The sequence below is a fragment of the Heteronotia binoei genome, chromosome 7, assembly GCF_032191835.1.
Source record: "Heteronotia binoei isolate CCM8104 ecotype False Entrance Well chromosome 7, APGP_CSIRO_Hbin_v1, whole genome shotgun sequence".
NCBI classification, from domain to species: Eukaryota; Metazoa; Chordata; class Lepidosauria; order Squamata; family Gekkonidae; genus Heteronotia; species Heteronotia binoei.
In genome coordinates, this window is record NC_083229.1 from 4,947,187 (window position 1) to 5,018,740 (window position 71,554).

The window sequence follows — 71,554 nt, forward strand, 5'->3', positions numbered from 1 at the left end:
TAAAGGAGTTCTGGCTATCAGATTTATTATTTATTTATTATTTATTCTATAATTTATATCCCGCCCTTCCCACAGAGTGGCTCAGGGCGGCTCACAACAACGGCAAAACAATAAAACAAGGTACAAAGTTAATACATTTAAAAGTCAAAACATTTAAAAAACCTAAAAACATTAAAATCTTAACATTAAAACTATCCAGTATATTTCACTAAAATCTGATAAGCTACATTTATCTAGTCGGCATAAGCTAACCGGAAGAGGGTTGTCTTACAGGCCCTGCGGAACTGAGTAAGATCCCGCAGGGCCCTCACCTCTTCCGGCAGCTGGTTCCACCATGTGGGGGCCATTATAGAAAAGGCCCTGTCTCTGGTTGTCTTGAGACGGACTTCCTTGGGCCCGGGGATGGTGAGAAGGTTTTGAGTCCCAGACCTCAGTACTCTCTGGGGAACGTGTGGGGAGAGACGGTCCTTCAGGTAGGCAGGTCCCAGGCCATTTAAAGAGACCACACACCTTTTAAATGCCTTCCTTCCATTGGAAATAATGACGGATAGGGGCACCTTCTTTGGGAGTTCATAGAATTGGACCCCCTGGTCCAATTCTTTTGAAACTTGGAGGGTACTTTGAGGAGAAGCACCTCAAAAAACAGCCCCTCCAGAGCCCTAGATACCTGCGGATCTATTCTCCATTATTCCCTATGGGAATCAGTTTCCACAGGGAATAATGGAGTGCTCAGCAGACATTTCCCTCCTGCCCCTTTGCTTGAGGAGAGGCACTAGATGCTATGCTGAAAATCTGGTGCCTCTACCTCAAAAAGCAGGGGTCCCCAGAGCCCCAGATACCCGCGGATCAGTTCTCCATTATACCCTATGGGAATCTGTCTTGATAAGAAATAATGGAGTGCCCAGCAGACATTCCCCTTTTCCCTTCCCCTGTTTTCTGATGACCCTGAAGCGGTGTGGAGGGGGAGGGCCTCCAAACCAGGAGATCCCCTGCTCCCACCTGGGGATTGGCTGAGTCTATGAGAAGATTTCCTCCGTGCTCCAGTGCTGTGCGCAAGTGATAGATGATAAGATAGATGATAAGACGCATACAGTGGGATATGCCTCTCTATGATTTCTTGTGTTACGTATCTTTAAGTAAGTGTAATTGAGTTAATAAGTTTTTTGTCTTTAAAATTTTGTAATAAGATTATTAAGTTGTGTACTGGGTTTTTTTCGTTAATTATTTCACAGTTTTTGCTTCGTTTCAGTCTTTCGCTGGGATACCCTAGGCGTTCTGACCCACCTGGGGATTGGCTGAGTCTTTGAGGAGATGCCAGACAATTTCCTTGCTGCTGATAGCAAGCGCTGTGGGTCTCCCAAATCCTGGTCCAGGTGTCTAACCACTGCACCATCCTGTCTTCTCGCATCTGGCAAGGTGGATCTTCTGCCCACTGTAGGATTCCCAAGTCCAATTCCAGAAATATCTGGGGACTTTGGGGCTGGAGCCAGGAGATTTTGAGGGTGGAGCCAGGAGACATTAAGGGTGGAGCCAAGATCAAGGCTGTGACAAGCATAACTAAACTCCAAAGGGAGTTCTGGCCATCACCTTTAAAGGGACGGCACACCTTTTCAATTCCTTCCTTCCATAGGAAATAATGAAGGATAGGGGCACCTTCTTTTGGGGCTTATAGAATTGGACCCCCTGGTCCAATCTTTTTGAAACTTGGGAGGTATTTTGGGGAGAGGCACTAGATGCTATACTGAAAATTTGGTACCTCTACCCCAAAAAACAGCCCCCCCCAGAGCCCCAGGTACCCGCAGATCAATTCTCCATGATTTTCTATGGGAATAAATCTCCATAGGGAATAACAGAGTACCCAACAGACATTTCCCTCCCCTCCCCCCGCTTTCTGACAACCCTGAAGCGGGGGGAGGGCCTCCAAACCAGGGGATCCCCTGCCCCCACCTGGGGATTGGCAACCCTAGCCCACTGCACCCTCCCCTCCTCATTTTGTATGGAGGTTTCTCTGAGCTCTCTGGAAATGGATTCAATTGAGATGAGATTTAACCGTCTTTAATACACTTAATCTGCGATTAAGCGGAGGAAGTGGACTGGGGGTAACCCCAGGAGAATTCAAGGGGGCTTTCCGTCCATCCCTGGATTTCTGCAAGAAAAGCCAGAGCTGTAGTAGCTGCCCAAATTAATACGTTAGAAGGCTCTGGGGCGGGACTCTCTCCAGCCCTTGCGCCTCCTCTCTGGATAAGAAATGCAATCCCCATTGTTGCTGGCGGTTAATAGGATTTCCAGATTTTCGCCCCTTGCTGTTGGCAGGGAATGGAAAGGAAGTGTTGCAGAGTTAATGCAGAGGGGTGAGGAACTGGGGGAGGGGGAGGGAAACTGAGAAAAGATCTCCTCCCCCCACCCCATCCCGCCCTCCCCATGCACGGAATATAAAAAAGGTAAAGGTAGACCCCTGTGCAAGCACCAGTCGTTTCAAACTCTGGGGTGACGTTGCTTTCACAATGTTTTCACGGCAGACTTTTTACAGGGTGGTTTGCCTTTACCTTCCCCAGTCATCTATGCTTTCCCCCCAGCAAGCTGGGGACTCATTTGACCGACCGGGAAGGATGGAAGGCTAAGTCGACCTGGAGCCGGCTACCCGAACCAGCTTCCGCTGGGATCGAACTCAGGTCATGAGCAGAGAGCTTGGATTGCAGGACTGCAGCTTTACCACTCTGCGCCACTCTGCAGGACTGCAGCTTTACCACTCTGCGCCACTCAAAGCAGTCCCCTGTGCAAGCACCAGTCGTTTCCGACTCTGGGGTGACGTTGCTTTCACAACTTGCGGCAAATTTGGTGCCTCTACCTCAAAAAGACAGCCCCCACCCCCAGAGGAAAATGCGGCAATGTGTTGTAGCAAATACAAATGACAATTGCTTATCCCCGTGCAGTTCCAATTTTCCTTTTAAGAAGTCTGGCGTGATGACCACCATCTAGGGTTGCCAAGTCCACGCCCCCCCCCCCAGCCATAGAGTTTTCCTTCCCAAATTGCTAGAGCGTCTGGGAAAACCAGGTGCCATCAGGAGGTTCACCAGTGGGGCCAGAACTCCAGAAGCCCTCCCGCACGATGTTGCTGATGCAATGACTCTATTCAGGATTCCCTAACTCACAATTTCTTATTTCAGGCTGGTCCTAACTGTATCTGAGGAGGTGTGTGGGCCACGAACCCTTATATCCAGATGAACAAAGCAGGAGTCCAGTGGCACCTCAAAGACCAACCAAGTTTTATTCAGAACGTAAACTTTCGTGTGCTAAGAACACACTTCTTCAGACGAGGGGATTGGGTAAAGTAGAACCCATTCTTGGGAACTGAGACAAAGTCAGGAGAAATAAGGAGTAGCTGGAACAATGGGGTTGGGAAGAGAAAGAAGATGGTGCGGTCTCATTTGGAGTACTGTGTACAATTCTGGTCACCGCACCTCAAATAGGATATTATAGCATTGGAAGAAGTGCAGAAAAGGGCAACTAGAATGATTAAAGGTTTGGAACACTTTCCCTATGAAGAAAGGTCAAAACGCTCGGGGCTCTTCAGCTTGGAGAAACGTCGACTGGGGGGTGGGGTGACATGATAGAGGTTTACAAGATTCTGCATGGGGTGGAGAAAGCAGAGAAAGAAGCACTTTTCTCCCTTTCTCACAATACAAGAACTCATGGGTACTCCATGAAATTGCTGAGCAGTCAGGTTAAAACAGAAGTCCTTCTTCACCCAAAGGGTGATTCACACGTGGAATTCACTGCCACAGGAGGTGGTGGCAGCTACAAGCACAGACAGTTTCAAGAGGGGATTGGATAAAAATATGGAGCAGAGGTCCATCAGTGGCTATTAGCCACAGTGTGTGTATGTGTGTGTGTGTGTGTGTGTGTGTATTGGCCACTGTGTGACACAGAGTGTTGGACTGGATGGACCATTGGCCTGATCCAACATGGCTTCTCTTATGTTCTTAAGACAGAGCTGGCTTTTCTGAGACTGTGGGCACATTTGGAATTCTGGCACGGGGAGGCACAACCCCACTATACCTGATCCCCTCGTCTGAAGAAGTGTGTTCTTAGCACACGAAAGCTGACGTTCTGAATAAAACTAAGTTGGTCTTCAAGGTGCAACTGGACTCCTGCTTTGTTCAACTGCTTCAGACCAGCCCGGCTGCCCACTTGGATCCTTATATCCAGAATTAAACTTCGTTGGTCTTAAAGGTGTCACTAGATTCTCGCTGTGTTCTAACCCTTAACGTCCTTTGTGTTTGACCAGGAAGCAGTTAAATTTGCATGTGCTGGTATCTACTTGGCTAGTTGTCTTCCGAAACAGTGGGCATCCCGGCTAGCTTAGCTGTGATGAATGGATTCAGGATGTTCCCCTACTGAGTAATTATGTCCAGTGAAAGCCTGTCAATACAATTTGTTGCCGCCTGTCAGCTTTTATCCACTCCGATGGACTTTGGGTGAGGTCCCCGGAGATGAAGCTGAGCGTCAAAGCAAACGGGGACATGCCATTCTTGGGAAACGGAGACAAAATCAGGAGAAATAAAGAGAGGCCGGAATGAGGGGGCTGGGAAGGGGAAGACGATGGAGTCGGGATCTCCAGCTTTTCTGAGACTGTGGGCACATTTGGAATTCTGGCATGGGGATGGCACAACCACAAAATGGCCGCCGTGGGAGGCGGAGCCAACCCCACAGAGGCACAGAGAAAGCCCAAGTGCAAGACAAGAGGAGTAATATTTTTAAAAATATGCTGGGAATAGGGTTGCCCGGTCCGATATCTGGGGGCTTTGGGGGTGAAGCCAGGAGCAAGGGTGCGACAAGCATGATTTTGGTTTTGGCCATCACATCTAAAGGGACCACACACCTTTTAAATGCCTTCCCTCCCCTGGAAATAATGAAGGATAGGGGCACCTTCTTTTGGGGCTTATAGAATTGGACCAGTCCAATCGTTTTGAAATTTGGAGGGTGTTTTGAGGAGAGGCATTGGATGCTATGCTGCAAATTTGGTGCCTCTGCCTCAAAAAACAGCCCGCTCCTAGAGCCCAAGATACCTGTGGATCAATCCTCCATTAAACTCTATGGGGATAGGTTTCAATATGGAATAATGGAATGGCCAGCATTTCCCTCCCCCACCCCTGCTTCCTGGTGTCCTTGAAGCTGGGTACGCATTTGACCAACCTCGGGAGGATGAAAGGCAGAGTCAACCTCGAGCCGGCTACCTGAAAACCCAGCTTCCACCGGGATCGAAATCAGGTCATGAGCAGAGAGCTTGGACTGCAGTACTGCAGCTTTACCATTCTGCGCCACGGGGTTACTTTAAAGAATGATTAAGCCATCCCAAACACTTGGATGAGGCAGGGTGACTTGCACCCGGCTTCCAGTGGAGGGGGGGGGGGAGGTAGAAACAACCAGGCTTTGAAGATAACAGGCAGGAGAGAGAGAGAGAAAGTTTTCCCTGAGGGCAACTAAGCACGAGCATCTAACATGGACTCTCCCAGACGATACAAGCGCTCAGAATGGCCTTTGGGTAATTCATTAAGCTAAAAGGTAAGGCCATTCACAACACCTAGCATTTTGCACTTTTCCATTACTGATAAGGGTCCTCCTCAGCCAAAATCTTCGGAACAGGAGCAAGGGGTTAAAGGCGGGTGACTGGATGCGGAGAGAAATGCCGCATTTCTTTTGCCGTGAGTACAGAAGAGAATTTTGGCTGCGCGATTTATCCTCGCTCTTCAATGTACCCCTGAAAAGTCAGTTTTCTATACAGCTATTCAAGCGACAGAAGATGGATTCTGCGCTGCAGCTGAGCTGCAGAGATATAAAGAGGTTTGGCTTAACACCGGTGAACGGCTTATTCATTTGAAACATTTTTTTTAATAAAAATATTTATAGAAACGTACAGTGTAAGCAGCCCCGTGGCGCAGAGTGGTAAAGCTGCAGTACTGCAATCGGAGCTCTCTGCTCACAACCTGAGCTCGATCCTGGCAGAAGTTGGGTTCAGATAGCCGGCTCGAGGTTGACTCAGCCTTCCCTCCTTCCGAGGTCGGTCAAATGAGTCCCCAGCTTGCTGGGGGGAAAGCGTAGATGACTGGGGAAGGCAATGGCAAACCACCCTGTAAAAAGTCTGCCGTGAAAACGTTGTGAAAGCAACGTCACCCCAGAGTCGGAAACGACTGGTGCTTGCACAGGGGGACTACCTTGACCTTTTTTAGTTATTGTTTCTACTCTTCTGCTATTCCTTTCAAATACACTGTCAAAACTACTTTAAGGTTGGACAGTAATGTCGGTAACCTGTAATTCCCTTTACCAAAACGAGTATTGTGGTTGTGTGCATATCAGATCTTTCCAAACATGTCAGGAGACGTTTGGGCCAAATTACTGCAGAAGACTCTGATCAGAACAGAGAGGTTCTAACTGATGCTGCCGGATCTGGAATTTAGCTTAATCTGTGAAGGCGTTCTCCTACACAAAACAGCTATTCCTTATGTTTCTTAAAGAGCTTCTGTTTTTTATCTCAGTCAACTTTACAGATTTACAGTGTGCTAAAGTGAACATAACCCCAGCGGTAAAGCTGAAGTCAGAGGTATTCCACCAAACTCATATTTTTTATTAGTAGTTTCTGGGAGAAGAAAAGGTGTCAACATTCTCCAAAGGGTAGGAACAGCACCCAAGTTGGGATCTAAGGACCATTGTTAGATCATGGATTAAATTTACATGTGCCACTTTATTTTCTTTGCAGCTCTTCACCTGCTGATAGTTTATAAAAGCATGTGGGAAATGTGTTTGGATTAAGGGAAAAAAATCTGCTGTCTGCCCCTGGCCCAAAAGAAGCCAGGCTATGTGCAACAAGATCTAGGGCCTTCTCGGTGGCAGCACCAGAACTCTGGAACACCCTCCCAGAAGCTATAAGGGCCCTGCGGGATTTGTCGGCGTTCCGCAGGGCCTGTAAGACCGAACTGTTTAGACAGGCTTTTCTGGTTGACTGAAAATGGGCTGCCACCGGACATCCTACAGAAGCTGGTGGTCATAGTCAGAACCGAATACCGCCAGACTGAATTGAGATAGCGTAATAGTTTTAAACTGATAAATGTATTATGGTTTTATATGTTTTATGGAATTGATTGTTTTTATGATACTGTAAGCCGCCCTGAGTCCGCTTGCGGAGAGGGCGGGATATAAATGCAAAGTAATAAATAAATAAATAAAAAATAAATAAGCTAGCATTCATGTCAAAGAAGGAAGATCTGTATGGTGAAGGGGGGGGAATTGTGGAATAAAATTAAACACTTAAGGAGAGCAGGTTGGTGTAGTGGTTAAGAGTGCGGACTCTTATCTGGGAGAACCCGGTTTGATTCCCCACTCCTCCACTTGCACCTGCTAGCATGGCCTTGGGTCAGCCATAGCTCTGGCAGAGGTTGTCCTTGAAAGGGCAGCCGCCGGGAGAGCCCTCTCCAGCCCCACCCACCTCACAGGGTGTCTGTTGTGGGGGAGGAAAGGAAAGGAGATTGTGAGCCGCTCTGAGACTCTTCGGAGTGGAGGGCGGGATATAAATCCACCTCACAGGGTGTCTGTTGGGGGGGGGGGAAGGTAAAGGAGATTGTGAGCCGCTCTGAGTCTCTTCGGAGTGGAGGGCGGAATATAAATCCAATATCTTCATCTACCTCACAGGGTGTCTGTTGTGGGGGGGGGGGAGGAGGTAAAGGAGATTGTGAGCCGCTCTGAGTCTCTTTGGAGTGGAGGGGGGAATATAAATCCAATATCTTCATCTACCTCACAGGGTGTCTGTTGTGGGGGGGGGGGAGGAGGTAAAGGAGATTGTGAGCCGCTCTGAGACTCTTCGGAGTGGAGGGCGGGATATAAATCCAATATCTTCACCTACCTCACAGGGTGTCTGTTGTGGGGGAGGAAGGGAAAGGAGATTGTGAACTGCTCTGAGACTCTCCGGAGTGGAGGGCGGGATATAAATCCAATATCTTCTTCTTAGTCCTATTAGTGTAACTTGGAACTACTGTACCCCTTCTTTCAAGAAGACAATATGCAGGGCTTTTTTTGTATTCGTTTGTGTACTAGGCCACATCCCTGACACTAAGTAGGCTTCCCAACCTCCATGTCCCAGCGGGGGATCCCCTGGTTTTACAGGCTTCCCCCCTCCCCCAGCCAGCTGCCCGGCGGGGGAAGCCCCACCCCCACAGCCATCATGCACCTCCATGAACAATTCCCATAGAGAATGATGGGGAATTTATCTGGGGGGGCTCTGGGGGGGCTATTTTTTGAGGTAGAGGTGCCAAATTTTCAGTATAGCATCTAGTGCCTCTCCCCAAAATACTTCTCAAGTTTCAAAAGGATCGGACCAGGGGGTCCAATTCTATGAGCTTCAAAAGAAGGTGCCCCTATTCTTCATTATTTTCTATGGAAAGAAGGCATTTTAAAAGGTGTGCTGTTTCTTTAAATATGATGGCCAGAACTCCCTTGGAGTTCAATTATGCTTGTCACACCCTCGCTCCTGGCTCCGCCCCATGTCTCCTGGCCCCACCCCCAAAGTCCCCAGATATTTCTTGAATTGGACTTGGCAACCCTAACACCAAGCCAGCCGGAACTGTGTTCCTGCTAAAAAAAAAGCCCTTACAATATGTATATTCTTCTTTATGGTGCAGTCTTTTTGAACATACAGAAGAGTAGCGTACCGTCATGCTCTGGGGTGCCGGCAGGGAACAAGACTCAATCCCGAGTAGGCTATGATCTGAAGAGCAGAGGGAGAGCAAGTCCAAAACGCAGGGTCTCAAGTCAGTCTGAGGTCAGGGCCAATCAGAACAGAAGCCAGGAAAGAACAATGTCCAAAAACGCTAACCGGAAGCTGGGCCCTTCAAGCCAGGAATCCAGAAGCCAAGGATCAGGTTTCAAAGCAAGCCGGGAGGAAGGCAGTCCCAAAGTTAGATGGGTTGCTCTCACAAAGGAATCTACCCAGTGCAGGGAGCTTAATAGCTTGCTGCGGCTGTTTCCAATTAGCAAGTGACCAGGCTCCTGTCAGAACTCAGGACTCAGGGAACGCCTTGCCCTTGCCCTTGCTTCTTGGCGTCTGAGGTAGGCTTGCCAATCCCCAGGTCCCAGTGGGGGTTATTCTGCTTTCCCAGGCTCCTTCCCGCCCCAGTCAGCTGGTCGGTGGGGGGAAGCCCCATCCCCAGAGGACCATGTGCCTTTCCACCTCCGGAGGCTTCAGTCTCCGATTGAAAGGCTTCCTCTTGGGATGAGGTGTCTGTATTATTTGAAAGAAGTTGGCAGCAACTCATGAGTAGAGAGGTCAATCTCTCGCTTCAGAGTCTCCAGAAACGGGGTGGGGGGGGGAGGGAGGGAAATGTCCGCTGAACACTTCATTATATCCTATGTGGAGGTCGATTCTCATAGGGTATAATGGGGAATTGATCTGGAGTTTTCGGGGGCTCTGGGGGAGCTGTTTTTTGAGGTAGAGGCACCAAATTTTCAGTATAGTATCTAGTGCCTCTCTTCAAAGTACCCCCCCAAGTTTCAAAATGATTGGTCCAGGAGGTCCAATTCTATGAGCCCCAAAAGAAGGTGCCGCTATCCTTCATTATTTCCTATGGAAGGAAGACATTTAAAAAGAGGTGCTGTCCCTTTCAATGTGATGGCCAGAACTCCCTTGGAGTTCAGTTATACTCCTCACACCCTTGTTCCTGGCTCCGCCCCCAATGTCTCCTGGCTCCACTCCCAAATTCTCCTGGCTCCACCCCCCAAAGTCCCCAGATATTTCTTGAATTGGACTTGGAAACCCTAGTCTGAGGGCCCAATCCTGGCAAAGTTTCTCTCGCAGCCGAGTCATTCGTGGGGGTGAGTCAAGGGGGGGGGGCTCTGTGCTTGTGGCTGCTCAACTGCAGGGAATGAGGGTGGTCGCGACCAACCGTCAGTTTCTTCCAAGGGACTGGCTACTGTGCTACGGCTGAGCTGCTTGCTCTGCAGCCGGCAGCTCCCCTTCAGCACAGCCCATGACACCTACATTAATTGGTTGGTAGTTATATAACGATTTGGATTTTATGTACGTGTTGGTGCACAGGTTTTTTGGATTACTGCACTAGCAAGCACCCAGGCCTGGCTAAGTACCTTGTGAGAGCGCTAACAGATCTGGCCCCGGGAAGTCCTCCCTCAAGGGCCAAAATAACCCTGGAAGGGATCCTTCCCCGTGCCTTTTGCTGACAGAAACCGAGGACTGAGGACTGGCAATACTGCTGTGGTTGCTTAGCAACAGCCCCTGAAAGACTATTCATTTCTTAAAGCTACAGGCACTGCTTTTATCATTTCAGATTTTAACCCTCTAGTGTGTGTGTGTTTGTGTGTCTTTAAGATTTCAGATTTTTCTGCAAACCTGGGGTTTTACTCAGGTTTGTAGAAAGACCTGTCTAGCCTCCCGATTGAAGAATCTACAGATGGGGCCAGATTGGGAATGAGATATATAGATTTTTTTTTTTAAAAGGTGGTTGTGTTCATGTACAAAACAGACAGTTTTAAATGCACTAGTGGCCATGTGCAAAAGACAAAGGCGGCTCCTTATCGGGTTGCTGAAAAGACTGTGGACAGTGGTTTTCTTTGCAGTGGCCTGTCTTAACTTCCTGTGGGGTGCATGCAATGCAGCTGTGATTTTGGCCTAAAAGGCACATCGAGGGCCGTTTAATTTCGCCTCCTGCCTTAAAAGACAGGATTGTATTTTCTCTCTCCCCCTCTTCGTGGTCCAGCCTACACACAATTGCTTCCCAGCACCAAATATGGTGATGAGTCAGCCTCTGACTCCGCAGGAAATCCAGCTGCTGAGTCTTCCAAAACACAGCTTTGTGCAGTTGTGTGTGTTTGTGTGTGTATGTGTGAGAGAGAGAGGGAGGAGAGGATGCATTCTCCCCCCCCTCCCAACTGCACACGCCCCTCCTGAGCTTCCTCTTAATACAGCTGTGCACAAGTCCTGTAAGACTGATGGAGGAGGAGAGAGAAGGGTATATGAGGAACAAAGCAGTAGACAAGTTCACCTTTAAGACCAACTAAGTTTTATTCAGAATGGAAGCTTTCGTGTGCTCTTAAGCAGACTTCATCTGACAAAATGGGAACGGCAAGCAGCAATCCTTAATATAAGTGGGCCGTGTGGAATCAGGGGAATGTTTTTAGCAGATTAAAAAAAATCACAAATAGGGATCTGTGTTTGTTAGTGTTAGGACAAAGCAGGTTGAAACAACACTGGGGGGTGATAAAAAGCAGACTGCTGTTGTAGGTGCGAGGTGCCACAAATCTAGGTAACGTTCTGGCTTTGTTAGTTTAAATAGAGGGCCTGGTTTCTCAAGAGATTATAACATCCATTATAGTTTGCCATTAGGAAAAAAGGAAGACATTAAAATACAGTGGAGAATGGGTTGATACATGCAATAAGACAAACAGCCAATATCCCCCATTTGAGTATGTCAATACAAAAAACCAAAACCAAAAAAACCCTGTTCTAAAAGAGGCCATCTTGAGTACCATGGGGGTCTGACTGAAGCACCCAAACAGAAAGAGCAAACCCTACACAAATCTCTCTCACTGGCCTGCAGCATTATAACAAAAGTCTTAACAGGTTCTCTGAATTCTCAGCTTTTATTTTTTTAAAAAAGCCTCTAGTGCAGGGATGTCAAACTCATTTATTATGAGGGCCGAATCTGACATACGTAAATGAGACCTTATTGGGCCAGGCCATGTGTGTACATATCTAAGATTAGGTAGCAGAGATATAAAATTTATAAAGGACACAAACACAATTAAATCTTTTTTTTTTTTAAACCCTTAAAACATTAGCACTCATTGGTCTTAAAGGTGCTTTCTTTGTATTTCTCCCATGAGATCCTGGGAACTGGGCAAAGGAAGATCTGGCTCTTTCCTTTCTTCTCCAGGGGAACCAGGAGGTGGAGGAGCCTCAGCCAATAGAAGGAAGAGATGCCTGGCTCAGTAGCTCTACTGTGTGATTGAAAGAGCCTGGCAAAGCAAGCTCTTCGTCCCTAAGAGGAGCCTCAGGCAATGGAGAAAATAGAGGCTTTTCTCTGTAGCTCCTGTGCGACTGAGCAAGCCTGGCAAAGCAAGGTGTGATGCAGAAGGAAGCAAGAGAGAGGAAGAAGGAAGCAGATGACAGCCAGTTGCTCCGGGGCCTTCCCCCATCTCTTATCTGCAGCACAACAATGTGGCACCGTGCTCTGCCGCGACTTCCGGTCTACTCAGAGGAGCGATGCTGTCGTCCTTACCCGCTTCAACACGGCCACCTCAGTACAGTCTTCTCTCTTAAGAGAGTGCAGAGAGCGAAGCCTCATCCTGCGCTTTCTGAAGAGAGAAGGCTGTACTGAGATGGCCGCGTCGAAGCTGGTAACGATGAGGGTGGCTTCACTCCTCTGAACGTATCCTTGGGCTGGAGGGGGCACGGGAGGTGGCCTGCCCACCACCGCCACGAGCCGACGGACAAACAGTGGCAGCAGAGGAGGGAAATTAGGCATTTGTCTTGGTACCGGGAGGGGGAGAGAACCCAATTCGGGGGCCCCCTTCCGGCACTCTAGGCAAATGCCTAATTTGCCTAGTGGGCGGGCCGGCCCTGAAAGCAGTATTTCCTTCAAACCATGCTAGGGTTGCCATGGAGAGGCCCCTCCCCTCCGCAAACTTCACCCTCTCCCAGACCCACCCCCAAAGTCTCCAGGTATTTTCCAAAACTGACCTGGCAACCCTACTCTGCGCTGACTCTATTGCCCACTGTCTTCACTGTACGTTTTCAGGTCCTATTCTTTTGGGAGAAAAAGTTCTCTCTCTTTTCGGTCTACTCTCTTCGTGACAGGTGTCCAGGCCTGGCTTCAGACTGCATCTTCCTCCGGGGACCAAGTGCTAGGGTTGCCACGTCCAATTCAAAAAATATCTGGGGACTTTGGGGGTGGAGCCAGGAGACTTTGAGGGTGGAGCCAGGAGACATGGAGGTGGAGCCAGGAGCAAGGTTTTGACAAGCATGATTGAACTCCAAAGGGCGTTCTGGCCATTACATTGAAAGGGAGCGCATGCCTTTTAAATGCCTCCCCTCCATTTGGGAATAGTGAAGGATAGGGGCACCTGTGCAAGCACCAGGCATTTCCAACTCTGGGGTGACGTTGCTTTCACAACGTTTTCACAGCAGACTTTTTACGGGGTGGTTTGCCCTTGCCTTCCTCAGTCATCTCCGCTTCCCCTCCAGCAAGCTGGGGACTCATTCTACCAACCTCGGAAAGGATGAGTCAACCTCAAGCCGGCGACCTGGATACCCAGCTTCCGCCGGGGATCGAACTCAGGTCATGAGCAGAGCTTAGGACTGCAGCACTGCAGCTTTAGTACTCTACGTCACGGGGCTCTTCCAGTGGCTATTAGCCACAGCCTATCGTGGCGCAGAGTGGTAAAGCTGCAGTACTGCAGTCGGAGCCCTCTGCTCACAACCCGAGTTCGATCCCAGCAGAAGCTGTTTCAGGTAGCCGGCTCCAGGTTGACTCAGCCTTCCATCCTTCCGAGGTCGGTCAAATGAGTCCCCAGCTTGCTGGGGGGAAAGTGGAGATGACTGGGGAAGGCAATGGCAAACCACCCCATAAAAAGTTTGCCATGAAAACGTTGTGAAAGCAACATCACCACAAGTCGGAAACGACTGGTGCTTGCACAGGGGACTACCTTTACCTTTTTTTTTTTACCATTGCCTTCCCCAGTCATCTACACTTTCCCCCCCAGCAAGCTGGGGACTCATTTGACCGGCCTCGAAAGGATGGAAGGCTGAGTCAACCTTGAGCTGGCTAAATTGGACCTCCTGGTCCAATACTTTTGAAACTTGGAGGGTGCTTTGAGGCGAGGCACTGGATGCTGTGCTGGAAATTTTGTGCCTCTCTCTCCAAGAAAAGCCGCCCCCCCCCCCCCCGTAGAGCCCCAGATACCCACAGCTCAATTCTCCGTTATACATGATGGGAATCAGTCTCCCTAGGGAATAATGGAGTGCCCAGCAGACGTTTCCCTCCCCACCCTCCCTTTCTGATGACCCTGAAGCGGGGGGAAGGCCTCCAAACCGGGGGATCCCCTGCCCCCACCTGGGGATTGGCAACCCTACCAAGTGCTGGCGAGAGTCCAGTTGTGGCCGGCACCCTTCTTCCCTTCTCCCGTGGAGCTAATCATGGTGAGAAACACCTGCTTGGGAGAGTGGGGGTGGTGCCCTCTGCTGAAGGGGGTCACAGAGCCCAGCTGGCCCTCTGGGGGTCTCAACCTTTGCCTGGCTGCCAAGAGAAAGGGCGCTTCTTCGCTTCAAGAGGGACATTCTTCCGGCTGGAAATGTCAGGATGTGGGGCAACGCACGGTCCGAGCCAGCTCTCCGGGAAGGCCGATAAGGCGGGAAGCGCATCTTATTAGCTGGGCACAATGGAGCCCAGAAAGCCGCCGTCTGTCCGTCAAAGGAGCCTTTCTTGCCCTCACAAAGGCCTCTGGTGTGCACGAGGGGAGCGAAGAGGCGGCTTAAGAGGCTCGCCCCCTCCTGTTCCAGGGCTGAGGCACATTCCTCAGGGCCTCTGTCACTGAGAGCCATTCAACACGGGACTTGGGCATGAAGGCCGGACTCAGCCTTGCCTTAGAAAGGGGAAAACACAAACAACCTGACAAGACCGGAGTCTGCTGGCACAAAGGGGTGGGGGGTGGGGATGATGGCTAGGCTAAAGTTGCCAAGCGCCTGCTGAGAGTCTTTTGGGCCAGAGGGGAGCGCTCCAAAGGTGGGCTCCATAGAAAGCTCGAATTATTAGGAAGGGAATTGATAACAAATCAGCCAGTATCATAATGCCCCTGTATAAATCGATGGTGCGGTCTCATTTGGAGTACTGTGCACAATTCTGGTCACCGCACCTCAAAAAGGATATTATAGCATTGGAAAAAGTGCAGGAAAGGGCAACTAGAATGATTAAAGGGCTGGAACACTTTCCCTATGAAGAAGTCCTTTTCTCCCTTTCTCACAATACAAGAACTCTGTGGGCATTCAATGAAATTGCTGAGCAGTCAGGTTAAAACGGATAAAAGGAAGTCCTTCTTCACCCAAAGGGTGATTAACATGTGGAATTCACTGCCACAGGAGGTGGTGGCGGCTACAAGCATAGACAGCTTCAAGAGGGGGATTGATAAAAATATGGAGCAGAGATCCATCAGTGGCTATTAGCCACAGTGTGTATATATATGTGTGTGTGTGTGTTTGGAAGATTTCCAGCCGCCCCCAGGAGAATTCCGAGCCCAGCTGAAATTTGAGAAATTTGGTTTGCACTGAAGAGGCTTAGGTGCTCCTATCTTAAATTGTGTTTTCCTCACAATTATTTATATTTCAGCTTATTTATTTATTTATTTATTACTCTCAATTTATAGCTCGCCCTTTCCCAAATGGACTCTGGGCGGGTAACAACAATCAATAATACAAGATTAAAATCAATTTTTTGTTGTTCAGTCGCACAGTCGAGTCCGACTCTTTGCGACCCCCTGGACCAAGTCACGCCAGGCCCTCCTGTCTTCCACCATCATCTGAAGTCTGCTCATATTTGTGTTAGTTACATCAGTAACGCTGTCCAGCCATCTCTTCTTTTGCCGTCCCCTTCTTCTTTTGCCTTCTGTCTTTCTCAGCATCAGGGTCTTCTCCAGGGAGTGCTCCCTTCTCATTGGGTGGCCAAAGTATTTCAGCTTCATCATCTGACCTTCCAGGGATCAGTCCGGGTTGATTTCCCTTAGGACTGACTGATTGGATCTTCTTGCAGCCCAAGGGACGCTCAACATTCTTCTCCAGCACCACATCTCAAAAAAAATCAAATACGTATTATAAAATCAAATACATATTACAAAACAATATACCAACTTAAAGCAATATAACCACCTAAAAACAAACTCCAGTTCCGCTGTTGGTAATATCAGTTGCCTCCACCCCTTCCGTACATCCCCCAGCTAGTTGATAAATGGGTCAGCAGAGCTAGGAGAGCCAGTTTGGTGTAGTGGTTAAGCGTGCGGACTCTTATCTGGGAGAACCGGGTTTGATTCCCCACTCCTCCACTTGCACCTGCTAGCATGGCCTTGGGTCAGCCATAGCTCTGGCAGAGGTTGTCCTTGAAAGGGCAGCTGCTGTGAGAGCCCTCTCAGCCCCACCCACCTCACAGGGTGTCTGTTGTGGGGGAGGAAGGGAAAGGAGATTGTGAGCCGCTCTGAGACTCTTCGGAGTGGAGGGCGGGATATAAATCCAATATCTTCATCTACCTCACAGGGTGTCTGTTGTGGGGGAGGAAGGGAAAGGAGATTGTGAGCCGCTCTGAGACTCTTCGGAGTGGAGGGCGGGATATAAATCCAATGTCTTCTTCTACCTCACAGGGTGTCTGTTGTGGGGGAGGAAGGGAAAGGAGATTGTGAGCTGTTCTGAGACTCTTTGGAGTGGAGGGCGGGATATAAATCCAATATCTTCTTCTTCTATATCATCAGGGTCCCTGCAGCAGGGAGGCCCCAGGATAACAAAATGTCCACTGCCTCAGTTGAAGGCCTGATGGAACAGCTCAGTCTTACAGGCCCTTTGCAACTGCAACAGTCCCTGTAGGGCCCTAATCTCCATTGGGAGCTTGTTCCACCAGGTAGGGGCCAAAATGTGAGGAAATTACCACAGTCCTTCAGCAGCTTCTGGAAAAGGCACGCTCCGAAACCGTCAGAGTTTTTGATGGCTGTAAGGTTGCCAAGTCCCCCGCGTTCTGGAGCGGGGGGACTTTCGCACGTATGACGCGATGACGTCACCCAGAAGTGACATCATCACAGCGGCAACATTGCATGGAGCTTCTCTAGGCGTTTCCGGGAAAACTCTATGGTTTTCCCGGAGGCTCTAGCCCAGGGCTGTCGAACTCATTTGTTATGAGGGCCAGATCTGACATAAATGAGACCTTGTTGGGCTGGGCCAGGTGTGTACCTATTTAAGATTAGGCTAAATCTTCGTTCGCGAAGCCAAGCCGAGAGAGAGCAAAGATATAAACTTTATGAAGGACACAGGCAAATACAATTAAATATATATTTTAAAAAACTTAAAACATGCTTAAAACGTTAGCACTTGTTGGTCGTAAAGGAGCTTTCTTTGTATTTCTCCCATGGGATCCAGGGAACTGGGCAAAGGAAGCTCCGGCTCTTTCCTTCCTTCCCCAGGGGCCTGGGGGGAAGGAGCCTCAGCCAACAGAAGAAAGAGAGGCTTGACTCAGTTGCTCTGCTGTGTGATTGAGAAAGCCTGGCAAAGCAAGCTCTGCCTCCCCCCTTCCTCCCCAAGGGAGGATCCTCAGCCAATGGAGAAAATAGTTGTTTTGCCCTGTAGCTGCTCTGCAACGGAGCAACTGTTATGCAGACGGAAGCAAGAGAGAGGGAGACGGAAGCAGATGACAGCCAGTTGCTCAGGGGCATAATAGGAGCCCTCTGGGGGCCTACTTCGGCCCCCGGACTGCATGTTTGACACCCCCAGCTCTAGCCATTTGGGAGGTAAAAACACTATGGTACCTATCGTAGACTCTATTGTACCACAGAGTTTCCCCTCCCAAATGGCTAGAGCATCCAGGAAAACTGTAGAATTTCCCCGGAAACGCCTAGAGCAGCCGCGCGCAATGTCGCCAGTGCAATGACATCACTTCCGGGTGACGTCATCATGCCAGCGACATAGGGGGAGGTTCCCCCTGCCAGCCCAATGTGGGCCGGTGAGTTGAGAACCTGCCGGGCAGGGGAACCCCCTCCCTGAACTGGGGCTTGCCAGTCCTAGATGGCGGGTTAGCTGATTTTGAGTGGGCTTTAGAAAACTTCAGATACATTGTAATCCTGATTTTCACCGTTCGATTATTGTTCCCTGCGGACTGACGCGTACTTTGGGTGCGTTCACACTACACGGAATAACGCGTTTTACATCCGGAATTTTGCTGTTCTTACGCAGTAAAAACCAGGCTGCGAAACATATTATTTAGTGCAGTGTGAACGCGCCATTTCTTGTTTATGCCATGTGGCATCCGTGTCACATTGACAGTGTACGGAAGGCTCCAGCAGCAGCTTTCTAATCGCACTTCTATTATCATCTCGTTATCGTGGTTTGTAGCTTTATTGGCAATTTGTCTTCTGCAGCCCAGGGCGTTCTTAGTGCCACCTGGAGGCTGGCCAGCAACCCTAGCTGTACCTGTTGAACTAGAGGAGCGACTGTCAGCCTGAACTGGCACTGCCCCCTCCCTGAAGCAGCACCGAGCTGAATCTGCACATTCCTACAACGGTCACGGCCTCCCTCTCTAATTACAGCCACAGGGGCCAGCCGCGTGCCTCTCAGCTATCTCCCACAGCATGCGGTCATGGCCATGCAGCTCGCGAGCTTCGGGGTGTTTCCAGACAGCTGCTTCCCTCCCAGCCAGCGGAGGACTTTCTCCAAGCGGGTGGCAGGGACCGCTGAGTCGGCAGGCCTGCGTGCAGATGGCACCGGTCTCTATGCCACCAAGGACAAGCGTGTGAGCTCAGCTGGGCGGCATCAGCACTGAACCACCCTCCGGAACATCAAACCTTGAGGCTGGCGTGTTTATTTTCACAGCGGTACTTTGTGTCCAATTCCCCGCTGCTGGCATGAGGGTTGAAAGGAGATTCGACAGCTAGCCATGGGAACTAAAGCCAATTGCCACATTCCTAGGAGAGGCAGGCAACATCTGAATCCCAGAGCCAGGAGACAACATCAGGGGAAAGCCTCAGCCTCTATGCCCTGTTGTTGACCCTCCAGTGGAACTAGCTGGTCACTGTGTGAGAGAGGAGGCTGGATTAGATGGAGCTTCACTGGTCTGACCCAGCAGGGCTCTTCTGATGTTCTTATGAAGGTCTTGGGCTCTGTGCTCCGTTGTTGGCCCTCCAGATTAACTGATTGGCTCCAGTGTGAGACAGGAGGCTGGATTAGATGGACCTTCACTGGTCTGATCCAGCAGGGATCTTCCCATGTTCTTCTCAGGGGAAGGCCTTGGCCTCTCTGCCATGTTGTTGACCCTGCAGAGGAACTGGCTGGCCACTGTGTGAGACAGGAGGCTGGATTAGATGGACCTTCACTGGTCTGATCCAGCAGGGCTCTTCTGATGTTCTTCTCAGGGGAAGGCCTCAGCCTCTCTGCCCTGTTGTTGGCTGTCCACAGGAACTGGTTGGCCACTGTGTAACGTACTCGAAGCGGAGACGAGAGTAGGGCAACATTGTTTATTAGGAGCACGTTGCAAGAGTCCTAACACGCGGGCCGGGTCCCACTTATATACAATCCCCGGTACAGCCTACAGGGTTGGTCAGGCCAATCCTGACCCGTTGAACTTCCCGCCACAGCTGTTGATAGGCGGGGAGATTCGCGCCCTGCGCTGGGGCTTCTGGGACGGCCCAGTTGCCCCTGCGCCCGGTCGCATATTATTTACTGATACACTACACACTGGCTGAGACAGGAGGCTGGATTAGATGGACCCTCACTGGTCTGATCCAGCAGGGCTCTTCCCAAGTTCTTCTCAGGGGAAGGCCTCGGCCTCTCTGCCATGTTGTTGACCCTGCAGAGGAACTGACTGGCCACTGTGTGATCTAGCAGGGCTCTTTCTGATGTTCTTATGTCATCGAAGAACCAGAAACAAAGCATATACAGGAAGGGAGCTAAATTGTGTCCCTTTGCCATATTTTACCTCTCTTCTTGTGTTCAAAACATTTTCCTTTCAGCCAGACTTCCACACGCTTGCTGCAAGAAAAACCTGTCAGGTGACAGAGAGAGTAATGAGGTAAAGCAAAGAAAGAGACAGGATTTACCTCCTCTTGACTGCTTTTGTTGAAAAAAAAATGGAACATCTGTGCAAAACCGGCACACTGTTTTTGTCGAGAAACTGCCCATTGGCCCCCGTTTCTGTATAGATAAATGGACCACACAAAAGATCCTCTGTTACATCTAGTTCAGCCCTTCATTTGATAAACCACAACAGGTTTTAGTTATTTTTCGTCGGCCTATTAAGGTTGCCAGGAAAAACATCAGCAACCTCAGATATGCAGATGACACGACTCTTATGGCAGAAAGTGAGGAGGACCTAAAGAACTTCTTGTTGAGGGTGAAAGAGTACAAAAGTAGGCTTGAAACTCAACATTAAAAAAAAACTAAGATCATGGCATCCGGCCCCATCACACCTTGGCAAATAGAAGGGGAAGACATGGAAGTAGGGACAGACTTCACATTTCTGGGATCCAAGATCACTGCAGATGGTGACTGTAGCCATGAAATTAAAAGACGTTTGCTCCTTTGGAGGACATCTATGGCAAACCTAGACAGTATAATAAAAAGTAGAGACATTACCCTGCCAACAGAAGTCCGTATAGTCAAAGCGATGGTATTCCCAGTAGTAATGTATGGCTGTGAGAGCTGGACCATAAGGAAGGCCAAGCGCAGAAGACTAGATGCTTTTGAGTTGTGGTGCTGGAGAAGACTCTTGAAAGTCCCTTGGACTGCAAGAAGATCCAATCAGTCAGTCCTAAGGGAAATCAACCCTGACTGTTCCCTGGAAGGTCAGATGCTGAAGCTGAAGCTCAAATACTTTGGCCACCAAATGAGAACGGAGCACTCGCTGGAAAAGACCCTGATGCTGGGAAAGAGAGAAGGCAAAAGAAGAAGGGGATGGCAAAAGATGAGGTAGCTGGACAGCATTACTGATGTAACTAACACAAATTTGAGCAGACTTCGGAGGATGGTGGAAGACAGGAGGGCCTGGTGTGACTTTGTCCATGGGGTCGCAAAGAGTCGAACTCGACTGCGCGACTGAACAACAACAAATAGTAGCTGGAGAGGACTTGGAACGTATTGTCACAAGAGGATGACACAGCATCCAGTGCCATCCTCTTTGGTGACAAATGCTGTAATTCTGCTGATCGGTAAACATCCCTGCCAGTTACATACTTGCTGAGTCATCTTTTCCCTTCCCTCTGACCTTCTTGAAATCTATGCCAGACAGCCTGGCACCGGAATAATCACTAGATCTAAATATTGCGGAACGTTGCTGTGGGTTAATTGGTTTGGATAACTTGTACTAATTATATAAGCCAGCAGGGCATTTTGGGGTCAGATTAGTTAATAGGGCGGGGTGAAGCATCACTTCTCGCAGTGTGCACTGATAAGCACGCAACAAACATTACTTGCATTGAGATCAATGCTCCCAATCATGGGGGTGGGTTAGCAACGTATATATACTTCCTTATGAGCACAGATGCTGTATTCATGAGCCAGTGGTCATGCGGAGGTGGGGGCAATGCAGAACATTTGTGCCCATTTTCCCTTTGGGCATACTGACTTCCAACATGTGAAAACCAGTCTGGTGTAGCGGTTAAGTGCGTGGATTCTTATCTGGGAGAACCGAGTTTGATTCCCCACTCCTCCACTTGCATCTGCTGGAATGGCCTTGGTTCAGCCATTGCTCTTGCAGGAGTTGTCCTTGAAAGCCTCTCTGAGACTCTTCAGAGTGGAGGGCGGGATATAAATCCTATATCTTCATCTACCTCACAGGGTGTCTGTTGTGGAGGGGGGGAAGGGAAAGGAGATTGTGAGCTGGTCTGAGACTCTTCGGAGTGGAGGGCGGGATATAAATCCAGTATCTTCATCTACCTCACAGGGTGTCTGTTGGGGGGGGGGAGGTAAAGGAGATTGTTAGCCTCTCTGAGACTCTTCGGAGTGGAGGGCGGGATGTAAATCCAATATAGCAGCCACTGCTAAGTCCGCATTTTTCCATCTTAGGTGGGCAAGGCAGCTGGCTCCCTTCCTAGAGCGCGACGATCTAGCAACGGTGATCCATGCAACGGTCACCTCAAGGTTGGACTACTGCAATGCCCTCTACATTGGGCTGCCCCTGTGCCGAACCCGGAAATTGCAGCTAGTGGAGAACGCCGCCGCCCAGTTGTTATTGGGGCTCCCAAGATTGGAGCACATCCAGCTGGGACTCCGGGCTCTGCACTGGCTGCCAATACTCTACCAAGTTCGGTACAAGGTGCTGGTCATTACCTTTAAAGCCCTATATGGCCTAGGACCTGCCTACCTGAGGGACTGTCTCTTCCCACACGTTCCCCAGAGAGTACTGAGATCGGGAACTCAAAACTAGGGATGTGCATTTGGTTCGGCCGAACCGTATATACAGCCGAATCAACACTGATTCGGCTGTATATGGAATCAGCTGTAGCCGATTCCCATTGCCGCCTATTATGCGGCAGCCGAATACGGCTCGCCGTATACTGCCGAATAGCTATTCGGAAGTATACGGCTGTCAATGGAAAAGGCGGGAAAGTAGCTTCTGCAGCCTCAGGGGAGCTGCTTGCCTACTTTCCCGCCTTTAGTAGCCTCTTCCCGCCTCTCCCATAGCCTCCCTGGGATCAGAGAGGGGGGGAGGGGGAAGAGGAGCCCCAGCAGCCAATCCAAAGCATGCATTTGCAAAATGCATTGCAAATGCATGCTTTGCAGGGCTGTTTTGTGTAGCTGATGGCCCAGCCATCAGCTACATTGTTGTTATTTTGATCTTTTGCTTACTTGGGTACCCAAGTAAGCACTGTTGTCTGGCCAATCAGAGAGCAGTGCTATTTTTTTGAAATTGCTCTCTGTAGGGCCAGAGAACCTTTTTAAGGAGTCTTCGTGGCTGGACTCCTCCATTGCTGCTGTGTTGGTGTATGTGGGTTGGTGTGAGAGATTGTGCTGCTGCTGGCTGGCCCTTGGCTTCAGCTGCTGCCTGCTGCTCTCTCACTCAGCCTTACCAGACTTCCCTGGAGTAGAGAAGACAAGGTAAGACAGTTTTGGGGTTCTTGTTTTAGTTTTTGTTGGCAAAAGGACTAGAGTCCCTTTACTTGCCCAGATTTGGGTGGGTGAGTACTGGGTGGGGGTAGCCTATTTGGGGTTGGGGTTAGGTTCTGCTGGAGGTGGGGGCCTGGGGTGGGGGAGGGTTGCTAATTTGCCCATATCTTAATTTAGTGAGAGAACTTTTAAAAGTGCAGTGTCCTTTTACTTCTCCTGATTTGGGTGGCTTGGATTTCTTGGGGTTAGGGTGAAGGGGGTTTTTTTGTGGGGTGGGGGGGGGGGGTGGGCAAAGTTCCTGTATTGTTAAAAGTTGAGTTTTGTACTGTTTTAAAAGTATTCAGTGTTTGATTTGTTGCTGCTGTGTTACTTTTCTCTTCAGGTTATTGAGGGGTGGTGGTGCTGTTTGGCCTAATTTTCATTGTTTAAAAGGCCACTTTTGTCCCCCTTTTCCTGGTTCTGGTTTTAGGGGTGGGGGTGTTGTTGTTGACTGATTTGGCCTAAGTTTTCTTATTGGTGAAAGGCCACTTTTTAAACACTTGAGTTGCTTGGCCTTTTTTCCTGTTGTCACTTTTCCTGGTTTGGGGGTGGGGGACTGTGTGTTCTGTGGCAGGGAAGCTGGCACCTGGGTGAGAGACCCAGAGCCAGCAGGCTTGTTGTGGTTGGCCAGCTCTCCCCGTGTTGTTTGGGGCAGGGCTGGAGAGCTGGCATCTGTAGATTGTGTGTTCTGTGGCAGGGAAGCTGGCACCTGGGTGAGAGACCCAGAACCAGCAGGCTTGTTGTGGTTGGCCAGCTCTCCCCGTGTTGTTTGGGGCAGGGCTGGAGAGCTGGCATCTGGGTTTGCTGAGCAGATTGTGTTTTGTGTGGCAGTGACGTTGGCAGCTGGGTTTACATTGGTTCCAGGCCTGCAGGGTTCATAGAGTAGATAGAGGGATGTGGTGCATTTGGGTCCTATAGAGATTCTCTGGTGTGAAGTTAGGTTTGGCTTTGGGTGCCGCAGGAATTGGACCCCCCGGTCCAATTTTTTTTTGGCCTTGTGGGTTTTGTGTGGGACAGTGCCCTGAAGCTGCACAGCAGTTTGGGGGGCTCTCCTCAAAACCCCCTGCTCCCCAGAGCCACTTTTCCCACGACAATTACAGTGAGGAAGTGGGTCTAATTGGTTTTTTCTCACCATTGGGAGCAGTGTTCCTTTTGGGGTGCCCACAGATGGGTGCCATTTATACCCTGCCCTTCTCTCTGAATCAGAGACTCAGAGTGGCTCACAATCTCCTATATCTTCTCCCCCCACAACAGACACCCTGTGAGGTGGGTGGGGCTGAGAGAGCTCTCCCAGAAGCTGCCCTTTCAAGGACAGAGACTCAGAGCGGCTTACAATCCCCTATATCTTCTCCCCACACAACAGACACCCTGTGAGGTGGGTGGGGCTGAGAGGGCTCTCCCAGAAGCTGCCCTTTCAAGGACCGAGACTCAGAGCAGCCCACAATCTCCTTTATCTTCTCCCCCCACAACAGACACCCTGTGAGGTGGGTGGGGCTGAGAGAGCTCTCCCAGAAGCTTCCCTTTCAAGGACAGAGACTCAGAGCGGCCTACAATCCCCTATATCTTCTCCCCCCCACAACAGACACCCTGTGAGGTGGGTGGGGCTGAGAGAGCTCTCCCAGAAGCTGCCCTTTCAAGGACAGAGACTCAGTGCGGCCTACAATCCCCTACATCTTCTCCCCCCACAACAGACACCCTGTGAGGTAGGTGGGGCTGAGAGAGCTCTCACAGCAGCCGCCCTTTCAAAGACAACCTCTGCGAGAGCTCTGGCTGACCCAAGGCCATTCCAGCAACTGCAAGTGGAGGAGTGGGGAATCAAACCCGGTTCTTCCAGATAAGAGTTCGCACACTTCACCACAACACCAAACTGGCTCCATGGGTATTTGGGGCTCCAGGGGAAGTGTTTTTTTGAGGTAGAGGCACAAAATCTGCAGCATAGCATCCAGTGCCTCTCCTCAAAACACCCTCAAGGACAGCTTTGCGAGAGCTGTGGCTGACCCAAGGCCATTCCAGCAGCTGCAAGTGGAGGAGGGGGGAATCAAACCCGGTTCTCCCAAGTAAGAGTCCGCACTTCACCACTACACCAAACTGGCTTCCAAATATCACCCTGTGAGGTGGGTGGAGTTGAGAGGGCTCTCCCAGCAGCTGCCCTTTCAAGGACAACTCCTACAAGAGCTCTGGCTGACCCAAGGCCATTCCAGCAGCTGCAAGTGGCGGAGGGGGGAATCAAACCCGGTTCTCCCAGATAAGAGAGCTCTGGCTAACCCAAGACCATTCCAGCAGGTGCAAGTGGAGGAGTGGGGAATCAAACCCGGTTCTCCCAGATAAGAGTCCGCACACTTAACCACTACAGCAAACTGGCTCACTACACCAAACGACACCAAACTGACACGAAAGCTTCTATCTGGAATAAAACTTTGTGGGTGTTGAAGGTGCCCCTGGAATTGTTGTAAATATTGTAGAACATTATGAAAGACATCCAGAAAAGGAAGTAGCATTATTCTTTGTGGACGCAGAGAAAGCATTTGACAATTTAAATTGGGATTTTAAGTTTGCAGTAATGGAGAAAATGGAGCTGGGAGAAAGCTTTATAAGAATGATAAAAGCAATATATACTGAACAATGTGCAAGGCTATGTATAAATGCCTTATGGAGATGAGAGAAGACCGTTATGGGATAGTGCCAGTCGAAGTGATAAAAATAACAGCTGAGACGGGTGAAGAAAAGTGGTTGTCATATAATCAACTATTAAAAGGCACAAAGATCAATGTTTACAAAGCGGTTGTGATGACAACCCTCATCTATGGCTCCGAATCGTGGGTTTTATACCGTCATCACCTGCGACTCCTTGAGCGCTTTCATCAGCGCTGCCTTCGCACCATCCTCAACATCCACTGGAGTGACTTTGTGACCAACACTGAAGTCCTCAAGCGGGCAGAGGTTACCAGCATCGAGGCACTGCTGTTGAAGACGCAGCTGCGCTGGGCAGGGCATATTTCTAGGATGGAAAACCACCGCCTTCCCAAGATTGCCCTGTATGGCGAACTCTCCACCGGCCATCGAAATAGAGGGGCACCAAAGAAGAGGTACAAGGACTCCCTGAAGAAATCCCTTAGCACCTGTCACATCAACCATCACCAGTGGTCTGACCTAGCCTCAGATCGCAAAGCATGGAGGCACACCATCCACCAGGCTGTCTCTTCCTTTGAGAACACACGCATAGCTGGTCTTGAAGACAAAAGGAGATTGAGGAAGAATCGCACTGCTACAGGACCAACGCTAAATCAGACTTTTCCCTGCAGCCGCTGTGGCCGGACCTGCCTGTCCCACATTGGTCTTGTCAGCCACCAGCGAGCCTGCAGCAAACGTGGACTATTGCACCCTTCTTAAATCTTCGTTCGCGAAGCCAAGCCGAGAGAGAGAGAGAGAGAACTATTAAAAATACAAAGTGGCAAAATAGAATTGAAAACTGCTGAAGAGCTGAATAATAAATATGATTGGTTTCAAATGCAACAAATAAAGAGCTTGGTAGAGAATGACATTAAAACTGAAGGAATAAGAAAAGAGCAAACAGAAATGGAAAAAGTTCTGCTTGGAGACAACGAAAAATTAATTTCAAAATTATATAAATTACTTTTAAAATGGTCTACGGAAGATGAAGTAGTGAAATCTCAAATGATTAAGTGGGCAATTAATATAAATAAAGAAATACAGATGGAAACGTGGGAATATTTGTGGAAGAACTCTACGAAGCTTTCAATGTGTCATAGTATTAAAGAGAACTGTTTTAAAATGATGTATAGATGGTATATGACTCCTAAGAAATTGGCAAAGATGAATAATAAGATGGCAGACAGATGTTGGAAATGTGAAAAACATGAAGGTTCTTTCTACCATATGTGGAGGACTTGTGAAAGAGCAAAAAAGTATTGGCAGATGATTCAACAAGAAATTTCTAGGATCTTGGGATATGAATTTAAGAAAGTTGCAGAGACTTTTCTGTTGGGATTAGAAATGGAAAAATTTCCAAAAGAAGATAGAACAATAATTTGATATTTGCCTTCAGCTGCTAGGACATTATATGCGTAGTTGTGGACGCAAGAAAAAATACCAGAGAAATGGGATTGGATTGTAAAAGTTATGACATGAAGTGAAATGGACAAATTAACAAGAATTTTAAGAGACTATGATTTAGAAGTTTTTAAGATGGAGTGGAAAAAGTTCAGAAGATATGTAGAAAAAGAGTGGAAAATAAAAGGACAGTTTTTGATAATGATTAAGTCTTAGAAAAAAGAAGAATATTAATTTTTGTTTTTATTAGTTAAGGGTACCTTTAAACATCAGTACTCTAAGTAAATAACACCGACGTGGGTCAACGGGGGGAGGGGTGGGTAGAAAGTGTAATATATGGGATAGATAATAGAAGTTATTAATGATGCAAGAAATGTAATTTGTTACCATATGTTACCAAATACAATTGTTTTAACTTGAAGGCGCCCCTGGATTCAAACATTTGTTCTGTTGCTTCAGACCAACAGTCACCCTCCTGAATCTGTCTGTCTCCAATATGGAGGCATTTTGCCCTTGCGATACCGAACAGTTCCTGCTTCTGTTTCATGCTAAAACGTCTTCAGATCCCTCCACCTTTCTCAGAGAATCGTCTCCAAAACTGGATGTCGAGGGCCAAACAGCTGCTTGCCATTAAGTGAAAAGGCCTCTCCTCGCTTCTGCACGATATAAATCAGCCGCCAACACCTCTTTCATTCCCCCCCACCACCTCCTCCTAGGCCTTTCTTTTATAAGTCCTTCTGCCAGAGGAGCCGTCTGGCTAGCAGGTGGGTGAAACAGAAGCCTTTCACCTCCCATGTTTTCAGCCATGTTGAAGTATTTATTAAAAGCGGGTGGGGGTGGGGGTGGGGGGGGAGAGAGATAGCAGAACACTTTGCTGAGCTGCTGGAGTCCAGATTTCCAAAGAGGTTTTTGGCAGAAGTGGAACGCTGGGCTTCCCTGAGCATCTCCTGCTGCCAGCCGACATGGGAGCCTCTCCAATTGTTACTACCTTCAAAAGAGGGTTAGAGCTCCATCACTGGAATCCTTCCGTGGTAGAGCCTGATAGATAAACTCATTTGTTATGAGGGCTGGATCGGACGTAAATGAGACTGTGTCTCCCTTTCTCACAATACAAGAACTCGTGGGCATTCAATGAAATTGCTGAGCAGTCAGGTTAGAATGGATAAAAGGAAGTACTTCTTCACCCAAAGGGTGATTAACATGTGGAATTCACTGCCACAGGAGGTAGTGGCGGCTGCAGGCATAGACAGCTTCAAGAGGGGATTAGATAAAAATATGGAGCACAGGTCCATCAGTGGCTATTAGCCACAGTGTGTGTGTGTATATATATATATAAATTTTTGGCCACTGTGTGACACAGAGTGTTGGACTGGAGGGGCCATTGGCCTGATCCAACATGGCTTCTCTTATGTTCTTACTATATAACAGGGGTGGCCAACGGTAGCTCTCCAGATGTTTTTTGCCTGCAACTTCCATCAGCCCCAGCCATTGGCCATGCTGGCTGGGGCTGATGGGAGTTGTAGGCAAAAAAACATCTGGAGAGCTACCCTTGGCCACCCCTGCTATATAAGATTAGGTAGCAGAGATAGAAACTTTTAAAAGGAGACAGACAAACATGACTAAAGGTTTTTTTCTTTTAAAGAAAACCTTAAAACCTACTTAAAACATTAGATTTGTTGGTCTTCAAGGTGCTTTCTTTGTATCTCTCCTGTGCAATCCAGGGAACTGGGCAAAGGAAACTCTGGCTGCTTCCTTCCCCAGCGGACCAGGAGGGGGAGGAGCCTCATCCAGTAGAAGGAAGAGAGGCTTGACTCAGTAGCTCTGCTGTGCGATTGAGAGAGCCTGGCAAAGCAAGCTCTTCCTTCCTGCCTTCCTCCACAAGGGAGGAGTCTCAGCCAATGCTTAAAACATTAGCACTCATTGGTCTTCAAGGTGCTTTCTTTATATCTCTCCCATGAGATCCAAGGAACTGGGCAAAGGGAACTCTGGCTCTTTTGCTTCTTAGGGCTGCCAAACCCTCAGTTTGGGTGGGGTTTCTCCTGCCCTCAAGGTTCCCATTGGGCCGGCGGGGGGAACCTCCCCTGACAGCACTGGCGCGATGACATCACTTCCGGGTGACATCATCGCACCTGCAACGTCATGCATGGCCACTCTAGGCATTTCCGGGGAAACTCTATGATTATCCCAGACGCTCTAGCAATTTGGGAGGGCAAAATGCCTAGAGTGGCTGCGTGCAACGTCGCTGGCATGATGACATCACTTCCAGGTGACATCATTGCATTGCACGTGTGATGCAGGGGTCTTGACAACCCTATCCCTTCCTCCCCAGGGGACCATTGAGGTTTGCTCTGTAGCTCCTGTGCGATTGAGCAAGACTTGCAAAGCAAGCTGAGATGTAGAAGGAGGCAGACAAGAGCCAGTTGCCCAGGAGCCTGATCGGAGCCTTCTGGGGGCCTGATTCAGCCTCCGGGCTGCATGTTTAACATCCTTGTGTTAGAAGAACAAACAATGTCTCCTGCTCAGTCCTCCAAGACTACAAACACTACAGAGCAAGCTAGATAGATAGATTCATATCAATCTCCTTACTGTCTACTATCACTTCCTCTCTCTTAATTGAGAGAATGTAACTCAGGGAACTTCCTTCCTCTTTGTTCTCCTTCCCTCCCTTCATTTTTCTTCCCTGCATGCGTCAGGAGGAACAGCATGGTGTCTCTCCTCCTGAACTGATCTAAGCAGATGGCCTACTACAATCCAAAGCCATCCAGTTAGATAGAACGCTTGAGTCACCCTTCTCTCCACTACACTATTAATATGTTATGTTTCTTTTAAATAAATCCATTTAAGTTAAATAAACTAACTTAAAGGAAGGCTCGCTATGCAATTTGTGAGGTAGTGTGGACTACCAGGGGTGTCAAACTCGTTTGTTACGAGGGCTGAATCTGGCATAAATGAGACCTTGTCGGGCTGGGCCATGTGTACCTATTTAAGATTATGTAGCAGAGATAAACTTTACAAAGGACATAGAAAAACACAATTAAAGATTTTCTTTTTTAAAAAACTTAGAACATTGGCTGTTGTTGGACTTAAAGGTGTTTTCTTCGTATCTGTCCCGTGCAAGATAAACGAGGAAGATAAAGGAGATTGTAAACCGCTCTGAGACTCTGACTCAAAGAGAAGGGTGGAGTATAAATCTGAGGTCTTCTTCAATCCAGGGAACTGGGCAAAGGAAGCTCTGGCTCTTTCCTTCCTTCCACAAGGGAACAGGAGGGGGAGGAGGCTCAGCCAACAGAAAGAATAGAGGCTTGGCTCAGTAGCTCTGCTGTGCAATTGAGAAAGCCTGGCAAAGCGAGCTATTGCTCCTCCCTCTCTTCCCAAGGGAGGAGCCTCAGCCAATGGAGAAAACAGAGGTTTTGTTCTGTAGCTCTTGCGCGATTGAGCAACCCTGGCAAAGCAAGCAGTGATGCAGAAGGAAGCAAAAGAGAGGGAGAAGGAAGCAGACGACAGCCAGTTGCTCGGGGGCCTGATAGGAGCCCTCCGGGGGCCTGATTTGGCCTCCGGACCACATGTTTGACACCCCTGGATTAGGCCACGTTGCTGCACTGAAAATCATAAGGAGCACTCTGCTAAATGAAGGCAAGGACGGCTATTGACCCAGCCAGCCATCCTAAGCCAGACCCAACAGAAGAAGAAGAATTGTAGATTTATACCCCACCCTTCTCTCTGAATCAGAGACTCAGAGTGGCTTACAATCTCCCATAACTTCTCCCCCCACAACAGACACCCTGTGAGGTGGGTGGGGCTGAGAGAACTCTCACAGCAGCTGCCCTTTCAAGGACAACCTCTGCCAGAGCTATGGCTGACCCAAGGCCATTCCAGCAGGTGCAAGTGGAGGAGTGGGGAATCAAACCCGGTTCTCCCAGATAAGAGAGCTCTGGCTGACCCAAGGCCATTCCAACAGCTGCAAGTGGGGGAGTGGGGAATCAAACCTGGTTCTCCCAGATAAAAGTCCGCACACTTAACCACTACACCAAACTGGCTCTCTTCTGCAGGGGCTTTTAATTCCTCCCCCCCTTTTTATGTATTAATCACCCATCTCAAGACTTCTGTCCTTCTTTGTATTAAGAAGATGCTGCTTATAGACTAACCACCCCAATCCCTCCCCACCCCCCAAACATGAAAGAGGGGAGAGAGAGGAAAATGCTTTCCCTCACAGCGTTCTCACAGCTTTTGCCTTGAGTGGATTTTAATAGCTTGTCAGACGCACCCACTGCACTGAGTCTGCCCTATAGAACACAAAGCATTACTTTATCCTGAATTATTTCCAGCTATCCCATCCCAAGGGCTGGAGGCAGACACAGAGACTTAAATGAACCGCCTGATAAAAGCCAATCAGATAAAAATGCACATTAAAACAAATTGATTAAGCGCCAAGTTTATGAGAGCCAAATGCCGGCTGGCTTCCGTGCTTCAGCTCGGCCGTGGGCATGGGAAGGGGCAGGATCCCTCTGAGCATGCACAAAGTGCCTTTCTTTTGCCAGATTTTAAATTGCTCCCTGCCCCATCCTGCTAGTTGGAGCCTGGTGTGCAGGGTTTTACACAGACATGTTCAGGAGAAGGGGCCAGGGCTCAGGAGTAGAGCCTCTGCTTGGTATGGAGGAGAGGAGAGGAGAGGAAAGGAAAAGGAGGGGAAGAGGAGGGGAGGGGAGGAGAAGAGAGGAGGAGAGAGGAGAGGAAAGGAGGGGAGGGGGAGGGGAGGAGAAGAGAGGAGGAGGGAGGAGAGGAAAGAAAAAGGAGGGGAAGAAGAGGGGAGGGGAGGAGAAGAGAGGAGAGGAGAGGTGAGAAGAGAAGAGGATTAATACCCCGCCCTTCACTTGGAGTCAGGGCTGGCTCACCCACTAGGCAAATTAGGCAATTGCTTAGGGCAGGGGTGGGGAACAGTGGCTCTCCAGATGTTTTTTGCCTACAACTCCCATCAGCCCCAGCCAGCATGCCCAACTGCTGGGGCTGATGGGAGTTGTAGTTAAAAACATCTGGAGAGCCACTGTTCCCCACCCCTGGCTTAGGGCATCGGGAGGGGGGCGCCAAATTGGGCTCCCCCCCTCCCAGTACCCCAGACAGATGCCTAATTGGCCTCGGCCCCCGAAGCGCTGAGAGGAGCGCGCCAGCCTCCTCTTACCCGCTTTGACGCAGGCGTCCCTTTAGAGTGTTCTCTTATGACCAGGCTTCGCTCCCCCCTCCTGGAAATACACAAATACAACAAGAGAGAGAGGGAGCGACATGGAGTGGGTGGGCAGAGGGGAGGGCGGGCGAGGCTTGGCGGAGGGGACGCCATGGGGCAACTTTGCCTGTGGCTCTGGGCACTTGAGGACCGGCCCTGCTCGGAGTCTCAGAATGGCTGACAGTCTCCTTTCCCTTCCCTTCCCCACAACAGATACCCTGTGAGGTAGGTGGGGCTGAGAGAGCTCTTGGGAGAACCGCTTTCGAGAGAACAGCCCTGCGAGGACCGTGACTGGCCCAAGGTCACACCAGCAGCCGGAGGAGCGGGAATAAAATCCGGCTCTCCCAGATCCGCGCACTTCACCGCGACACCAGATTGGCTCTCAGTAGGTCCCTCCCAGGTTCAATCTTCAGGGCAACAGGTGATAGGAAAGACCTCAGCTTGAGACACTGGAGAATGGCTGCCGGTCTGAGCTGACAATACCGACCTTGATGCACCAAGAGGGATCTGACTCAGCGGAAGCCAGCTTCATGTGCTGGGGAGAGGCTGTAGCTCAGTGGTAGAACATCTGCTTGGCATACAGAAGATCCCAGGATGAAACTTCCCCCATGAGCTTCCTTGCCGAGGAAGAAGCACCTCTTGGTTGAGCTGACACAAGCTGAGCTATTCCCCGAGTGCAGCTATAAGCTGCCTGCCGGGGCCTGGAAAAACTGGCTTTTGCCACCTGCGTACGGTCCAAAGCAGACATGATGCTGAGAATTCTACGGATGCCACCTCTCCTCCAGGCAACCCCTCCTATCAAATCAAATTAGAGTCCAGTGACACTTTTAAGACCAATCAAGTTTTATTCAAGGTATGAGCTTTCATGTGCAAGCACACTCCTTCCCTTCAAAAACTCCTTCCTTGGGTGTTTTTAAACAGGCTAGATGGCCATTTTTCTCTCATGGATTGCTGCTTTGACGTGGTGAAAACTACATAACAACATAAGAGAAGCCATGTTGGATCGGGCCAATGGCCCCTCCAGTCCAACACTCTGTGTCACACATAAGAACATAAGAGAAGCCATGTTGGATCAGGCCAGTGGCCCCTCCAGTCCAACACTCTGTGTCACACATAAGAACATAAGAGAAGCCATGTTGGATCAGGCCAATGGCCCCTCCAGTCCAACACTCTATGTCACATAAGAACATAAGAGAAGCCATGTTGGATCAGGCCAATGGCCCCTCCAGTCCAACACTCTGTGTCACACATAAGAACATAAGAGAAGCCATGTTGGATCAGGCCAATGGCCCATCCAGTCCAACACTCTGTGTCACACATAAGAACATAAGAGAAGCCATGTTGGATCAGGCCAGTGGCCCCTCCAGTCCAACACTCTGTGTCACACATAAGAACATAAGAGAAGCCATGTTGGATCAGGCCAATGGCCCCTCCAGTCCAACACTCTATGTCACATAAGAACATAAGAGAAGCCATGTTGGATCAGGCCAATGGCCCCTCCAGTCCAACACTCTGTGTCACACATAAGAACATAAGAGAAGCCATGTTGGATCAGGCCAATGGCCCATCCAGTCCAACACTCTGTGTCACACATAAGAACATAAGAGAAGCCATGTTGGATCAGGCCAGTGGCCCCTCCAGTCCAACACTCTGTGTCACACATAAGAACATAAGAGAAGCCATGTTGGATCAGGCCAATGGCCCCTCCAGTCCAACACTCTATGTCACATAAGAACATAAGAGAAGCCATGTTGGATCAGGCCAATGGCCCCTCCAGTCCAACACTCTGTGTCACACATAAGAACATAAGAGAAGCCATGTTGGATCAGGCCAATGGCCCATCCAGTCCAACACTCTGTGTCACACATAAGAACATAAGAGAAGCCATGTTGGATCAGGCCAGTGGCCCCTCCAGTCCAACACTCTGTGTCACACATAAGAACATAAGAGAAGCCATGTTGGATCAGGCCAATGGCCCCTCCAGTCCAACACTCTATGTCACATAAGAACATAAGAGAAGCCATGTTGGATCAGGCCAATGGCCCCTCCAGTCCAACACTCTGTGTCACACATAAGAACATAAGAGAAGCCATGTTGGATCAGGCCAATGGCCCATCCAGTCCAACACTCTGTGTCACACAGTGGCAAAAAAAATTATATATATATATATATATATACACACACACACACACATACACACACACACACACACTGTGGCTAATAGCCACTGATGGACCTCTGCTTCATATATTTATCTAACCCCCTCTTGAAGCTGGCTATGCTTGTAGCCGCCACCATCTCCTGTGGCAGTGAATTCTACATGTTAATCACCCTTTGGGTGAAGGACTTCCTTTTATCCGTTTTAACCTGACTGCTCAGCAATTTCATTGAATGCCCACGAGTTCTTGTATTGTGAGAAAGGGAGAAAAGTACTTCTTTCTCTACTTTCTCCATCCCTTGCATAATCTTGTAAACCTCTATCATGTCACCCCACAGTTGACGTTTCTTCAAGCTAAAGAGCCCCAAGCGTTTAACCTTTCTTCATAGGGAAAGTGTTCCAACTGTAATAAAAAGTAGAGATATCACCCTGCCAACAGAAGTCCATATAGTCAAAGCTGTGGTATTCCCAGTAGTAATGTATGGCTGTGAGAGCTGGACCATAAGGAAGGCTGAGCACAGAAGAATAGATGCTTTTGAGCTGTGGTGCTGGAGAAGAAACTTGAGTGTCCCTTGGACCGCAAGAAGACCCACTCAGTCAGTCCTAAGGGAAATCCACCCAGACTGTTCCCTGGAAGATCAGATGCTGAAGCTGAAGCTCAGATACTTTGGTCCCCAAATGAGAAGGGAGCACTCCCTGGAGAAGACCCTGATGCTGGGAAAGACAGAAGGCAAAAGAAGAAGGGGCTGGCAAAAGATGCAATGGCGGGACAGCGTTACTGATTTAACAAACACGAATTTGAGCAGACTTCAGAGGATGGTGGAAGACAGGAGAGCCTGGTGTGAGTTGGTCCAAAGAGTCAGACTCAACTGTGCGTCTGAACAACAACAAAAAAGATGGCCATCTGACAGCAATGAGGATCCTGTGAATTTAGGGGGAGGCGTTTGTGAGTTTCCTGCATTGTGCAGGGGGTTGGACTAGATGACCCTGGGGGACCCCTTCCAACTCTATGATTCTATGATTCATACCTTGAATAAAACTTGGTTGGTTTTAAAGGTGTCACTCAACTCTAACTTTATTGCATTGCTTCAGACCAACCCGGTTACCCACCTGAATCTATCCTCCGACGAAACGACACCGACGATTTGCGCTTAACCATTTGAACTAGGCAGGCTCATGAGTGGTTTTTCATTTGAGATAACACCAGGCAGAAGAGCCCAACGGGGCAAATGAAAAAGAATCTTTTGTTGTTGATGTTAAAAAAAGAAAAAATCCCTAAGTGTTTCACAATAAAGCTCTTCAGAGGAAAACTGTAACATAATGTACAAGAGTCAAGTCCCCAATGCCATCGTATGATTGTGCATTATATTATTTAATTACCAAATGCAAAACGTAGTAAAGAAAAAAATTGCGTACAGTTTACAAAGATTGAAAAGCAAGCCATTAAAGGCAAGGAAAAGGAAAGGTCCCCTGTGCAAGCACCAGTCGTTTCCGACTCTGGGTTGATGTTGCTTTCACAACATTTTCACGGCATACCTTTTTACGGGGTGCTTTGCCATTGCCTTCCGCAGTCATCTACGCTTTCCCCCCAGCAAGCTGGGGACTCTTTTACTGATCTCGGAAGGATGGAAGGCTGAGCTAACCTTGAGCCGGCTACCTGAATCCAGCTTCCGCTGGGATCGAACTCAGGTCATGATAAGAGGGCTCATTCCGTGGCTGGTCATATAGCTCACAGTTTACTAGTTTGCTGGAAAACTGTAGGTGCCAAAGGGTCACCTTAGTCAGGGCCAGTGTTCCCTCTAAGAAGAATTGCAGATTTATACCCCGCCCTTCTCTCTGAATCAGAGACAGAGTGGCTTACAATCTCCTTTATCTCCCTCCCCCACAACAGACACCCTGTGAGGTGGGTGGGGCTGAGAGAACTCTCACAGCAGCTGCCTTTTTAAGGACAACTCCTGCGATAGCTATGGCTGACCCAAGGCCATTCCTGCAGCTGCAAGTGGAGGAGTGGGGAATCAAACCCGGTTCTCCCAGATAAGAGAGCTACGGCTGACCCAAGGCCATTCCAGCAGCTGCAAGTGGAGGAGTGGGGAATCAAACCCGGTTCTCCCAGATAAGAGAGCTCTGGCTGACCCCAGGCCATTCCAGCAGCTGCAAGTGGAGGAGTGGGGAATCAAACCCGGTTCTCCCAGATAAGAGAGCTACGGCTGACCCAAGGCCATTCCAGCAGCTGGATGTGGAGGAGTGGGCAATCAAACCTGGTTCTCCCAGATAAGAGAGCTCTGGCTGACCCAAGGCCATTCCAGCAGCTGCAAGTGGAGGAGTGGGGAATCAAACCCGGTTCTCCCAGATAAGAGAGCTACGGCTGACCCAAGGCCATTCCAGCAGCTGCAAGTGGAGGAGCGGGGAATCAAACCCGGTTCTCCCAGATAAGAGAGCTGTGGCTGACCCAAAGCCATTCCAGCAGCTGCAAGTGGAGGAGTGGGGAATCAAACCCGGTTCTCCCAGATAAGAGAGCTCTGGTTGACCCATTCCAGCAGGTGCAAGTGGAGGAGTGGGGAATCAAACCCGGTTCTCCCAGTTAAGAGAGCTCTGGCTGACCCAAGGCCATTCCAGCAGCTGCAAGTGGAGGAGTGGGGAATCAAACCCGGTTCTCCCAGATAAGAGAGCTCTGGCTGACCCAAGGCCATTCCTGCAGCTGCAAGTGGAGGAGTGGGGAATCAAACCCGGTTCTCCCAGATAAGAGAGCTCTGGCTGACCCAATGCCATTCCTGCAGCTGCAAGTGGAGGAGTGGGGAATCAAACCCGGTTCTCCCAGATAAGAGAGCTACGGCTGACCCAAGGCCATTCCAGCAGGTGCAATTGGAGGAGTGGGGAATCAAACCCGGTTCTCCCAGATAAGAGAGCTGTGGATGACCCAAAGCCATTCCAGCAGCTGCAAGTGGAGGAGTGGGGAATCAAACCCGGTTCTCCCAGATAAGAGTGCTCTGGCTGACCCATTCCAGCAGCTGGAAGTGGAGGAGTGGGGAATCAAACCCGGTTCTCCCAGATAAGAGAGCTCTGGCTGACCCCAGGCCATTCCAGCAGCTGCAAGTGGAGGAGTGGGGAATCAAACCCGGTTCTCCCAGATAAGAGAGCTCTGGCTGACCCAAGGCCATTCCTGCAGCTGCAAGTGGAGGAGTGGGGAATCAAACCCGGTTCTCCCAGATAAGAGAGCTCTGGCTGACCCAAGGCCATTCCTGCAGCTGCAAGTGGAGGAGTGGGGAATCAAACCCGGTTCTCCCAGATAAGAGAGCTACGGCTGACCCAAGGCCATTCCAGCAGGTGCAATTGGAGGAGTGGGGAATCAAACCCGGTTCTCCCAGATAAGAGAGCTGTGGTTGACCCCAGGCCATTCCAGCAGCTGCAAGTGGAGGAGTGGGGAATCAAACCCGGTTCTCCCAGATAAGAGAGCTACGGCTGACCCAAGGCCATTCCAGCAGCTGGAAGTGGAGGAGGGGGGAATCAAACCCGGTTCTCCCAGATAAGAGAGCTACGGCTGACCCAAGGCCATTCCAGCAGGTGCAAGTGGAGGAGTGGGGAATCAAACCCGGTTCTCCCAGATAAGAGAGCTCTGGATGACCCAAGGCCATTCCTGCAGCTGCAAGTGGAGGAGTGGGGAATCAAACCCGGTTCTCCCAGATAAGAGAGCTACGGCTGACCCAAGGCCATTCCAGCAGGTGCAAGTGGAGGAGTGGGGAATCAAACCCGTTTCTCCCAGATAAGAGAGCTGTGGATGACCCCAGGCCATTCCAGCAGCTGCAAGTGGAGGAGTGGGGAATCAAACCCGGTTCTCCCAGATAAGAGAGCTCTGGCTGACCCCAGGCCATTCCAGCAGCTGCAAGTGGAGGAGTGGGGAATCAAACCCGGTTCTCCCAGATAAGAGATCTCTGGCTGACCCAAGGCCATTCCTGCAGCTGCAAGTGGAGGAGTGGGGAATCAAACCCAGTTCTCCCAGATAAGAGAGCTCTGGCTGACCCAAGGCCATTCCTGCAGCTGCAAGGGGAGGAGTGGGGAATCAAACCCGGTTCTCCCAGATAAGAGAGCTACGGCTGACCCAAGGCCATTCCAGCAGGTGCAAGTGGAGGAGTGGGGAATCAAACCCGGTTCTCCCAGATAAGAGAGCTGTGGATGACCCCAGGCCATTCCAGCAGCTGCAAGTGGAGGAGTGGGGAATCAAACCCGGTTCTCCCAGATAAGAGAGCTCTGGCTGACCCAAGGCCATTCCAGCAGCTGCAAGTGGAGGAGGGGGGAATCAAACCCGGTTCTCCCAGATAAGAGTGCTATGGCTGACCCAAGGCCATTCCAGCAGCTGCAAGTGGAGGAGGGGGGAATCAAACCCGGTTCTCCCAGATAAGAGAGCTGTGGATGACCCCAGGCCATTCCAGCAGCTGCAAGTGGAGGAGTGGGGAATCAAACCCGGTTCTCCCAGATAAGAGAGCTCTGGCTGACCCAAGGCCATTCCAGCAGCTGCAAGTGGAGGAGGGGGGAATCAAACCCGGTTCTCCCAGATAAGAGAGCTCTGGCTGACCCAAGGCCATTCCAGCAGCTGCAAGTGGAGGAGGGGGGAATCAAACCCGGTTCTCCCAGATAAGAGTGCTATGGCTGACCCAAGGCCATTCCAGCAGCTGCAAGTGGAGGAGGGGGGAATCAAACCCGGTTCCCCCAGATAAGAGAGCTCTGGCTGACCCAAGGCCATTCCAGCAGGTGCAAGTGGAGGAGGGGGGAATCAAACCAGGTTCTCCCAGATAAGAGCTCTGGCTGACCCAAGGCCATTCCTGCAGCTGCAAGGGGAAGAGTGGGGAATCAAACCCGGTTCTCCCAGATAAGAGAGCTATGGCTGACCCAAGGCCATTCCTGCAGCTGCAAGTGGAGGAATGGGGAATCAAATCCGGTTCTCCCAGATAAGAGTCCACGCACTTCACCACCACACCACACTGGCTCCATGGGTTTCTGGGGCTCTGCGGGAGCTGTTTTCTTGAGGGAGAGGCACAAAATCTGCAGCATAGCATCCAGTGCCTCTCCTCAAAATACCCCCCAAGTTTAGAAAGGATTGGACCAGGGGGTCTAATTCTATGAGCCTCAAATGAAGGTGCCCCTATCCTTCATTATTTCCAATGGAGGGAAGGCATTTCAAAGGTGTGCGGTCCCTTTAAATGTGACGGTCTGAACTCCCTTTGAGGTTCAATTGTGCTTGTCACAAACTTGCCCCTGACCCCCTCCCTGAAGCCCCAGATATTTCTTCAATTGGACCTGGCAACACTACATGCATTTGATGCCAGAATCCAGACTCCTGGATTCGACTTTTTTAATTTGAGCAACGACTCACACTGATGCTCTCGAGAGCCCCCCCCCCTCCATCCTCCCATAAATCATCCGAGCACAGCCGCAGCTCTGGGAACGGAACGGAAAGGACAGGCATTGTATATAATAACACCTTGCCCTTCGGTAGACACTTGAGAAACTGCTGAGCGCACACAAAGTAACTTCAGCGGGGGAGCTGGGACGCAGCAGAGGCTCCCTCTTTCTATGAGACAATCCCTGTTTCTCGATTCCTGCCCCTGATAAATCACAGGCCTTGTCTTGCCCTTTGGGGAGGCTTTTAAATTTGGTTTTTCAGAGCTGACGCTCTTTTATCTTTTCTTTTCGCTGCTACGCATTCTAGAAGATGTGTGATGCACGGCAGACCTCTGCGTTAAGGCCTGTGTGTAGGGTTGCCAAGTACCGCTGTGCCTCCGGGGGGCAGACCCGGAAGTGACGTCATCGTGCCGGCGACGTCGTGCGGGGTCCACTCTAGGTGTTTTCGGGAAAACTCTATGGTTTTCTCAGACGTTCTAGACATTTGGGAATGAAAACTCTATGGTGTACCATAGAGTTTTCCCCTCTCAAGTGGCTAGAGCGTCCAGGAAAACCATAGAGTTTTCCTGGAAACACCTAGAGTGGATGTCTCAGAGGAAGGCCTCAGCCTCTCTGCCCTGTTGCTGGACCTCCAGAGGAACTGGTTGACCACTGTGTGAGACAGGAGGCTGGACTAGATCGACCCTCCCTGGTCTGTCCCAGCACAGCACTTCTGACGTTCTTCTCAGGGGAAGGTCTCGGCCTCTCAACCCTGTTGCTGGCCCTCCAGAGGAACTGGTTGGCCACTGTGTGAGGCAAGATGCTGGACTAGATGGACCCTCCCTGGTCTGTCCCAGCACGGCACTTCTGATGTTCTTCTCAGGGGAAGGCCTCAGCCTCTCTGCCCTGTTGCTGGCCCTCCAGAGGAACTGGTTGGCCACTGTGTGAGACAGGAGGTTGGACTAGATGGACCCTCCCTGGTCTGTCCCAGCAGGGCACTTCTGGTGTTCTTCTCAGGGGAAGGCCTCGGCCTCTCTTGTCCTGTTGCTGGACCTCCAGAGGAACTGGCTGGCCGCTGTGTGAGACAGGAGGTTGGACTAGATGGACCCTCCCTGGTCTGATCCAGCAGGGCTCTTCTGATGTTCTTCTCAGGGGAAGGCCTCAGCCTCTCTGCCTTGTTGTTGGCCCTCCAGAGGAACTGGGTGGCCACTGTGTGAGGCTGGACTAGATGGACCCTCACTGGTCTGACCAACAGGGCTCTTTTGATGTTCTTCTCAGGGGAAGGCCTCGGCCTCTCTGCCTTGTTGTTGTCTCTGCAGAAGAACTGGTTGGCCACTGAGTGAGACAGGAGGCTGGACTAGAAGGACCACTGCTCTGAGCCAGTGAGGCTCTTATGTTCTTACGACTCTGAAAACATATGCAAGGAGCCTGGCTTTGGGCTGCTAGCTGAAATTCCCTCTCTTAGATTTCATCTCTGAGGTGGATCTGTGAGCATCATCCGAGTTGTCAGAATCTTCTTGCCTAAAGACACCAGGTGTCATTGTTTCTATGGAAACAGTCTCTGTTTGCTGGGGGGGGGGGGTGCGGCTATGTCGCCTGTCCTTTTTACTTGCTGCATAAAGACATCTTTTGAACAAAGAACACGGGGAGGCATCTCTCTTAAAACAACTAGCATCAAACCCTGTGAGTCAGAAATGCTCCCCGGAGACTATCTCGGACCATCTAAGAATGGGTCTCCCTTCGTGCTCCACGTTTTATCCTGCTCTTGGTGTCATGAGCTGGGGCCAGGCCAGGCGAAGTCCAGGGGCAGTCCAAGGTCTGTAACCGGTGAGCAAGAGTGTCCAAGGTGCCAAAGCCAAATCGTTGTCCAGGTATCGTAGGTCAGAGGTTCAGAAGCCGTAGTCAGGGGGTCCAGAAATCAAGCCAAGGTCAGGAGGTCCAAAGTCAAAAGCCGAAGTGGATGCTAGGACGTCAGGTAGATGACTAGTTGCTTCCACAAAGCCTCCTCCCAAAGCCTACAGCTATATAGCCCTCTGCTGGCTGTTGCCCATTTGGGCTAATTGCTGGCTCAGAGAGGCAGCCAGGATCCTGTTGCAACTCAAGCATCCTTGCTCTTAGAAGGGCCAGAATCCTCTCAAAACTCAGGGCTCAGGGAGCGTCTTGCTTGTGAGCGTGCCGCCCTCCTCCGATCCCTGAGGTCCTGACGGAGGCGGTCACGCACACGCGCCACCCGAGAGGGCGAGGCAGGGGGGCTGGGATCTTCTCCAGCAGGAGGCAGGGGCACTGGTGCAGGTGGCAGGGGCACAGTTTCTGCTGCAGGCTCAACTTCCTCTACAGGGTCCCCAGCACCCATGACACTATCCCCCCCCCAGGGCCCCCCTCCGTCGAGGGGCCTGGGAGGTCGGGGTGGTCGTTGTGGAACCGTTGCACCAAGTCTGGGGCATGAAGATTGTCCACGGGCTCCCAAGACCGGTCTTCTGGGCCGTATCCCTCCCAGTCCACAAGGTACTGGAGGCCTCCACGATGGTACCGGGAGTCCAGGATCTGGCACACCTCGTATTCTTCTTCATCATCCACCAACACTGGTGGTGGTGGCGGTGGAGAAGGAGGCCGAGCTGGGTCAGGGCGTGCAGCTGGAACAAGGAGGGAGCGATGGAACACGGGGTGAATGCGGAGGTGGGGTGGCAACTGGAGCCTGAAGGCGACGGGGTTTATTTGTTCTAAGACAGGGTAGGGTCCAATGAACCGCGCATCCAGCTTGTGAAACCGACCAGGCCGGCGCAGGTAGCGAGTTGAGAGCCACACCTGATCCCCCGGCTGGATTGGGGGGCCTTCCTGCCTCTTCCGGTCCGCAGCTAGTTTATAGGCTTCCTTGGCCCGCTGTAGCTGCTCTCGGAGCAAGTCTTGGCTGGCGCGGAGTTCTTGCAGGTAGGCCTCAACGGCGGGGACATTCGTGGGTGGCAGGATCGCCGGGAAGAACCGAGGGTGGTACCCGTAGGTTGCAGCAAACGGGGTCATTTGGGTGGAGGAATGGACCGCGTTGTTGTATGCAAATTCCGCTAGAGGCAACAGAGTGGTCCAGTCATCCTGCTGGTAGCAGGTGTAACAGCGGAGATATTGCTCTAGCGTGGCATTGGTGCACTCTGTCTGACCATCTGTCTGTGGGTGGTAAGCTGAGGACAGGTGCACTCGAGTCCCCAGGCTGGAATGGAGGGCTTGCCAGAACCGAGAGGAGAACTGGGGGCCCCGGTCTGAGATCAGGTGGGCCGGGAGTCCGTGCAGACGAAAGATGTGTTGCAGGTAGAGCTGGGCTGTCTCCTGAGCTGTGGGAAGTTTCGGGCACGGAATGAAGTGGGCCATCTTGGTAAATAGGTCGACGACCACCAAGATGCACGTCTGACCCTTGGATCGTGGAAGTTCCGTGATGAAGTCCATCGAGATGGTATCCCAGGGTCCTGAGGGTGTGGGCAAGGGCTGTAACAACCCCGAGGGTTTGGCTGGGACGTCTTTGGCCCGTCGGCAGACGTCACAGGAGCTGACATAACGGGCAACATCGGAGCGAACTCGTGGCCACCAGAATTCCCGTGTCAGCAAGTGGGTGGTCTTATGTTGTCCAAAGTGCCCAGCGGGTAACGCGTCGTGGGTCATGCGTAGTACTTCTGCCCGCAAGGGCCCGGGCGGCACATAGAGGCGTTCGTGGTGTAGCAAGAGGCCGCCTCGAGTCGTGAACTCGCCTGTTGAGCCATCTTGGAGTGCCTGGAGGTGTTGCTGGACCCAGGGATCATTGGCCTGGCTAGCACGAATGTCCTCCACGAGTGCTGGTGAAGTGGAGGTGGCTGCAAACACTGAGGGTGGCAGGATGGGAGCAGCAGGCACGGTCTCAGTCGAAGCAGGAGCGTATTCCGGTTTCCGCGAGAGCGCATCGGCTTTCCGGTTCTGGGTATGGGGGATGTAGGTGATCTTGAAGTCAAAGCGGGAGAAGAATAGGGACCACCGGATCTGGCGCTGGTTGAGACGGCGGGTGGTCTGGAGATGCTCCAAGTTCCGGTGGTCGGTGAGCACTTGGACAGGGTGGCGAGCCCCTTCAAGGTAATGTCTCCAAACCTCAAAAGCCACCTTGATCGCGAGCAACTCCCTCTCCCAGATGGTGTAGTTCCTCTCTGCCGCAGTGAGCTGGCGTGAGTAATAGGCGCAGGGCTGGAGTGGCTGGGACGGCTCCTCGCGCTGGGACAGCACTGCTCCCAGGGCCACGTTGGAGGCATCAGCTTCCACCGTAAAGGGAAGCTGGGGGTCGGGGTATCTCAGGAGTGGCCCGGTGGCGAAGCGGGTCTTCAGGGTGGAGAAAGCGTTATCGGCCTCTGGGGACCAGTGGAAAGGTTCTTTGGGGCGGAGTAGTTGAGTCAGGGGTGTTGTCAGAGATGCATAGGCTGGGATGAATTGCCGATAGTAGTTGGCAAAACCAAGGAACCGCTGCAGGTCTTTGCGATTCTGAGGGGCCTGCCAGGTCAGGACCGCTTCCACCTTTTTCGGGTCCATGAGGATTCCCTGTGGTGACACAATGTGACCAAGGAACTCGACGGAGCGCAGGTCAAAGTCGCACTTCTCCAGCTTGGCGTAGAGGCCATGGGCTCGTAGGCGCTGTAGGACCTGGCGGACGTGCTCGGCATGCTGGGCAGGATTGCGGGAGTAAATTAGAATGTCATCCAGGTATATGATCGCGAAGCGGTCGAGCAGGTCCCGGAATACATCATTCATGAACCTCTGGAAGACAGCGGGGGCGTTGGTCAATCCGAAGGGCATCACCAGGTGCTCGTACTGCCCGTATCGGGTCCCAAACGCGGTCTTCCATTCGTCTCCGGGCCGTATGCGCACCAAATTGTACGCTCCGCGGAGGTCCAGCTTGGTGTAGATTTGGGCCCCCTTTAAACGATCCAAGAGTTCAGGGATCAGTGGTAGAGGGTACCGGTCGCGGATGGTGATCTTGTTCAGGGCCCGGTAGTCATTGCACAGCCGGAGCTCCCCGCTTTTCTTCTTCACGAAGAGGACTGGAGCAGACAGGGGAGAAGTTGAGGGTCGGATGAATCCGCGCTTCAGGTTCTTGTCCAGGTAGTCTCGCAAAGCTGCCAACTCAGGCTCCGACATTGGGTACAGACACCCCACCGGGAGTGGTGCCCCAGGTACCAAATCAATGGCACAGTCATAGGGTCGGTGAGGGGGAAGCTGATCTGCTCCTGTCTCTTCAAAGACATCGGCGAAATCTGCATACTTCTGAGGGAGCTGAGGACCACCACTCGGGATGCCGGCTGCTAGAGTGGTGGGAGGAGTCAGATGGGGGCATGGGTCTCGGAAGCGTAGTTCTTGCTGAGCCCAGTCCACGATGGGGTTGTGCAGCTTCAGCCAGGAAAGGCCTAGAATCAGCGGGAAGCGAGGCATGCGGGCGACATCAAACTGCAGCTGTTCTTGGTGCTGCTGGACGTGGAAGGTGATGGGACAGGTCTCCTGGGTGACGGGGCCAGAACGGAGGAGGCGCCCGTCAATAGCCTCCACCAGCGTCGGAATCTCTTTTGGCTGCACTGGGATCTGGTGCTGCTTTACAAAGGCGGCATCTACGAAACAGTGGGCCGCTCCCGAGTCCAGCATGGCATACACGAACAGCCAGCGTCCATCGGGCAGATGGAGTTTGACTGGTAGCAGGAACGGGCCCGGGGTATCAGCCTGTTGTTCGGAGGACCCAGCTAGTCGCCCCAGGCTGGAGGGTCCACTTACGCCTGGGGCTGGCCTTTTGGCGGCGGTGGCAATGTAGGTCTGGGTATTCGATGTTTAGCAGGGCAGCCAGAGGCATAGTGGCCTGCCGTGCCGCAGTAGAGGCACAGGTTCTGCGTGCGGCGTCTGGCCTTTTCTTCTGGAGTCAGGCGGGGTCGAGCAGCTCCAAGCTGCATAGGCTCACCCTCGTCTCTGGTACTAGCTGGGGATGGGAGAGGAGCCAAGTGGCATGGCGCAGGGAGCTGGCGCCCTCGGGTCTTGGCTTGGCGGCGACTTTCCAGGCGGCCATCGATGCGGAGGCAGAGGGTGATAAGTTCCTGGAGCGTGGGGGGCCGCTCCACCCTGGCCAGTTCGTCCAGGACTTCCTCTGCCAACCCCTCGGTAAACTGGTCCATCTGAGCAGCCTCATTCCACGCCAAGTCTTGGGCCAGGAGCTTGAATTCGGTGGCATACTGAGCCACCGAGGACTGGCCTTGTTTCAGGGCCCTGATTTTCCGGTTGGCTGGGGCTGCTTGGACTGGGTTGGAGAAGGCAGCAGACAGGTGGGCCTCAAACCCCTGGTAATCAGTCAGTAGGGGAGAGGACCCAACCAGTAGGAGTGTGGCCCACTTGGCCGCCTGCCCCTTTAACAGACTAATGATAAAACACACCTTCGTCTTGTCATTGGGGAAGTCCCGTGCTCTTAGTTCAAAGTACAGCTGACACTGTGCCAGGAACGCAGGAAATTCTTCCACAGCACCCCCAAATCCGTCAGGTGGGGGAACTGGGCACTTGGCTGGAGCACTGGCTGCAGGCTGTTGCTGCAAGTGCACTACTGCCTGTGTCAGCTGCTGTACCTGGGCTTGGAGGGCAGCCAGTAGTCCTGCGGTTCCACTTGCTTCAGCATCCATCCTGTGGAATGGGTGTTTGTGTGGGTGGAAGCAATCTGTCACGAGCTGGGGCCAGGCCAGGCGAAGTCCAGGGGCAGTCCAAGGTCTGTAACCGGTGAGCAAGAGTGTCCAAGGTGCCAAAGCCAAATCGTTGTCCAGGTATCGTAGGTCAGAGGTTCAGAAGCCGTAGTCAGGGGGTCCAGAAATCAAGCCAAGGTCAGGAGGTCCAAAGTCAAAAGCCGAAGTGGATGCTAGGACGTCAGGTAGATGACTAGTTGCTTCCACAAAGCCTCCTCCCAAAGCCTACAGCTATATAGCCCTCTGCTGGCTGTTGCCCATTTGGGCTAATTGCTGGCTCAGAGAGGCAGCCAGGATCCTGTTGCAACTCAAGCATCCTTGCTCTTAGAAGGGCCAGAATCCTCTCAAAACTCAGGGCTCAGGGAGCGTCTTGCTTGTGAGCGTGCCGCCCTCCTCCGATCCCTGAGGTCCTGACGGAGGCGGTCACGCACACGCGCCACCCGAGAGGGCGAGGCAGGGGGGCTGGGATCTTCTCCAGCAGGAGGCAGGGGCACTGGTGCAGGTGGCAGGGGCACAGTTTCTGCTGCAGGCTCAACTTCCTCTACAGGGTCCCCAGCACCCATGACACTTGGCTTGTTGATCCACGTGGCACTAAAGCCAAAAAGTCAAACCACCACACAGCAAAGTGCGGCTGCGCCAATCCCCACGATTCAGTCGCAGAACATCACAAGTAGGGTTTTGTTGTTTTCTTGTTCAGTCGCGCAGTCCGACTCTTTGCGGCCTCATGGACAAAGTCATGCGAGGCCCACCTGTCTTCTACCATCTTCTGAAGTCTGCTCAAATTCGTGTTGGTTACATCAGTAACGCTGTCCAACTCTCTAAAGACTTGAGAAATAAAAAAGACTCCTTTAGGAATTGGAAGGAGGGCCTTATAGCCAAGGATGAATATAACCAAATCACCAGTGCTTGTAGAGAAAAAGTTAGGAAAGCCAAAGCTCAATATGGCTGGCCAAAGATGCTAAAAACAACAAAAAAGGGTAATTTTCTTATGTTCAGAGTAAGAAAAAGAACAAGGACATGGTAGGCCCATTGCGAGGGCAAGAAAGTGAAATTGTAACAGGTAATGAAGAGAGGGAGGAACTGTTCAATTCCTACTTTTCCTCAGTCTTCTCTTCTGCGGGAAATGGTGCTCAACATGGCAAAAACAGAACATATAAGGAGGCTATGAAGTTCTAACCTATGATCAGCGTAGGGGTAGTACATAAACACCAAGTTTCTTTAAATGAAAATAAGTCCTCAGGGCCAGATGAAACTAAGTCCTCTGGGTCAAATGAAGGGTTCGAAAAGAGCTTGTGGATGTAATTTCTGAGCCTCTGGATATTATTTTTGAGAATTCTTGGAGAACAGGAGAGGTGCTGGAAGACTGGAGGCAGGCGAATGTTGTCCCCATCTTTAAGAAGGGGAAAAAAGAGGATCTACCGACCCGTCAGCTTGACGTCTATACCTAAAAAAGTTTTAGAACAAATCATCAAACAGTCGGTCCTGGAACATTTAGAAAGAATGGATGTGATTACTAAGAGCCAGCATGGTTTTCTCAAGAACAAGTCGTGTCAGACTAACCTGATCTCTTTTTTTGAGAAAGTGACTACCTTGCTAGATCGGGGGAATGCTGTAGACATTGTTTATCTTGATTTCAATAAGGCTTTTGATAAGGTTCCACATACTATCCTTGTTGACAAGTTGGTAAAATGTGGTTTGGATCCTGTTACCGTTAGGTGGATCTGTAACTGGTTGACAGATCGCACCCCAAGAGTGCTTGTGAATGGTTCCTCATCCTCTTGGAGAGGAGTGACAAGTGGAGTGCTTCAAGGATCTGTCCTGGGACCTGTTTTGTTCAACATCTTTATCAATGATTTGAATGAAGGAATAGAGGGAATGCTAATTAAATTTGCCGATGATACTAAATTGGGAGGGGTTGCAAACATAGAAGAAGACAGAAACAGGATACAGGATGATCTTGACAGGCTGGAAAACTGGGCTAAAACCAATAAAATGAATTTTAACAGGGAAAAATGTAAAGTTCTATATTTAGGTAGGAAAAATCCAATGCATGGTTATAGAATGGGGGAAACTTGTCTTAGCGGTAGTATGTGCGAAAAGGATCTAGGGGTCTTAGTGGATCATACGCTGAACATGAGTCAACAGTGTGATGCGGTGGCTAAAAAGGCAAATGCAATTTTGGGCTGTATCAACAGAAGTATAGTGTCCAGATCACGTGATGTGATCGTATTGCTTTACTCTGCTCTGGTAAGACCTCACCTGGAGTATTGTGTTCAGTTTTGGGCACCACATTTTAAGAAGGATATAGACAAGCTGGAACGGGTCCAGAGGAGGGCGATGAAGATGGTGAGGGGTCTGGAGACGAAGTCCTATGAGGAAAGGTTGAAGGAGCTGGGGAAGTTTAGCCTGGAGAGGAGGCGGCTGAGAGGTGATATGATCACCATCTTCAAGTACTTGAAGGGCTGTCATATAGAGGATGGTGTGGAATTGTTTTCTTTGGCCCCAGAAGGTAGGACCAGAACCAGTGGGTTGAATTTAAATCAAAAGAGTTTCCGGCTCAACATTAGGAAGAACTACCAGAGCCAGTTTGGTGTAGTGGTTAAGTGTGCTGACTCTTATCTGGCAGAACCGGGTTTGATTCCCCACTCCTCCACTTGCACCTGCTGGAATGGCCTTGGGTCAGCCATAGCCCTGGCAGAGGTTGTCCTTGAAAGGGCAGCTGCTGTGAGAGCCCTCTCCAGCCCCACCCACCTCACAGGGTGCCTGTTGGGGGGGTGGGGGGAGGTAAAGGAGATTGTGAGCCGCTCTGAGACTCTTCGGAGTGGAGGGTGGAATATAAATCCAATATCTTCTTCTTCTACCTGACCGTTAGAGCGATTCCTCAGTGGAACAGGCTTCCTCGGGAGGTGATGGGCTCTCCTTCCTTGGAGGTTTTTAAACAGAGGCTAGATGGCCATCTGACAGCAATGAAGATCCTGTGAATTTAGGGGGAGGTGTTTGTGAGTTTCCTGCATAGTGCAGGGGGTTGGACTAGATCACCCTAGAGGTTCCTTCCAACTCTATGATTCTATGATCTCTTTTGCTGTCCCCTTCTTCTTTAGCCTTCTGTCTTTCCCAGCACCAGGATCTTCTCCAGGGAGTGCTCCCTTCTCATTGGGTGGCCAAAGTATTTGAGCTTCAGCTTCAGCATCTGACTTTCCAGGGAACAGGCTGGGTTGATTTCCTTTAGGACTTACTGATTTGATCTTCTTGCAGTCCAAGGGATTCTCAAGAGTCTTCTCCAGCACCACATCTCAAAAGTATCTATTCTTCTGTGCTTGGTCTTCCTTATGGTCCAGCTCTCACAGCCATACATTACTACTGGGAATACCATCGCTTTGACTACACGGACTTTTGTTGGCAGGGTGATGTCTCCACTTTTTATTATACTGCCCAGGTTCACCACAGCTGTCCTCCCAAGGAGCAAACGTCTTTTAATTTCATGGCTACAGTCGCCATCTACAGTGATCTTGGATCCCAGAAATGTGAAGTCTGTCGCTACTTCCATGTCTTCCCCTTCTAATTGCCAAGGTGTGATGAGGCCGGATGCCATGATCTTAGTTTTTTTGATGTTGAGTTTCAAGCCTACTTTTGTGCTCTCCTCTTTCACCCTCAACCAGAGGTTCTTTTGGTCCTCCTCACTTTCTGCCATTAGAGTGGTATCATCTGCATATCTGAGGTTGCTGATGTTTTTCCCGGTAATCTTAATTCTGGCTTGTGCCAAGCCAGCATTCTGCATGATGTACTCTGGGTATAAATTAAATAAGCAGAGTGATAATATACATTCTTGTTGAACCCCCTTTCCTATTCTAAACCAATCAATTTGGTTCTGACAGTTGCTTCTTGACGCTTATATAGGTTTCTCAGGAGACATGTGAGGTGGGCTGGTACTCCCATCTCTTTAAGGACTTGCCACAGTTTGTTATGATCCACACAATCAAAGGTTTTAGTGAAGTCAATGAAGCAGAAATAGACATTTTTCTGATACTCCTGTGCTTTCTCCATAATCCAGTGAATGTTGGCAATTTGATCTCTAGTTCCTCTACCTCTCTGAAACCCAGCTTGAACTTCTGGTAGTTTCCGATCTACATACTGCTGAAGCCTAGCTTGTAGGATCTTTAGCATGACCTTGCTGGCATGTGAAATGAGTGCAACGGTGCGATAGTTTGAACATTCCTTGGCATTACCCTTCTTTGGGATTGGAATATAAAACGATTTTTTCCAATCCTGTGGCCACTGTTGCATTTTCCAAATTTGCTGACATAATGTGTGCATCACTTTAACAGCATCGTCTTTTACGACTTTGAATAACTCAACTGGGATACCATTATCTTCGCTCACTTTGTTGTTAGTAATGCTTTCGAAGGCCCATTTGACTTCACTCTCCAGGATGTCTGGCTCAAGGTCAGCGATTTCACTGTCATGGGTGTCAAGGACACTGAGATCCTTGTATAATTCTTCTGTGTATTCTTGCCACCTCTTCCTGATCTCTTCTGCTTCTGTTAGGTCCCTACCGTTTTTGTCCTTTATTATGGCCATCTTTGCACGAAACATTCCCTTGATTTCTCCAATTTTCTTGAAGAGATCTCTTGTCCTTCCCATTCTGTTATTTTCCTCTATTGCTTTGCATTGTTCCTTCAGGAAGGCCTCCTTATCTCTCCTTGCTGTTCTCTGGAAATCTGCATTCAGTTGGGTGAATCTTTCTTTTTCACCTTTGCCTTTCGCTTTCCTTCTTTCCTCAGCTATTTGTAAAGCCTCATCAGACAGCCACTTTGCTTTCTTGCATTTCTTTTTCTTTGGGATGGTACTGATTGCTGTCTTCTGTACAATGTCATGAACCTCCGTCCATAGTTCTTCAGGCACTCTGTCTATCGACTCTAGTTCCTTAAACCTATTCTTCACCTCCACTGTGTATTCATAAGGGATGTGATCAAGGTCAAACCTGAATGGCCTAATGGCTTCCCCAGTTTTCTTCAGCCTGAATTTTGCAATGATCTGAGCCAGAATCAGCTCCAGGTCTCATTTTTGCTGACTGTAAGGAGCTTCTCCATCTTTGACTGCAGAATATATAATCAATCTGATTTCTTTGTTGCCCATCAGGTGATGTCCACGTGTTGAGTTGCCTTTTAGGTTGTTGGAAGAGGATGTTTGCTATGAGCAGCTTATTCTCTTGACAAAACTCTATTAGCCTTTAACCGGCTTCATTTTGTTCTTCAAGGCCAAACTTGTCAGTTGTTCTGGTTACCTTTTGACTTCCTACTTTGGCATTCCAGTGCCCTATGATGAGGAGGACATCTTTTTTTTGGTGTTAATTCTAGAAGGTGTTGTAGATCTTCATAGGACTGGTCCACTTCAGCCTCTTCTGCATCAGTGGTTGAGGCATAGACTTGGGTTCCTGTGATACTGAATGGTTTGCCTTGGATACGGACCGAGATCATTCTGTCATTTTTGAGATTGTATCCCATTATTGCTTTCCTCACTCTCTTGTTAGCTATTAAGGCCACACCATTTCCTCTACGGGACTCTTGTCCACAGTAATAGATGTGGAGATCCTCTGAGTTAAATTCACCCATTCCTGTCCATTTTAGTTCACTGATTCCCAAGATGTCGATGTTCAGTCTTGCCATCTCTTGTTTGACCACATCCAACTTACCTTGATTCATAGATCTTACATTCCACGTTCTGATGCAGTATTGTTCTTTGCAGCATCGGACTGTTCTTTCAACATCAGACACATCCACAGCTGAGCGTCCTTTCGGCTTTGGCCAGCCGCTTCACTCTTTCTGTGGTTATTTAAATGCTCTTCCCCAGTAGCATATTGGGCACCTTCTGACCTGAGGGGCTCATCTTCCAGCGCCATATCTTTTAGCCTTTTGTTACTGTCCGTGGGGTTTTCTTGGCAAGGATACTGGAGTGAGTTGCTATTTCCTTCTCCAGTGAATTGCATTTTGTCTGGGATCTCAGCTGTGGTCTGTCCATCTTGGGTGGTGGCCCTGCATGGCATAGCCCTCAGCCTCACTGAACTGCACTGACCTCTCGCCACGTCAAGGCAGCAATCCATGAGAGAGCACAAGTAGGGATTGTGGTCCAAAAACTGTTGATGTAGCTTGCTGGATTTTGGAGCTATGAATCGGAATACAATCCCCAGTTTGAAGTTATCACCTCTGCTATGAATTCACTGGAGAGCCTTGCAGGCTCAAGCCGGTGAAAGGAAGATTATGCTCTCATTCCAAGTCGTAAAATGCAAATCATAAGCTCGTGCAGCCTGCCTCTGCCTTGGGGCTGTGCGGCAGCGGCAAAGTGGCGGGGCGGCAAATCCTTCAACTGTCACGCTCTGTCGCTGTCCAAAACCTGTCTCCCTTCTTTTAACGTTTTAAAGATGTGTTGTTTAAAAAAGCAAAGCAAAACACCACAACGTTCCCTTTAAAGTGCCAATGATGTCAAAGGAGGAAGCTGGGTTTCGAAAAGAGAAACTGGGTGGAGGTTGAAGGGTTAAACTCCCTTTGCCTTCCCTTAACGACTCCGAGGCTAATTGAAGCTGCGCTTTTCACTTCATGGAAGGAACATCTGCTTGAAGCCGTCCTCGATTTAGTGCTGGAATCGGTCCATCTAACACAGTATTGCCTAGAGTCAGTTGGGTAGAGTGTAGGGATGGAATTCTAGCAGGAGCTGCTTTGCATATTAGGCCACACCCCCTGATGTAGCCAATCCTCCTGGAGCTTACAGTAGGCCCTGTATGAAGAGCCCTGCAAGCTCTTGGAGGATTGGCTACATCAGGGGGTGTGGCCTAACCAAGGGTGGAATTCTAGCAGGAGCTCCTTTGCATATTAGGCCACATCCCCTGATGTAGCCAATCCTCCAAGAGCTTACAAGGCTCTTTTTTTGTAAACTCTTGGAGGATTGGCTACATGGGGGGGTGACCTAATATGCAAAGGAGCTCCTGCTAGAATTCCACCCCTGGTTAGGCCACACCCCCTGATGTAGCCAATCCTCCTGGAGCTTACAGTAGGCCCTGTACGAAGAGCCCTGCAAGGTCTTGGAGGATTGGCTACATCAGGGGGTGTGGCCAAACCAGGGGTGGAATTCTAGCAGGAGCTCCTTTGCATATTAGGCCACACTCCCTGATGTAGCCAATCCTCCAAGAGCTTACAAGGCTCTTTTTTTGTAAACTCTTGGAGGATTGGCTACATCAGTGGGGCGTGACCTAATATGGATTGGGGGTGTGACCTAATATGCAAAGGAGCTCTTGCTAGAATTCCACCCTTGGGGCAAGGTTGCCAAGTCCCCTGTGTCCCAGAGTGGGGGACTGTCATGCATGCGCGATGCAATGATGTCACCCAGAAGTGACGCCATTGCGCTGGTGACACCGCATGCGGTCGCTCTAGGCATTTCCGGGAGAACCCTATGGTTTTACCAGACACTCTAGCAATTTGGGAGGGGAAACTCTGTGGTACAATATGGTATAATCGGTACCATAGAGTTTTGCCCTCTCAAATTGCTGGAGCGTCCGGAAAAAACCATAGAGTTTTCCCGGAAATGCCTAGAGCGGCCGTGCATAGCATCACAATGATGTAGTGGGCGGTTCCCCCTGCTGGCCCAGTGCGAGCTGGCGGATTGGGGACCTCCCAGGTGCCAGTGACTCAAAGTTTGTTCTGTCCGCTAAGAGTGTCAGTAGCTCTTGGGTACCGAAAGAGACTTCCCACTTGCTAACTGACAAGCCAAAGGACTGCACCAGTTGCTTCTTTGTGCAAAACTGCTTCTCTACCCTAGACAGGTGGCCACATAGCTGGGCTCCGTCATCCAGAATGTAATAATATTGACCTCCTTTACAGGATTATTGTGAAGATGATTACAGAAGCGCCTGTGGAGCCCCGCTATGTTATTTACTTTATTTATAGCCCACATTTCTCACTAAGAATCAAACAGGGTTATTAGGGTTTGTAGAATCTTTCGGGCTCAAGTGCCGTGTTCTACTGGGGAAAGTTTTTCTTCCAGACGTTTCGAAACGTCTGGAAGAAAAACTTTCTCCAGTAGAACACGGCACTTGAGCCCGAAAGATTCTACAAACCCTAATGATGTTACCAGCCGTGAAAACCTGAAATCTTTGATAAACGGAGTTATGCTCGAAATTAGTTCTCAGGTTCTGATTGGGCTCCTTTTCATCATGAAGACCTAGATGTAGAACAGTAACAGATGAGCTTTGAACATGTTCAGAATGTCTGTCCTGTACCACCGAGGGCTGCTTTAAACTTCATGTACGTAGTGCACTGCACAGCCATCTGCAGCCCTCATTTTGGGCAGGAGCTCACAGGAGTGGAGCTCCAGAACCTCTAAATTTTATGGTGCTCTTTCTTTCTTACCCCCCCCACCCCCAGATACTAGATTCTGGGCTCCATTGTTCGAACCCTCGTGATAATTTTGCTGAACTCAAAGATTTGACACACTTTCCAGTATTTCCCCCCACCAAAAATGGGAAAATAAACCAAACCTATAAAGCAGCCAGAAGGACATCTTCCTCATGCCACTATGGCCACGTAAGAGAAAGGAATTTTAAAAAGTACGACGGGAGCAAGGTTGACGATTCTAATTCAAGAAGCATTTTAAAGTCGATGCTGAGCTGAGCTGATATAATTTAGTCTGCCCGGTGATGGCAGGGGGTGTGTGGCCTATGCAAATCAGTTGTGCAAATGAGTTGTGCTAAGGAGCTCTGGCAGCTGTTTTTCTACAAAATGACCCCTGCACGTCTGTGTAGAAAACTAGGGATGCCAGCTTATTGTGTAGCTGCTGTCTCCCAAAGCTTGAGTAATTTTGGGGTTATGATCATAGAATTGGAAGCACCTCCAAGGTCATCTAGTCCACTAGTCCTGCACAATGCAGGAAATCCACAAATACCTCCCCCTACGTTCACAGGATCTGCATTGCTGTCAGATGGCCATCTGAGCCTCTGTTGAAAAACCTCCAAGGAAGGAGAGCCCACCACCTCCCAAGGAAGCCTGTTACACCGAGGAACTGCTCTAACGGTCAGGAAGTTGTTCCTAATGTTGAGCCGGAAACTCTTTTGATTTAATTTCAACCCATTGGTTCTGGTCCAACCTTCCGGGGCCACAGAAAACAATTCCACACCATCCTCTATAGCAGCGATTCCCAACCTTTTCGGCACCAGGGACCGGTTTTGTGGAAGACAATTTTTCCATAGACCAGGGGAGGGGAAGGAATGGTTTCAAAATGATACAATTGTGTACTTTATTTCTGTAAGTTTGGTGTAGTGGTGAAGTGTGCAGACTCTTATCTGGGAAAACCGGGTTTGATTCCCTGCTCCACTTGCAGCTGCTGGAATGGCCTTGGGTCAGCCAGAGCTCTCTTATCTGGGAGAACCGGGTTTGATTCTTTTTGCACAGACTACTGCTAAGACAAGTCTCCCCCATTCTATAACCATGATACTTGGTAAATATTTTGCAGCAGCTTCATGGCGTATATTTTCACAGCTTCATTGCTGTGGTCTGACCCTCAAACCACGACATCACCTTGGCTTTCATTGTACACGTTTGCGAGTTTTGTCTGACCATCCCCACTTTTAAATATTTTGTTTATTTACTGACTTCATTTATAAGAATATAAGAGAAGCCATGTTGGATCAGGCCAATGGCCCCTCCAGTCCAACACTCTGTGACACACAGTGGCCAATATATATATATATATACACACACACACACACAGTGGCTAATAGCCAGTGATGGATCTCTGCTCCATATTTTTATCTAACCCCCTCTTGAAGCTGGCTATGCTTGTAGCCACCGCCACCTCCTGTGGCAGTGAATTCCACAGGTTAATCACCCTTTGGGTGAAGAAGTACTTCCTTCTATTCGTTTTAACCTGACTGCTCAGCAATTTCATTGAATGCCCACGAGTTCTTGTATTGTGAGAAAAGTACTTCTTTCTCCATCCCATGCATAATCTTGTAAACCTCTATCATGTCACCCTGCAGTCAACGTTTCTCCAAGCTAAAGAGTTCCAAGCATTTTAAACTTTCTTCATAGCGAAAGTGTTCCAACCCTTAAATCATTCTAGTTGCCCTTTTCTGGACTTTTTCCAATGCTATAATATCCTTTTTGAGTTGCAGTGACCAGAATTGTACACAGTATTCCAAATGAGACCGCACCATCGATTTATACAGGGGCTGATTTCTTTTCAATTCCCTTCCTAATAATTCCCAGCATGGCGTTGGCCTTTTTTATTGCAATCGCACACTGTCTTGACATTTTCAGTGAGTTATCTACCACGACCCCAAGATCTCTCTCCTGGTCAGTCTCTGCCAGTTCACACCCCATCAACTTGTATTTGTAGCTGGGATTCTTGGCCCCAATGTGCATTACTTTGCACTTGGCCACATTGTACCGCATCTGCCACGTTGACGCCCACTCACCCAGCCTCAACAGATCCTCTCTGGTTCTCATCACCCTGAACAATTTAGTGTCATCTGCAAACTTGGCCACTTCACTGCTTACTCCCAACTCCAGATCATTAATGAAGAAGTTAAAGAGCATGGGACCCAGTACTGAGCCCTGCAGCACCCCATTGCTTACCATCCTCCACTGCGAAGACTGCCCATTTATACTCACTCTCTGCTTCCTCTTAATTAGTCAGTTTTTGATCCACAAGAGGGCCTGTCCTTTTACTCCATGACTCTCGAGCTTACTAAGGAGCCTTTGATGAGCAACTTTATCAAAAGCGTTCTGGAAGTCAAGGTAAACAACATCTATTGGGTCTCCTTTGTCCACATGTTTGTTCACCTCCTCAAAGAAATGTAACAGGTTAGCGAGGCAAGATCTTCCCTTACAAAACCCATGCTGAGTCTTCCTCAATAACTCATGTTCATCAATGCGCCTACTCATTCTGTCCTTGATAATGGTTTCTACCAACTTTCCCGGTATTGAAGTCAGACTGACTGGCCTGTAATTTCCCGGATCTCCTCTGGAACCCTTTTTAAAGATGGGGGTGACATTTGCTACCTTCCAGTCCTCAGGAACGGAGGCAGATTTCAATGAAAGATTACATATTTTTGTCAGGAGATCCACAAGTTCAACTTTGAGTTCTTTCAGAACTCTTGGGTGTATGCCATCCGGACCTGGTGACTTATTAGTTTTTAATTCGTCTATCAGTTGTAGGACTTCCTCTCTTGTCACCTCAATCTGACTCAGGTCTTTCAACATCCCTTCCAAAATTAGTGGTTCTGGAGTAGGCAAACACTTCTCATCTTCCACAGTGAAGGCGGACGCAAAAAATGCATTCAGCTTCTCAGCCATTTCCCTATCCTCCTTCAGTAATCCTTTGACCCCTTGGTCATCCAAGGGCCCCACTGCCTCCCTGGCTGGTTTCCTGCTTCTAATATACTTGAAGAAATTTTTATTGTTGGTCTTTATGTTTTTTTGCAATATGCTCCTCATAGTCCCTTTTTGCCTGCCTGATCACAGTCTTGCATTTGATTTGCCACAGCCTGTGTTCCCTTTTATTAATCTCACTTGTACTAGCTTTCCACCACTTAAAGGAGTCCTTCATACCTTTTACAGCTTCCATTAATTTGTTTGTTAACCATGCAGGCCTTTTCTTATATCTGCTTGTGCCTTTCCTAACTTGTGGTATATATTTTATCTGAGCTTCTAGGATTGTAGTTTTAAATAGCCTCCAAGCATCTCCAAGGGTTTTGACTGTATTTACCTTTCCTTTCAGTTTCCTCTTCACATGCCTCCTCATCTCAGAGAATTTATCCCTTTTAAAGTTAAATGTGGTTGTGCCGGTCTTTTGGGGCAACTCCCTATTTATACAAATGGTGAAATCAATAACGTTATGGTCACTGCTCCCAAGCGGTGTGATCACTTTTAAATCTCTCACCAAGTCTTGGGCACTCTCTCTCTCTCGGCTTGACTTCGCGAACGAAGATTTAAGAAGGGTGCAGTAGTCCACGTCTGCTGCAGGCTCGCTGGTGGCTGACAAGACCAATGTGGGACAGGCAGATCTGGCCACAGTGGCTGCAGGGAGAAGTCTGATTTGGGGTTGGTGCTGTAGCAGTGCGATTCTTATTTTTTTGACCGCAAGTAAGGATGCCCGTTGACCGTGGCTAGCCAACTGGGGTGGGGGAGACGAGCTTTGTTTAGGCCACCTTTTCTAGGCCCCTCTCCATTTGGAGCAAGCAGTGCTGTCCCTAGATAAGGCTGCTTGGTCGTTCAGGGTGCTGCTGAAAGATGCTTTCGTCTCCGGGTCAGCATCAGATGACCTATACCCTGAACTGCCTACATGCAGGATCGGGACTGCGACTTCCAGTGGCATCTTCCACCTGCCGTTTCGCCCCTTGCCCATCGCTGCAGGACTTGGTGTGTTGTGGGTTGTGGATGTGGATATGCCCTTCAGGCCTGCGCAGAGGAATTTTTAGGTGAAGCACAGTGTGCGCGGGTACTGGCTCCACCCTTTCACCTTGGGGTCATCTGCCATGGCCCAGTAAGCCGGGACGCCGGCAGCGAGTCCTCCAGGTGGTAGGTGTTACATTAACGAGCTCTATCTGCCCGGGTTTGATGTTAGAGTTTTCCTTCTCTTGGCTGGCGAGGTTGGTGAGCCCAGCCTGCCCATCCGGTTATACCGCCGGACATTCGGTCGCACCATGACGTGGCAAACTCTGTGAGAAACGGGGGGGACCAGCGGGAAGGTGTTGCCACGGATGCAGTAATGCAGGAGAGGCCAAATCCAGGATCGCCCCACCCCTGGTAGGTTCTGAGACAATCTGCTCCACAGCACAGTCATTGAGAACATCTGGAAACTCAATCTCTTTCTCTTGACCTGAACACATATTGACCCAATCAATCTGCGGGTAGTTAAAATCACCTATGACGACACAGTTTTTACGTTTAGCCATTATATTTATTTATTCGTTTATATATTTATATATTTATTCAATTGCACTTCATTATGCACTGTATATAAATTTCAGGCTGGACCAAAATAAATACTTCTTTACACAGAGATGGATTCAAATGTGGAATTCACTGCCAGAGGATGTAGCGATGGCCGCAAGAACAAACAGCTTTAAAAGAGGGATTAGAGATATTCAAGAGCCCCGTGGTGCAGAGTGTTAAAGCTGCAGTACTGCAGTCCTAAGCTCTGCTCATGACCTGAGTTCGATTCCGGCAGAAGCTGGGTTTTCAGGTAGCCGGCTCGAGGTTGACTCAGCCTTCCATCCTTCCGAGGTCGGTAAAATGAGTCCCCAGCTTGCTGGGGGGAAAGCGTAGATGACTGGGGAAGGCAATGGCAAACCACCCCGTAAAAAGTCTGCCGTGAAAACGTTGTGAAAGCAACGTCACCCCAGAGTCGGAAATGACTGGTGCTTGCACAGGGGACCTTTCCTTGCCTTTTCCTTAGAGAGATTCATGGAGGATGTCTATCAATGGCTCCATGGTGACTGAGGGAAGCCTCCACATTCAGAGGCAGTAAGCCACTGAATTTCAGAAGACAACATCGGGGAAGGCCTTGGCCTCTCTGCTCTGTTCCAGAGGAACTGGTTGGTTACTGTGTGTGAGACAGGATGCTGAACTAGACGGACTTTGGTCTGATACAGCAGGGTTCTTCTGATGTTCTTATGAAGGCCTGGGCCTCTCTGCCCTGTTGCTGGCCCTCCAGAGGAACTGGCTGGCCACTGTGTGAGACAGGAGGTTGGACTAGATGGACCCTCCCTGGTCTGATCCAGCAGGGCTCTTCTGAGGTTCTTCTCAGGGGAAGGCCTCAGCCTCTCTGCCCTGTTGTTGGCCCTCCAGAGGAACTGGTTGGCCCCTGTGTGAGACAGGAGGTTGGACTAGATGGACCCTCCCTGGTCTGATCCAGCAGGGCTCTTCTGAGGTTCTTCTCAGGGGAAGGCCTCAGCCTCTCTGCCCTGTTGTTGGCCCTCCAGAGGAACTGGCTGGCCCCTGTGTGAGACAGGAGTCTGGACTAGATGGACCCTCCCTGGTCTGTCCCAGCAGGGCTCTTCTGAAGTTCTTCTCAGAGGAAGGCCTCAGCCTCTCTGCCCTGTTGTTGGCCCTCCAGAGGAACTGGTTGGCCCCTGTGTGAGACAGGAGGCTGGACTAGATGGACCCTCCCTGGTCTGTCCCAGCAGGGCTCTTCTGATGTTCTTCTCAGGGGAAGGCCTCAGCCTCTGCCCTGTTGTTGGCCCTCCAGAGGAACTGGCTGGCCTCTGTGTGAGACAGGAGGCTGGACTAGATGGACCCTCACTGGTCTGATCCAGCAGGGCTCTTCTGATGTTCTTCTCAGGGGAAGGCCTCAGCCTCTCTGCCCTGTTGTTGGCCCTCCAGAGGAACTGGTTGGCCCCTGTGTGAGACAGGAGGCTGGACTAGATGGACCCTCCCTGGTCTGATCCAGCAGGGCTCTTCTGATGTTCTTCTCAGGGGAAGGCCTCGGCCTCTCTGCCCTGTTGTTGGCCCTCCAGAGGAACTGGTTGGCTACTGTGTGAGATAGGAGGCTGGACTAGAGGGACCCTCCCTGGTCTGATCCAGCAGGGCTCTTCTGATGTTCTTCTCAGGGGAAGGCCTCAGCCTCTCTGCCCTGTTGTTGGCCCTCCAGAGGAACTGGTTGGCCACTGTGTGAGACAGGAGGCTGGACTAGATGGACCCTCACTGGTCTGATCCAGCAGGGCTCTTCTGATGTTCTTCTCAGGGGAAGGCCTCAGCCTCTCTGCCCTGTTGTTGGCCCTCCAGAGGAACTGGTTGGCCCCTGTGTGAGACAGGAGGCTGGACTAGATGGACCCTCCCTGGTCTGATCCAGCAGGGCTCTTCTGAGGTTCTGATGTGTAATCCATCTTGAGTCTCAGGGAGAGCTGTGGACTATAAAAATAAAACACCCTGCCTTTTCCCCCAATGTGGTTTACATCCATCTCCTCTCCTCCTTTTCATCCCCGACGATAACCCTGTGAGGTACTTAGGCTGAGAGAGTGTGACCAGTCCAAGGTCACCTAGCAGGCTTCCATGGCAATGCAGGAATTTGAACCTGGTCCCCCCAATCCTAGTTGGCCACTCTAACCACTATACCACACCAGCTCATGTATATACTTTGTATATTTTGTGTCATGTGTATACCGCTGTTTTCAGCACCCCACAAAAGCCGTGAGCGCTTTCCAAGGCGATAATTCTTGAGCTTTTTTTCCTGTCAGCGTCATCTGGGCCACGCAGTACATCGCCTTTTAATTTGTTTTGCTTCTCTGCAGCTCCCAACATAACATTCTGGTTTCCCAACGGAAAGATGGCACTTTTCTAGGGAACCCAAGGGGGCACTTGCTTCTTTGTACCTTGTATAGTTTCTTTTAATGTCTTTGTGCCTCCAGAGCACAACATATTTACACACACACACACACACACCCCAAATTGTAGCCTCCCGGCATTTGAAAGGCTATTACAAACAGTGGATCTCTGCTCCAGGGAACTCATAATACAAAAACCCAGAGGATGTTCACAACCCAGTCTATCTCATTTCTTTGTCTCAACCTGGGCACTGTCTGTCCTTTTTTTTTTTTTTGGCCCTCCCCAATTTCCTGTAATTCTCCGAATTCTCATATTTTTTTGCTACTGTGTGATTTCTGACTTTATCATACAGTATTTATGAGGAGAAGGAACACTGGAGGGGAAAAAAAAAAAAGATTATCGTAACAAGAAATCGGCTCCCTCAGCACCGGCGCAATGTCTGTAATACGTTCTTGTCGAGAAATAATATCGGGATAATTGCGTAGGTGTATAAATTCGTCTTCTGTTATGTCACCCGGAGCATTTTTGGGCGTGTGTGTCGCAGAGTAGCAAACAAGGTTATCAATAAATCAAATCTCCTGGATTTTTCGGAGGTCATATTTGAAGGGCAAAAAAAGAAACCAGGAATGCCCGCCTCCAGCCCCTGGAACTACAGGGCATCTCTAGACTGCAGCGATCCATTCCCCTAAAGTAGGGGCAGCCAAACTTGCTTAACGTAAGAGCCATATAGAATAAGCATCAGATGTTTGAGAGCCGCAAGAGGTGAATGCGAGATGGTGGAGAGCCACAAGACAGGAAGAAGGGAAGGAGGCAAGGGAGGGAGGGAGGAAGGAAGGAAGGAAGCCTCTGAATTCCAGAGCCAGGAGGCAACATCAGGGGAAGCCCTCAGCCTCCATGCCCTGTTGTTGGCCCTCCAGAGGAACTGGTTGGCCCCTGTGTGAGACAGGAGGCTGGACTAGATGGACCCTCCCTGGTCTGACCCAGCAGGGCTCTTCTGATGTTCTTCTCAGGGGAAGCCCTTGGCTTCTCTGCTCTGTTGTTATCCATCCAGAGAAACTGGTTGGCCACTGTGTGGGACAGGATGCTGGTCTGATCCAGCAGGGCTCTTCTGATGTTCTTCTCAGGAGAATGCCTCGGCCTCTCTGCCCTGTTATTGGCCCTCCAGAGGAACTGGCTGGCCCCTGTGTGAGACAGGAGGCTGGACTAGATGGACCCTCCAAGGTCTGATCCAGCAGGGCTCTTTTGATATTCTTCTCAGGGGAAGGCCTCGGCCTCTCTGTCCTGTTGTTGTCCCTCCAGAGGAACTGGTTGGCTATGGTGTGGGACAGGATGCTGGACTAGTGGACCACTGGTCTGATCCAGCAGGGCTCTTCTGATGTTCTTCTCAGGGGAAGGCCTTGGCCACTCTTCTCTGTTGTTGGCCCTCCAGAGGAACTATTTGGCCACTGTGTGAGACAGGAGGCTGGACTGAAAGGACCCTCCCTGGTCTGACCCAGCAGGGCTCCTCTGATGTTCCTATGAAGGCCTCAGCCTCTCTGCTCAGTTGGTCCTCCAGATGAACTGGTTGGCCTCTTTGTGAGGTGGGATGCTGGACTAGATGGACCCTCACTGGTCTGACCCAGCAGGGCTCCCCTGATGTTCTTATGAAGGCCTCAGCCTCTCTGCTCAGTTGGTCCTCCAGATGAACTGGTTGGCCTCTTTGTTGAGGTGGGATGCTGGACTAGATGGACCCTCACTGGTCTGATCCAGCAGGGCTCCTCAGATGTTCTTCCATTCTGAACTCCCATTTCCTTCCTTTATATAGGGGATACTTTATGTAGAAAAAGGCCTCCTGCTCTGCCTGACCTTCATGCCTTCAGCATCTGCTTGATATTTTAGATGTTGTTCAGATTGATTTTAACACTTTAAAAAGATTTATTTGAGGAAGCCCATTCTATGCATTGCACGTGCCGGGCTGTGCCAAGATCGCTGATGCTTCCGTATGCATCACCAACTTCCTCTCCGTGCTTTGAAAGACGCAGCTACAGAAACATTCATGATCAAGCAAAGAGAAGATTTTTAAAGAATATCAGCCTAATGAGGAAGAACTTGAAGCTCCATGAATTTATTAGCCCTTTTCCAGCTCCACAAAACGTACTCCAAGCAACTTGTTCTGACTCACAAAGGCTTCTGATGGAATAACTTTTTGCTAGTTTTCAAGGTGCTCTTGAACTCCCGTTTTATTTTGCTGCTACAGACTAACACAGCAACCCATCTGGAATTTGGAATATTCGGGGGTGGAATTATTAGGGAGGGGTGGCTCAGTGGGTAGAGCATCTGCTTGGTAAGCAGAAGGTCCCAGGTTCAATCCCTGGCATCTCCAACTAAAAAGGGTCCAGGCAAATAGACATGAACAATCTCAGCTTAAGACCCTGGAGAGCTGCTGCCAGTCTGAGCAGATAATACTGACTTTGATGGACTGAGGGTCTGATTCAGTATAAGGCAGCTTCATATGTTTAGGGGAGGGATGGTGGCTCAGTGATAGAGCATCCGCTTGGTAAGCAGAAGGTCCCAGGTTCAATCCCCGGCATCTCCAACTAAAAAGGGTCCAGGCAAGTAGGCGTGAAAAACCTCAGCTTGAGACCCTGGAGAGCCGCTGCCAGTTAGGGGAGGGACGGTGGCTCAGTGGTAGAGCATCTGCTTCGAAAGCAAAAGGTCCCAGGTTCAATCCCCAGCATCTCCAACTAAAAAGGGTCCAGGCAAGTAGGCATGAAAAACCTCAGCTTGAGACCCTGGAGAGCCGCTGCCAGTTAGGGGAGGGACGGTGGCTCAGTGGTAGAGCATCTGCTTCGAAAGCAAAAGGTCCCAGGTTCAATCCCCAGCATCTCCAACTAAAAAGGGTCCAGGCAAGTAGGCATGAAAAACCTCAGCTTGAGACCCTGGAGAGCCGCTGCCAGTCTGAGTAGACAAGACTGACTTTGATGGACTGAGAGTCTGATTCAGTAGAAAGCAGCTTCCTATGTTCATATGTTCACATGGTGTGAACTGGCAGAGACTGACCAAGAGAGAGATCTTGGGGTCGTGGTAGATAACTCACTGAAAATGTCAAGACAGTGTGCGATTGCAATAAAAAAGGCCAACGCCATGCTTGGGATTATTAGGAAGGGAATTGAAAACAAATCAGCCAGTATCATAATGTCCCTGTATAAATCGATGGTGCGGTCTCATTTGGAGTACTGTGTGCAGTTCTGGTCGCCGCACCTCAAAAAGGATATTATAGCATTGGAAAAAGTGCAGAAAAGAGCAACTAGAATGATTAAATGTTTGGAACACTTTCCCTATGAAGAAAGGTTAAAATACTTGGAGCTCTTTAGCTTGGAGAAACATCGACTGCAGGGTGACATGATAGAGGCTTACAAGATTATGCATGGGATGGAGAAGGTAGAGAAAGAAGTACTTTTCTCCCTTTCTCAGAATACAAGAACTCGTGGGCGTTCAATGAAATTGCTGAGCAGTCGGGTTAGAATGGATAAAAGGAGGTACTTCTTCACCCAAAGGGTGATTCACATGTGGAATTCACTGCCACAGGAGGTGGAGGCGGCTACAAGCATAGCCAGCTTCAAGAGGGGGTTAGATAAAAATATGGAGCAGAGGTCCATCAGTGGCTATTACCCTCAGTGTGTGTGTGTGTGTGTGTATATATATCTCGGCTTGGCTTCGCGAACGAAGATTTAAGAAGGGTGCAGTAGTCCATGTCTGCTGCAGGCTCGCTGGTGGCTGACAAGACCAATGCGGGACAGGCAGGTCCGGCCACAGCGGCTGCAGGGAAAAGTCTGATTTAGGTTGGTGCTGCAGCAGTGCGATTCTTCCTCAATCTCCTTTTGTCCTCAAGACCAGCTATGCATGCGTTCTCAAAGGAAGAGACAGCCTGGTGGATGGTGTGCCTCCATGCTTTGCGACCTGAGGCTAGGTCAGACCACTGGTGATGGTTGATGTGACAGGTGCCAAGGGATTTCTTCAAGGAGTCCTTGTACCTCTTCTTTGGTGCCCCTCTATTTCGATGGCCGGTGGAGAGTTCACCATACAGGGCAATCTTGGGAAGGCAGCATCTTTGTAATTTGCTATAACTGTATATTCAACTTTGATTATATGTTTTTGATACACTGAGATACAGACAATTTTTTTCAGTATAATTTGAGTGTTTGCAGTAATTTGGGGTTACAATACCAGTTGGTATACTTGTTGCATGTTCTGTAGGTAGCCTTCTCCCGTTTGTTTTTGAATCTCTGGGTGGTAGGAGGGTATCTTCTGGAATGACATCTGATCTCCGGGTTACAGAGATCAGTCCCTCAGAGAAAAGGGCTGCTTTGGAAGGTGGACTCCATGGCATCGTACCCCACTGAGGTCTCTGTCCTTCCCATACTCCGTCCCCCAGATCTTCAGGTATTTCGCAGAGCAAATGATAAAGCCTAGAGTTCCACAATGAAGAACAGAAGTACAGCAAAAAATGCGGAAACACAACGAAAGAATCCTGAAAATACTTAACAATTCAAAAATATGTTCAATAGAAATTCAACAATTCAACAATATTACGATACGATTCATTACACTTCTACAAAAACTTGGGGAGGGACGGTGGCTCAGCGGTAGAGCATCTGCTTAGTAAGCAGAATGTCCCAGGTTCAATCCCCGGCATCTCCAGCTAAAAAGGGTCCAGGCAAGTAGGTGTGAAAAACCTCAGTTGGAGACCCTGGAGAGCCGCTGCCAGTCTGAGCAGACAATACTGACTTTGATGGACCCAGGGGGGTCTGATTCAGTAGAAGGCAGCTTCATATGTTCAAAACTCATTCCATTCTACAAAAGATCATACAGCACCAATACAATGTGCAAAGATAGAAACAAAGTTCATAAAAAGACTCTCAGTTCATGTATGTCAATTTCTTGACTTTAAAGCGCTCAAAGACGTTCACCCGACTCTGCGGGAAGAATAAAGTGCTAGTGCGTTCCGAATCTCGAATGCAGACGATTTAAATTCTAGAAACCCTTTCACAGAGAGCCAGTTTGGTGTAGTGGTTAAGTGCGCGGACACTTATCTGGGAGAACCGGATTTGATACCTCGCTCCTCCACTTGCACCTGCTGGAATGGCCTTGGGTCAGCCAGAGCTCTCTTATCTGGGAGAACCAGGTTTGATTCTCCACTCCTCCACTCGCAGCTGCTGGAATGGCCTTGGGTCAGCCAGAGCTCTCTTATCTGGGAGAACCAGGTTTTAGTCCCCACACCTCCACTTGCACCTGTTGGAATGGCCTTGGGTCAGCCAGAGCTCTCTTCTCTGGGAGAACCAGGTTTGATTCCCCACTCCTCCACTTGCAGCTATTGGAATGGCCTTGGGTCAGCCAGAGCTCTCTTATCTGGGAGAACCAGGTTTTAGTCCCCACACCTCCACTTGCACCTGTTGGAATGGCTTGGGTCAGCCAGAGCTCTCTTCTCTGGCAGAACCGGGTTTGATTCCCCACTCCTCCACTTGCAGCTGCTGGAATGGCCTTGGGTCAGCCAGAGCTCTCTTATCTGGGAGAACCGGGTTTGATTCCCCACTCCTCCACTTGCACCTGCTGGAATGGCCTTGGGTCAGCCAGAGCTCTCTAATCTGGGAGAACCGGGTTTGATTCCCCCACTCCTCCACTTGCATTTGCTGGAATGGCCTTGGGGCAGCCAGAGCTCTCTTATCTGGGAGAACTGGGTTTGATTCCCCCCCTCCTCCGCTTGCAGCTGCTGGGATGGCCTTGGGTCAGCCAGAGCTCTCTTATCTGGGAGAACCGGGTTTGATTCTCCCCTCCTCCACTTGCAGCTGCTGGAGTGGCCTTGGGTCAGCAAGAGCTCTCTTATCTGGGAGAACCGGGTTTGATTCCCCACTCCTCCACTTGCAGCTGCTGGAATGGCCTTGGGTCAGCCAGAGCTCTCTTATCTGGGAGAACCGGGTTGGATTCCCCACTCCTCCACTTGCACCTGCTGGAATGGCCTTGGGTCAGATAGACCTCTCTAATCTGGGAGAACCGGCTTTGATTCCCCACTCATCCACTTGCACCTGTTGGAATGGCCTTGGGTCAGCCAGAGCTCTCTTCTCTGGGAGAACCGGGTTTGATTCCCCACTCATCCACTTGTACCTGTTGGAATAGCCTTGGGTCAGCCAGAGCTCTCTTCTCTGGGAGAACCGGGTTTGATACCCCACTCCTCCACTTGCGCCTGTTGGAATGGTCTTGGGTCAGTCAGAGCTCCCTTCTCTGGGAGAACCGGGTTTGATTCCCCACTCCTCCACTTGCACCTGCTGGAATGGCCTTGGGTCAGATAGACCTCTCTAATCTGGGAGAACCGGGTTTGATTCCCCACTTCTTCACTTGCACCTGTTGGAATGGCCTTAGGTCAGCCAGAGCTCTCTTCTCTGGGAGAACCGGGTTTGATTCCCCACTCCTCCACTTGCACCTGCTGGAATGTCCTTGGGTCAGCCAGAGCTCTCTAATCTGGGAGAACCGGGTTTGATTCCCCACTCCTCCACTTGCAGCTGCTGGAATGGCCTTGGGTCAGCCAGAGCTCTCTTATCTGGGAGAACCGGGTTTGATTCCCCGCTCCTCCACTTGCAGCTATTGGAATGGCCTTGGGTCAGCCAGAGCTCTCTTCTCTGGGAGAACCGGGTTTGATTCCCCACTCCTCCACTTGCACCTGCTGGAATGGCCTTGGGTCAGCCAGAGCTCTCTAATCTGGGAGAACCGGGTTTGATTCCCCACTCCTCCACTTGCAGCTGCTGGAATGGCCTTGGGTCAGCCAGAGCTCTCTTATCTGGGAGAACCGGGTTTGATTCCCCGCTCCTCCACTTGCAGCTATTGGAATGGCCTTGGGTCAGCCAGAGCTCTCTTCTCTGGGAGAACCGGGTTTGATTCCCCACTCCTCAACTTGCAGCTGCTGGAATGGCCTTGGGTCAGCCAGAGCTCTCTTATCTGGGAGAACCGGGTTGGATTCCCCACTCCTCCACTTGCACCTGCTGAGATGAGCTTGGGTCAGCCATAGCTTTCATAGAAAAGGACAGCTGCTGTGAGAGCCCTCTCAGCCCCATCTACTTCACAGGGTGTTTGTTGTGGGAGGGGGGGAGGTAGAGGAGATTGTGACCGCTCTGAGACTCTGAGATTTAGAGTATAGGGCGGGATATAAATCCAAAATCTTCTTCAATCTTGCAGATGTTAAATTGAAACTTTCATCAATTTATGAAATCATTTGAAACAGTGGGTCCTGATAAGCCTCAATCATAAAGCTGCCTGTGATACTGTTTCAGATTCTTTTGTCTAAGAGACTCTTCCCACATTCCATCATCCAACGAAACGCTTCTTACAGCACTAGCTCTGGAGAAAACTCTAGAAATGCCCTCCTTTTAACCCAGAGCGAACAGTACAACAGACTCTCATTTATTGCACCTCACACCCAGGGTACTTAATGTCTCCCTCTCTCTCTCTCTCTCTCTCTCTCTCTCTCTCTCTCGGCTTGGCTTCGCGAACGAAGATTTAAGAAGGGTGCAATAGTCCACGTCTGCTGCAGGCTCGCTGGTGGCTGACAAGACCAATGCGGGACAGGCAGGTCCGGCCACAGTGGCTGCAGGGAAAAGTCTGATTTAGGATTGGTGATGTGGATATGCCCTTCAGGCCTGCGCAGAGGAATTTTTTAGGTGAAGCGCAGTGTGCGCGGTACTGGCTCCACCCTTTCACCTGGGGGTCATCTGCCATGGCCCAGTAAGCCGGGACGCCGGCAGCGAGCCCTCCAGGTGGTAGGTGTTACATTAACGAGCTCTATCTGCCCGGGTTTGATGTTAGAGTTTTCCTTCTCTTAGGCTGGCGAGGTTGGTGGGCCCAGCCTGCCCATCCGGTTATACCGCCGGACAATTCGGTCACACCATGACGTAGCAAACTCTGTAAAAAACGGGGGGGGGGCAGCGAGAAGGTGTTGCTACGGATGCAGTAATGCAGGAGAGGCCATTGCAGTGACCATCTGCCAGGCATAGCCAGACAGTGACCACGCGGCGTTCACTACACCGGGAAGGAGAGGCTATGTATTGCGCATACACTTTCCCTGGGGGGGGTAGGATACCCAGAGGGAGCCCCCCCCGCCGCCCCCCGGGTACTTAATGACATAGACATCAATCTGCTATTCCGACTTATATTGCCTTTGTTGTTGTTTCAGCCCAGTCAACACAAACTAACATTCACCAGACCCCGCCCAAGTGATTCTCTTGATCTGCTAAAAACACATTTCCATGACTTTGTATACTAACTCACTGCCCACTTTCTCTTTATTTAGGACTGCTTGGCATTCCATCCTATTGTCTGATGAAGTGTGTTGAAGAGAGTGGGCTGAGAGCGCTCTCCCAGAAGCTGTCCTTTCAAGGACAACTCAGCAAGAGCTATGGCTGACCCAAGGCCATTCCAGCAGCTGCAAGTGGAGGAGTGGGGAATAAGCCCAGTTCTCCCAGATAAGAGTCTGCGCACTTAATCACTACACCAAACTGGCTCCCTCAACAATTGCTTGTTGTTGGGACTGGCTTGCCAGAACCTTTTTTTTTTTTTTTTTTAAATTATTGGACATATTTGAGAACTTTGAAAGACTTTCTGTTTACATTCTGAATAAAACTTTGCTGGTCTTAAAGGTGCACTTTACTCCTGCTTTGTTCTGCTTCTGTCCTCTATTTGTCTTTCCTTCTGTCCTTATTCCTAAGCAGGGTTGCCAACTCTGGGATTGGGAGTTTCCTGAAGATTTAGGCGTGGCGTTTTTGATGGAGGGGACTGGCTGGGGCTGATGGGAGTTGTAGGCAAAAAACATCTTGAGAGCTATCGTTGGCCACCCCTGGCATATTGGGCACCTTCTGAGCTGACGGGCTCATCTTCCGGCGCCATATGTTTTAGCCTTTTGTGACTGTCCATGGGGTTTTCTTGGCAAGGATACTGGAGTGGGTTGCCATTTCCTTCTCCAGTGGATCCAGGGGGAAATAGAAAAATAGGTGGTGGAGCTCATCCAGGAATTGTTATGCAGCTGCACCTACCATTCCATGGACAAGGAGGTGGAACTCTGAGAAGGAGGACATGGAACTCTCAGAAAGGTTCAGGAGCTGTGCTCCTGTGAGCTCCCACTGAATCGGAGGCCTGAGTGGATCGCATTTTGTTTGGGTTCTCAGCTGCGGCCTGTCTGAACCGCGCAAGCCCTCTCGCCACGCCAAAGCAGCAATCCATGAGAGAGAGGAGCACGTTAAAGACTAGCAAAATTTGTGGCAGGGTAAGAGCTTTCGTGAGTCACCGCTCACTTCTTCAGATACTTCCACCCCACACCTAAGGGAATTTGCTAGGGGTGCCAGCCTCCAGGCGGGGCCTGGAGATCTCCTGCTTTTACAGCTGGCAGAGATCAGGTCCCCTGGAGACAGCGGCTGCTTTGTAGGGTGGACTCTGGCATTGGACCACGCTGAGGCCCCTCCCCTCCCCAAACATGGCCCTGTCGCAGATCCACCCGCAAAGACTCCAGGTAGTTCCCAACACAGACCTGGAAGCCTTCCTTCCTTGGTTGCCAGCCTCCAGGTGGGACCTGGAGATCTCCCACTTTATACCACTGATCTGATGGCAGAGATCTGTTTGATTGCCTTACTCCCTGGGATTTGGCACCCCCACACCTCAAGGAATTTGCTATGGTTGCCAGCCTCCAGGTGGGGCCTGGAGATCTCCCACTTTTACAACTGGCAGAGGTGAGCTCTCCTGGCAGCTCTGAAGGGTGGACTCCATGGCATTGCGCCATGCTGAGGCCCTCCCCCGCCCCTCCCCAAA